The following is a 71,739-nucleotide window of genomic DNA, read 5'->3' as shown; positions in this document are numbered from 1 at the left end:
GAATATTTAATCACATTAATGTTTACGACTTAACGATTAACGAAATTTTATAATATATATTTTATTCGTAACAAATATGTTCATATAAATTAATTGTGGGATAGTTATTTTGAGCTTTGTACTGAATTAATTCGACCTCAATCATCATGTTATGTTGTAAATTATAAATGGTGCGACGCTGCGTCCCATTAATAGCAAATTAACAATTAACAGTTCATTAAACTAAGATATAGATGAATACTCGTGTTTATGAGAGTTTTATATTGCTATTCGACGTGGCTATAAGCTATATATTTAGCTCCTTAATAAGGCAAAATGTCCATAGTACGCTCACTGCTATAGAAAAACCAAACAAGCTTTCTAAAACTGTATTTATTTATACTTAGGATCACCAACAGACATGACAACAGTATTACAAGATAATATACGTAATAATAATAATAATAATGTCCTCCAGACCGATTTCGGCCACGGCGGCCAATCTCAGGAGAGATTAGCGAACTGTGCAGGAGATATTATAGTGCACAAGTGTGTGCGCAAACACAGGTGCACTCTATACAGTGCAGGTATATACATATTTTGGATTGGAGTCATATTTCATTCATACTATAAACGTTCGGCATTATCTTAAAACGTGTCAATAGAATAAAAATAATAGGATATCCTGGCAAAATATAAAGCAGTTAATTGCTATAATAGGTAGCATTTAAGATAAAACTGTGAAACAGAGCAAAACGCCTGCACGCTGCATGAGTAGTTTAGTGAGTAATATTCTTAACTACGCAATGCCCTGTATTATAAACAAATAAATTAATATAATATTTTAAACTATTACATATTTATATTTATCTGTTAAAATATATAAGTCATTTTTACAACAAAATAAATTATATTTTCAATATTTTACGACTCAAAAATGCAAAACCATTTTAAATGTCAATCGTATAAGAGTCCTAATAATAATAAATATAATAAACTATATAAATAAACTAAGACTTAAACCTCTTCTCCTTTTGAGGAGAAGGTTTTTGGAGCTTATTCCACCACGCTGTTCCAATGCGCGTTGGTGAAACACATGTGGCAGAATTGTTGGTCCAACACATGCAGGCTTTCTCACGATGTTTTTCATTATCAAGCACATGATGACTTATAAACACAAATTAAGAACAAGAAAATTCGTAGATGCTTGCACGTTTTCATGTAAATCTGCAATCTTATGTTCCAGCCACTGAGCCGTCTCGGCTCTATAGAAGTCAATTTTGTAGTCATAAGTGTTAATGTTTATTAAATTTTTATAAAATAAAATAACTCAAATTTTATACCATTTCATAAATATATTCCTAATTTTATATAAATATTTTAATAAATATTACAAAGTTGATATATAATAACTCCAAGTAAATTAATATGTTATTTACATAAACGCCAGTCATTGAGATGACGGTTTCTTTTCAATGTCCATAATAAGCCAATACTATCTTTACGTCACATTAATACGGCTTAATTTACCTTGATTGATATATCATAGGGTCGGCAACACAAGTACGGGTACGTTAATTATATTAGTATTAAAGTCTTTGGAGTTTAATTTTTGTATGACTGTACTGTTCGTTGTTCATTAAATGATTCGTTGTATATACTCACACATGTGTTACACGTGGGTCGCAATGTAACAAGATACTCATTATGATTTGTTCAAACTTGGTCCCTCTGTAATGAGTTGCGTTGTAATGTCTACTGATTTTCTTAGCGATACAAACGTGCGTGTGCGCAGGCCTTTCGAAATTTATTGTGACATCCGGTGGGTAACTGAATAGATGGAAAAATAACCTATGTTGATGTTCAAACGTAACTAGTCAATTAGTCTCCTGTTTAATTTTATATGAACGTACGTGGAGTGAGAAATTAATTAATAAGATAAATTATGCTTATTAATTATATAAAAAGGCAGACCTAAGAAATGATTCCAACCAAAAATGTAAGAACTGGAGGTAGTGTCTAATTTGACTTTTTTTTAATATGTAGAATAGGTAGGCGGACGAGCGTATGGGCCACGTAATAATAAGTGGTCACCAACGCCCATAGACATTGACATTGTAAAAAATGTTAACCAGCACCGCTTACATCACCAATGCGCCACCAACCTTGGGAACTAAGATGTTTTGTCCCTTGTGCCTATAATTACACTGACTCACTCACCCTTCAAACCGAAACACAACAATACCAAATACTGCTGTTTTGCGCTAGAATATCTGATGAATGGGTGGTACCTACCCAGACGAGCTTGCACAAAGCCCTAACACCAAAAATAAGTGTAATGTGGTTTGATTTTTGACCGACCAAGTCCTTTGTGCATGCAATTACACTGACTCTCTTCGCCTTCAAACCAGATCCCAGTTCTATACAATACATTACTGTTGTAACCAAACAAAGCTACTACGAAGTAGACCTTCTTTAAACAAAAAAAAAAACTAAACAAAATAAACCCAAAGAGAATAAAACAGAACATGACTTTAATATATAATTGTATTATCGAATATTCAAGTAAACACACGTCAATTATCGTTCAATATCTCGAGAGACAGCAAGTTTAAGGAACGACAAATTCGCTCTGTCCATGAGAGCAAGATAATAAACCTCGAACGATTTGGATAACCGCCCACTACGAACATAACTTCACGTTCCTTGTCTTGACACAATTAGGAATCCGTTGACATTTAAATATTGCGAAATATATAATTATAATAATAATAAAAAATACGTATGTGCAAGCTCTTTGTGGCTACCAGCCATTCGTCAGATTACTACCTCAAAACAGAATACTTAGTTTTGACTCGTATTGATTTGGACGGTGAGTGTGTTAGTGTAACTCCAGGCATGAGGGCATAACATCTTAGTTCTTAAAGTTGGTGACGCATTGGTGATGCAGGGATTAGTTATTTTTTTTATATAACCAATGTGTATGGGTGGTGGTGACCAAATTGTTGTAGAATATCTGATGAATGAGTTGTACGATTTTCTTTTGCGTACACAAAGTAAATTAGCAATTACATATGATTTCACTATATGAATGAATATAGTATATTTCCTCTGCCCTAAAGTTGAGAAAGGTTTCTTACAGCGCCAATGTCTATAGTCGTTGATTACCATTTACCATCAGGCGTATTTGCCGTCCGCCTGCTTATTCTATAAAAAATATATGCAATTGCGAAAACCTTGCATCTCTTCTGCTAAGGTTCAAAGATTATCCGTCTCTCTAATGCAAATGCTATGTCTTGTTCTAATCAATGAAGTAAAAGGATTAATTGGTCATATTTAAATTGTAATTTATTTAAATCAAACCAGTAATACGGCATATATAATTTCACTTGCGAGCAATACGTCACCGTCTATATATAACTACAGATTAAAAACCCATCATTTAACGATAATTCAAGTACTGGACATCTGAGTATCTGGACATGTATAAAGACTTGCAAACAAATTATATACCTTATTTAGTACAGATAAAGTTCATTATTGATATGATTATACTATGTAAGTTATTGCTCAAGTAAAAACACGACAGTTGAAGATCATACGGTGTTTGATACGGAAGCAATCATTTACATTTTATGTTGTAAGTTGAAACATGCGGAATCGCGCCAACGTAAGACCTTTTTACGCTTGACGCTCAGAGTCGTTGAAACACATAGAAGTTTGTTCCATGTAACAAAGTTTCTTAGATTTGCGCGTACCAAGTGTCCAGAGAGGTATGCGGCTCTTAACTCGTTACTCAACATAAATAGTCCAATTATTCAATCTGGAGAAAATGACACTTGGACGGGTCCACTTTCGTAGGAATCTTCTATGTTTTCCTGTTTACAATTAGGCGAGTGCAATGCAACGTGCATTCTAAGATAATGACAAAATTGATAGTTCAAATTAAACTTTCAACGTCACGGATGATAAATGTTTTCTATTTTTAATTATTAGACACCAAAATATTATACTTCAGATTAAATAAACATTGGCAGATTAAAAAATAATATACGATTTCGATATTTAAAAATATTAAGTTAAGACTCGAGAGTTTTATTTCACGCAAATCAATAAAATGATATCGCGATAAGACATTATAATTATAATATAGTATTTTGTGCTGTCACAATATAATTGATGTTTTTATATTTTTCAAATAACTTGACAAAAATACTAGAAACTAGTAAGTTTTATAATGTAAAATAATGATAAAAAAGCGCTTATTACAATTTGATCGAGTAAGATACTTAAACTTATGTTGATGTATGCGTTATTTTAAGCTAATTTAAATTTAACTTAGTAGTAGGGCTTTGCAAGCCCATCTGGGTCGGTGCCACCATCACATATCTACCGCAAAGCTAGTACATAGTATTGTCATGTTCCGGCTTGAAGCGTGAGTGAGCCAGTAAAACTACAATCACAAGAGACATAACATCTTAGTTCCCAAGGTTGTTGGCGCATTGGCGATGTTAGAACGGTTAATATCCATACATCGCCAATGTCTGGTGGTGAATTTAGTTATATAAGCCTGCTTCAAATAGATTGCAACATTGATTGACATTAGCTATAACTTCTAACCAGCAAAGAGCCGTCGCGTGAACTTATATATTATAAAACAAAGATGGCCCGCTGGGACACGTGAATTTTAAACGAAATTACGTACTTGCAAGATTATCGAATAAAATACATTTATTTCAGAATATCTTTAGTAGTTTTGCGATAGTAAAATATAAAATTTGTTACCTATAAATCGTTTTCGATACAATTCGAACAATACCAATTCAAGTATTGCCCGAAGGTATGCAAAACTGTCCACAAATACCTTATAATTTATAAAACGTATTAAGCCGATCGCAATAATCGTAACTCCGTATCGATTTACGTAACTTTGTCTTTACTCTCTAATCTCTTGAACAATTTGTATTTAGTAATAAAACAGAATTAGTTTGCTATTAAATCACTTATACGCGCCGTCGACTGAAGTTGAATTTAAATTAACTTGTTTTCCTTCAGATCGAAACAAAATAAATTAATTAAAATGTAAAAAATGCTCATGAAATATGCAATTCGAAATGCTTTTTTGGAAACTAATACGATTTAATCTTGAAACCCGAATAATGGAAGCCTCGTTTATTAAATGTAATAATAATGAACAAAAAATATTTATTTTTTTATTTCATATCATGTTTATTTAATTAATATTAATAATAATTATTATATCCTGGGACATTATCCACTATCTGATCCCATACTAAGCAGAGCTCGTACGATGGAAACCAGACAACTGATATACTACACATACAACTTTTCTTTTGTAAATACATACTTATATAGTTAAATTTACCCAGACTCAGGACAAACAGACAAGTTCATGCACACAAATGTCTGCCCTGGGTGGGAATCGAACCCACAACCTTCAGCGTGAAAGGCGATTAAAAATCAAAATATACTCAATTATACTATACTCCTATACTGTACAAGTAGGCTCTTACAACCATGTGTGACGTCACATCACAGGATTTTTCATGTCAAAAATCAATATAATTATAATCAGTTATAATTATATTTATAATATTTTTTTGTACCAATTTTAATTCTTTCAAAAGTGTATAAAAACAAATTAACATTTTTATTTTAAATTGAATTAATTAAATTTTCAGTGCTTTTTTTTTTAAATTACAATAGATATAAATTGTATAATTACTTAAATTCTAGACAAAAACTTAAAAGAAATCAAGCAAATTATCGTTTGGATTTGTGATAAGTTGATAAAATTAATAAGAATTGTCAAAACTGCCTTACCACAACTCAAATCAGGTAATAATTGACACAAATAAGGTCGCTTAACAAAAAAATGATTCTAAAACCAATAACTGAATACATTTAGCTCAGATGAAAAGGTATTATTAAATTATTATTAATAAAGTTACAAATTTACAGTTAAAAAAAAAAAATGAAGCTACCGATTTTTTTTTATAGAATAGGAAGGCATATGGGCCACCTGATGGTAAGTGCAACGCCCATAGACATTAGCATTGTAAGAAATGTTAACCATCGCTTACATCACCAATGCGCCACCAACCTTGGGAACTAAGATGTTATGTCCCTTGTGCCTGTAATTACACTGGTTCACTCACCCTTCAAACCGGAATACAACAATACCAAGTACTTCTGTTTTGCGGTAGAATATCTGATGAGTGGGCGGTACCTACCCAGACGAGCTTGCACAAAGCTCTATCACCAGTATGTGATTCAGAATGTGAAGTCTTTCAAGAGGAACAGTCGTGATTTTAAGAGGTTACACTTTTTAAACGATTTTCTTATCACTATTATACTATTTAATTGATGCAGGATGTAAGGCTGAGTAAACTATTATTACAAGGCTTAAACTTTGTAATTTGGAATCATCCATCGCTTTACCTGTTCAGTTGTGTTATCTCAACCAATAAAACAGCACCTGTGTCTCCTGTTGGAACAAAAACAATAAACTCATATCTTTGTCGATTTAAGCAGGAACGAATCTAAGTAAATATACCGCAGAATTAAATTACAGCTTACTATGAGAAAATGGAAAACGAATGCAAATACTAATTTGCATATATATTCATATTTTTTTATAGAAAAATAAGCCTTAACGACAATGAAATAAACACCCAATTAGATTAACGGTAACGTCTACATAAATATATTCTAACAATTATAACATAATATATATCCCTCAATTAACCAATTACAAAAATGCTCGACTCCAAAGACCGTGACGTGAGCTGTCTTGAAGCCCATTGGTAGATATTGCCTTAATTATATGAAATGTTAATTACTTACTATTAATTTAAAAAAATATCGCAATTTATATCTGCCAGTTGAAAAAAGCAGCGTTAGGTGAATAATAATAATTAAGGTTGATGTATAACTTTTATAGTAATTTTACATATTTTTTTCTTTTTAATATAATTGTATGTAATAACTATTCGATATATTATTATTAGTAAGTTATATCGAGAGTAATCACTTTGCTATTCTAGTGGCTGTATATCGTGAGGTCTTGAGCTTAAATCCCAAGGCGTGCCAAAAAATTAATTAGTCTTTTTTCAAGAGATGCTGCCACTCCCATGCCGCGGATAACAAGTAAAGCCGTTACTACGCCTGATCTAGAATTCTAGATCGAGCCAGATTAGCGTCCCATCGGATTATGAGATTCGGCAATAACGACTTTTCAACACATGCTGTATAATATTTCGCGCGCAATCGGTTTTTGATAATGGTCATGTTTGTCATTGTCGTTGAGTGAAAGCTCGGTCAGACATCATAACAATTATTACAATAATTTAAAATATATGAAAACGCTAGGTGCCATGTCGAATGATTTAAATCATTTGATTTGGAATGTAACCATTATTGTTTTATTTCGTAAGTAAAAATATAAAATATTCGTAAGTATTTAAATAAAATGAAATGTTAATTATCCACGTTATAATTTTATTTCTTATGCGGTACACTTGTTAATTCTTACGCTGCAAATGTATAATACGATTTCGTTTAATGTTTTTAACTTTAACATAAATATAAAGTGATTTATCGTAGAGTAGTCTCTGTATGGACCCTAGTAGTGCCCCCTGCTGGCACTCACTGCGAACCCAGCAAATAAAATGCTAATTCAGTTAAATCTTCTCTGATTAAATTCCTTAAAGATGTGTAAACTGTTAAAGTATCAAGTCTTATCTAAATTGAATTTAATGAATGATGCAATTTTTAACCTTAATTTAGTCAAAACTTGCATTCATTAAACGATTTCCATAATGGTTCATCCAAAAGATAGCGCTGGGATCGCACGGTAAAAATTGTCACTAAACTCGAAATCAACCCCTTTCACCAAGTGCTGCCACCCTTACGGCAAAAAAGATTGAAACAAACCCCTATTTCTTGAAGTAAAAGTTCCGCTATTCCCTGGTAGATGGCGCTTCACAGCAATGTCCCGAAGCATCTGCTCGGCGATTGTTTGTCTGTGTGCGGTAGAATGAGATAGCGAATGAAAAATAAAAAAGGAGTAAAATAGACGGCAATATGTGTATACAAAGGCGTGGTTACGTGCATGCAAACCATTTTTTTTATCGCAAAAATGGCCGGAACTTTACACGTTATGCTGTACTTCATAGAGTCGTAACTACATTTTTGATATGAAGTATTGAGTTTTAACATAATGGCATAAGGTTGAAATTAAAACCCTGTTTTGCATAAGTTATGTTTAGCTACTGAATAAGTGCGAAATAATTGGCGTCACAAGCGTCGCGGCGTCTCTAGAGAGAGAAAGTATTACGCATCTAGTACTACGCTAGAGCAGTGCTTACAAGCGACCGTTATATGGAGGGGGATAGCGAATTAGCAATCGTGAGCGATAGAAAGAGACGTCGCGAAAAAAATGCACGAAAAAATGTATTTTCACGAAAGGTGCGCAACGCGATAGAAATTACAGAAACATGGGCGCGGTTTAAAAAATGCCAGGGGCGCCTGCGCCCTCTGTAAAAAGCCGGTGCGAAAGTAAAGGGGGAAAGAGACGCTGTTAGTGAGCATTTTGTGACGAGGTGCAGTGCAACGGCACGCCACGAGCGGCCGCCACTGACGCAGCCAACAAAAACAATAACCGCTAATTATTGCGACTAATAAGCGAATACCTTTTATGTGCAAGCGTAACGAGCTCCGCGATACAAGTGATGGCCGATTCGAAAATTGTTCCAAATTCAAATGTGTGTTGTGTTCGGAAATCGTGTATCAACTGTTCGTTATGCAGAAAGAAGATTTTTAAATTCCGAGGTAAATATCTAAGGCACTCAAAAGAAAATTCCAATTGGAATATTAGCTTAATAAAAATTTAGGTGACAGTTTTTAAGCTCACTTTTGTAAAATATTCGGCAGAAGGGCTTTCTAAGTTTAGGTATAAACATATTAATTTTCCCGCTGAAAATGTAATCTGAGACGAAACTGAATAGTGTCATATTTATTATAGTTTCTTAATGTATTATAAAATTCATTTAAACAAATATTTCAATCGTCATGTAAGTTTTTTAATAATAAACTTAACCCGGAGTACCCAAATGATCTAAGACTAATATTGTTATTAAAAAAAAACTAAAACCAAGTGTGAGATGCAAATTGTTTTCATACAATTGAATTTAAATAATTGTTTAAATATAGCCTATAAAAGAGATATTCCCGCGTACAGTTCTTCAAAATCAGTTCAGAAATACTATTAAAAAGCATGAAATATGTATAAATATTTCAAAGTGTGTAATAATAGTCATTTTTGATACAACCGTGACAGAAATCGCAGCAAAAAATTTTCGTTGACAATTTCAATAATTATTATACTCTAATTCTGTACATTGTTAGCAAAAACTATTTACTCATATATAATGCTGAGATTTAAACCATCGTTAAAATAACAGGGATAAAATGCTAAAATTGTATTTATCTTAATAATATATCAAAACTTCTTTGATAATAATATTATATCTAAGATAAACTTGATAGCAAGTCAGGTGAGTTGATAAAAATAATTATCATATATTATTCGTGTTTAAACTGGCATTAAATGAAATAAGAAAATTATTTATATAAAAATTAACGACACTAACAAATTTATTGAAAAATTAATATTTGTAAGTTCATTGATCTTTATAGTAAAGTATATGAAATTAAAATTTTATATCAAATAATAAGACAGTGATTCAATTCAGGGGACTAGACGCTATTATTTTAAAATTCCATCAAAGTATTTTTTTTTTATTTATTGAATATAATATATTTGTAAAGTTGATTTTAATTTTTCTAAAAGTTCAGATATACGTAACATTCAATATCACGAATATCAACATTTTAAAACTGATCTAATCATAAAAATACTTTACTTCTTTTCATAAGTACATAATGTATTATATAATCTCAAGTGTAATTTACTGAAACAAAATATTATAATATTATTATTTTAATATGTACTAAAAGTGATTTCTTGTTTTTTAATTTATAAGATGAAAAATACAATAAAGTCTCTCTCATAGTCTTTTATAAATCTATAGTCTCATAAAAAGTTAAGCAAATTTCTTATCTGAGTTAAGATCAAAAATTTCTTTATACCTAACATTTATCTAACAATTTCGAGGCAATCAGTCAAAGACGGCCAGTCAACTTTCTAAAAAAAAAATTCACGTCAATGTACGCATAATTAAATTTACGATCGTGAAGCGCTTGAAACTTTGAACCGAAGAAAATAAATCAATGGTCAAGAGGTTCACACCTGGATCCAACGCGCTATCTGCCAGCGTATAAATCATTGTAAATATAAAAAGTCGTGACTAGAAACCAGAATTTAGAACGATAATCGTTATAAAACTCGTCGTATTAACTCCGAACTGGGAGGAATAGAATGTAAGATGTCCCCCGGTGACGAAAGTATTTAAATTTTTAATCGTTGGACGTGGGTGGAGCGACTGAGCTTGTCATATTTTACTCATCACAATATGTATTAAAAAAAAAACACATCAAAAGGTCTTTACACTCGATTCCTCAATAGCATGGAGGCCATTCGCCCGCCATATTCACATATGTGAATTTTAAATGCCAGTTTTTAGCATTTAATTATTCTTTTTTAGTATTAAAATACGCGTTTACATGTTGTCAACGGTTAAGACATTCGTCGATCACACGACTTCATTCGTAAAATTACTTTTGACTGTTTAAAATGGACAATGTAATATATCGCTTAGAAATTCAATCCGTTCAAGTTCGTTACAAGTGTACAAAACGTTTCGACTTCTCAGTTAAGAAATATGAGCTTACACGTCGAGAAAATTAACCTCTGTAACGTCCAGTGGCCCGTGAACACGTATCAATGGTAATTTCAGTGAGTTGTACGCTCATCAACGCAACACGACGTCGGTTGGAGTATCAAATTTAAAATTCAAAAGTAGATGACAGAGCCTTGTTTATTAAAATTTCAAGACACGGCACTTCTCATCTACGCGTACTTACAAAGTCTGACTCTACCGCACTATTGCGGAGCGTTCAACACACATGCGTTACGCGACTCAACTACCGATGTCGTTGCATCCTTTGCACTCATATGAGAAAAATTCGGTTTCTCGCTCTACCTACGTTGCGATGTTGGTCGCGGTCCGTTCGTCACGTCCCTCGAGATCGTATACCTAACGCATAGAAGCTAGATTGGCGTGTCACGTATTCAAAATAGGAGCGTTAGTAATGGATAAGAGTTGTATAGGGGGGTGTATGTGTGCGTGCGAGGCAGCGACCCTCCCCCGCGCCGCCCCCGCCCGCGACGCCAACGGAGCGAGTGGCGCGCGTTTACACAATCCGTTGGCTTGGCGCGGGTGATGCTCGCGCCGCGTAGCGACTGGCGCCTTCTCGTGACGACAATCGGCGCGCGAACACGTATCATCTTTTTTTCAACTGGAAACTATACGACTCCAGCGGTCCAACCCGACTTAAATACCAATAGGAATTAACTGATTTTTTTTTTCTAATTCTTATAAGAGTTCCAACTGAAGATTAGTGTAGCTGCGAATGTGAATATTAAAAAAATTGGCGAAATTTTTTATGCCAATAAATTCGTCGCTGACATCAAATTTTATATTTATATAAAATAATTGGGATTTTATTTTTAAATTACAAAATTAAAAATGTGAAAAATTAAATTAACATGAAGTGACGATTAGTGCTACAGTGTACGGAATTTTTTTAAAATAAAAATGGCGCTAAAATAGTGCTAAGGAAAATACAAATTTGAAGAAAGAAATTGAAAAGCAAACAGCAAGACCAAAAACGTGGTGAGTTGAAACTAAACCTTTTAAGTGATTTACAAAGTGTATGAATATCACAATAGCTACTCCTGTGTTTTTTTTAATATTATAAAATGGGAAATACCAACTAAAATAAAAGCTTTTTATTTAAAAAAAAAAAAAATTTAGAAGACAAAAATTGTAATAAATTATGTACGTACTCAGACAATTCTTATCAACCCACTTAGCAACAGTAATTTTGCTGATAAAAAAAACAGCCACATATTTTTATCTTGTTGCCACGATTATTTAGACTCGAGCCCTTATCGGACGCAAACTCTGAAAATATTACAATTTACTTTAATAGTTCAAAAATGTGTTTTAAGTTTTTATACTTCGTGCCTTTTTTTACAAAAATAATTTCATAAAATCATCTGTAACTTTTGCTAATTTTGATAAAAACTATATTATATTTAAAATATATAACTAATAACGATACTTTTATTCGATGACTTATTTAAAAAATGAGAATATAGTTACACAGACCTAAATAAAAAATAATTTCAACCATGTAACGCTCAACCACGTCTAAAAGGAATAATATTATGCATTTATAGATAAAAAATTAAAATAATTTCGACCTAGGCTTAACCCAAGTTAAGCTAATACAGATTAAAAATTAATTTTCTTAAAATTTACTAAACAGCAATTACAAATTTAAAAAAAATCGCTGAATTTGATTACAGAATGAAACTTAAAAATTGTCCCATATTTAAATTTCGTAAAAATAACACAATATGTAATAAAACAATAGCCAATAAAAATCTATGATTATATATTTAAATCTGTTAAAATTATTTTATTGTGTTTGTGTGTGTCTAGAATATTAAACTCATATACTGAGTAAATAAAGAAGTAAATGATACTTTTTGATAAATTGGTTTCTCGTTGGACACAAGTACACTAACATTTTGATGCAATTATGTAGCTCATTGAAATATTAATAAATGACATGTTCGAAACAAATCGCCGCTCCCGCTATGATTAAGGGCCATCAATAATAAACTGTTGTGTAGATAATTGCGGTTTTCATATAAAAATTGAAGGACTGTGTAAATCAGGTTGTTGATTTTTTCCGAAATTGATATAATGAGTGTGTAATACAAATTATTACTTGTTAAAATTTACGACGTAATTTAACGATTTCTTATTCGATTTTGTTACCGATATTAATTTTGTTTTTTTTTTTTTTTGAAAATAAAAGTTAACCTAAAAATTTATTTTCTCATAAATGTTTTATTAAAAATCGTTCATACATAAATTAATAACGTGAAGCCAGAAATTGCGAGTTTTTAAAAAGATATTTAATATAAAAGCTCAATCATTTATTACAAAACTATAATACATTTTGTAAAATGAATTCACTATTTACTTGAACTGAAAAATATTTAGCTAAAATTATATTTAATCAGCTGCCATTTGATTTTTTAAATATGATTTGTTATTGAAATTTCGATTTAAATTTCAATATCACTTTAACAATAACGTGTAGAATTTAAACAAATATATTTTTTATGATATTTGGAATTTCTGTTTTACAATAACGTTCTGTTTCGTTACAAGTTAACAAAAACTTAGATAGATTGTTTATTATACGTTACATGTACATTAAAACGTTCGTAATTCAAAAAAAATATATACAAACATATAAATCAACTATTCGTTGGCTATTATTAAAAATTTCAAAGCGCCTCAGGCGACAAGATGGATCGTTAGTTTCAAAGAGCGGCCCAGGTTCAATTCCAGGCTACTAACTATTATTAATGATCAGCTTTTGTCGCTGCTCGCGGCTAGAGGAAGTATTCGAATCATTTAAATTAGATCGACTTGATCAGTATATGTTTTTTTTTCTATTCAATTCATGAACTTTTAATTTTTCTATTAATTTTTTTTTAATTAATTTTATGATGTATTAATTATTAAGCCACGATAATAGACGTGGCGTAATAGTAGTTGGGCCAATATTCAACGCCAAGATTCATATATGTCTAAGAAATTCCTTCATATATGTGTTAAATCTTTAACATATATAATAAAGTGCATTCCACGAAAATATTTTCTAAATAAAAAAAAAAAAAACGTGTCTCTAATACAATCTCCAATTATATTATTTTAGTTACTATAAATAGTGATCACAATTCGATATGAAAACGTGAAAATATGATAAAACGTTATCGTATTATTTTGTGCGATACTATCTTTCACTTAGAATAAGTACATAGGTAATATAATAATAGCCTGTCGCTTGCCCAAAACCTACAAGCTATCTTCATAGCAAATTACATCAAAATCTGCTCAGTAATTTAGCTGTGCAACCGTAATAGTCAGTAGAGCATATATCAAGTCTTTTATATATATAAAAGATTTGAATACATAAGTATATGAATAAATACGTACAATTCCTATGTTATATATATAATAATCGATAATATAATTCGCAATATATACGAAATAGCTTTTTTTATTGCCTGTGTATGTTTATTGTAAATGTAAGACTAATAGAAGTATGTTTTTTTTAATTCGAATGAATTCGAATGAATGAACGTATTCTAACTATACATTAACGAATTTATACACGCAGTAATTAAATTCGTTTTAGTACCAATTTTATTTAGTTTTTTTGTAAATCTATATATGCATTAATTTTGTTTCATTGAGCTGTATATATAAAAGTGATAATACATTTAATGTCTTTGTTATATAATTCAATTAAATATTTGATTTGAATTATAGGTGAATTAAAATATTTAAACAGTACCTATTTATATACTACTTATTAAAAATACGTGAAAAACTATAGGATACATATTTTCATCAAGAATATAACAGTGCACAGTCTCCTCAAGAATAGCCCTACTTTCCGTTAATAGCTTATTCCTCAACTACAGCCTACAGGCAGGTTTCCTAACGATGTTTTCCTTTACTAACACGAGACGAATATACAAATTAACACGGGAATATTTATTGGTGTTTGCCATTACTTGAACCCGCGATATCCAGTTACATTACACGTGTTCCATTTTTGTTCACTTTGAATGTATTTACATATTAATTAATTAATTAATTAAAAAATGAGCGTGAAAATCATAGAAGCGAAAAATGAACAACCATAGATTCAATCTTTATATTTATTTGGATAAATAACTAAATACGTAATTTTCTATTTTGTTATTCTATATAAAATATAAATATATAAAGAGTATTCATATTATATATGTATTATAAACGAAAGTCCCGTGTACGTGTATATTTGCACTAATCTCAGGATCTTCTACATGGAGTTTCATTGCTTAATATTATTATGATATTGTCGATTTACTTTGCAATAATTAAGTCACATCAGAGCTTTCATGGCGTATGATTTATTAAATCGATATATAATAATATAACAGTAATGCCTGTGAATGTCCAACAGCTGGGAATGTCCTCCTCTGCTTTTTTGAGAAGGTTTAGGAGGTTATTCCACCACGCTGCTTCAATGTGGAGTGGTAAAATCCACATTTGTCAGAATTGCAGCGAAATTAGACAAATTCAGGTTGCCTCACGGTGTTTTCCTAGCCCGAGAATTATAAATACAAATTAAGCACATGAAAATTCAGTGGTGCTTGGCCGGGTTTGAACCCACGATCATCGGTTAAGATTCACGCGTTCTTAGCACTGGGCCATTTCGTCTCGAGACATATCTATGTATATAAAGAAAAATATTATGTAGTGTGTACCAGTGTTGCCATCGTAATCGCAAATCTGATGGAAAGTGCACAATTGGTGTAACCGGTTGAGATGTAGTACTTACGATTAGCTCAGTAGATGTGCCCTAGATAAATATTATTCTGAACAATAAGACAATTCGAAGCTATAATAAAATGAATCAAGTATAAATTTAAATTATATGACATAACTTTTATATTTAAATATAAGTTTAAATTTAAAAGCAAAATATTATTTTATCTGTATGAAATTATTTTGTAGATAAACAAATCGTGAGTCGTTTATATACATTGTAAATATCTACTGTTATTATAGTTTATAATTTTGGTCGGAAATTAAAACGATATAATATATTTTAAAACTTATATACTTTATAACACAATATTGCATTTAGTTATATCAATATTATTAATTTTATAATTCTATAAAAACTTACGTATATTTTTCGTATTAAAAATCTAAACTCATATTCTCCGATGCAAATGTTTCCACATTCGAAAATTAAGTTACAGAATATCGAATTCATACAAGAGAAGTAATTTTGAAGCTTATTATACGCTTAAATTAAATTTAAAGCTTAGTCCGTTGACTATTTAATTCGTTCGGGTTAAAGAGACAACACTAAAACATACTCTAAATATAATTCCAAGAAATCTAAGGGCTAAATATGACCTGGGCTAATTATACGAAATTTCACGTCTAATTCTCGAGCGAGTGCCATATAATTCGTTTCAGTGCCGACCGTACACATGTCCACACATGCTAACTAGGAAAACATATTTGTTACTATGCGATGTGACTCACGCGGTCACGGCCCGGAATAGAACGGATAACGGCCAACTTAAATACGTAATAATAACATTCAGTATTTAATTTAGTAAATAATTGAAAACAATCTAATTGGTGTTGCTGTTTGATAAAAAGAATTTTAACTATTATTTTTACAAAATTAAAGAAATAAGAAATTCAAAGTAATACTTTTTATTTATTTTTTAGTAAAATCGAAACTAGGTCGAACTTGAGTCCAAGAATAGATATTTCATTACCTGCCGGCTAGGTGTTACTCTACGTCTTTTTCTACAGCCCAGACAAGGTGTATGCAAAATTTCATGATGATTGCTTGAGTAAGGCGTGCGTTACGAACAAACAAACTCATTTTCGTATTTATAAATACTAGCAAGATTTATAGATTGAATATTATAATACATATTTTATAGACTTTAGTAATCTTGAATTTAGTTTTAACTTAAGTTATAATTATATTTCAACAAATGTAAGAATTTGCGGTACATTAATAGACGTTGATACAAATGAACAAAGAAGTCATCACAAATTATAATGAATTTAATTAATAGCAATTCTTCAAAATTACAAGCGATACTTAATTGACCCCGTTAGATACTATTCTTGTCATATATTGCTTTAATCGTCCGTTTGAAATTTGTAAAGGTTAAGAGGTAGACGTTTTGACAGGTGATTAAACAAAGACATTTGAAGTGCATTGTTTTTTTTTTTAAACTTAAAGTAACGTGTTTTCGATCCAAGGGCGTTATGACATGTAACAAATGAATTCTCTATTATAACATTTAAAACCTTTTTTTTGTTTAATAAAAATATTTTTGTGGTGCCATTAATCGTTGTATCGTCTTAGGAATTCTTTGTTATTACTCTAATAAGGTTTTATTGTCTTTCTATATATAGTGCTATTAAAAAAAAAATACAAAACTTGCATCGCGAAGGTGTTAACATGCAATATTTTTTTAATACACATTACATAGTTACAGAGCATATATTTATTTATAAACATTAACAAAACACGATTACTCGTAATTAACTGAAATGAGTTTAAGTGATAACCCCGCGACATAAGATGTATATTTTAAATATATTTATAGCTTCAAATCTTTTGTGTATTCAATGCGCGCTGTCAAAATATATTTGTCATAATGTAACAACCAATTCATTACTGTTTTCTCTGACAAAAGAAATATTGTGTACTTACAAAAGATAACAATACCTTTTATTGACTTCAATCTCGTAGAACTTTCCTAAGTGGTATCTGAATTCAATTTTATTGTGTCTTTTTTGCCCCTTTTTTAATTGTTATAATATCATTCCACAATGTATGTTACATTTATTTCGTTCTTTAGCAATGATGGATAAGAAAATGTTTATAAGATTAATAGTATTACATTAATCTTAACTAGTAACAATTATAAATAGCGACACAAAACTATTATAATAAATAACTACAGCTAAGGAATTGAATTTCAAATTTTTAACACCGTATCGCTGTTCGCGGTCGGAAAGACCGAAAAATATGTTTCTCCGACTTGTATAAATAACCCTTTGGTGTTTTTTTTTTGTTATAAATTCGAATGTGTGTTGTGAAGTCTAAGAAATAAATAGTCGAGTGTTTACAAATTAATTAGCCTGCCCACGCTTCCTCTAGCGTGGCGATATTACGTTCCTTTCTTCGAACCGGAGTTTAGCAACTTGATATTTTAATTTTTAAGATACAAAGTTGCACTGGCAGTTCAAGTCAGACTTAATATCGTATTACTTGCTATTTTATGTGGCTTCGCACAAAATAAAAAGAACAATTAAACAAAAGAAGGGGCGTGTAACGAAATTAAATGTTAAATACCTTTACACACGCCCTTTTCTTGTTGCTTTTTTTGCCACGATCTGATATCATTACTTTGAATTTTTTATCATTATTTAATATAAATTATAGTTAACATTTAAATAAATACACTTATGCATACGGATTTATTTCAGTGCAGTTAAATGAATTTCAAACGGCAATCCATAATAGCTTCCTAATTTACATTTGATTAACTTCCAAAGACATAAAAAATATATCTAACAATTGCACGGACCATAAACCACACGAAAACAGTTATCTTGTATTTTTTTACGTGTTGCGTGCTGAGGTCAAAATCGTTATATAAAAAAACGAGAACAGGCAACGTAAACATCGCTCTGGTGGATCGACTAAGTCTAGTTAGTCACGCTGTCTATCAAAACAGACTCCGTCCCAAACAATAGCGTATACACAAACTTTTAAGCTACAACTCAAGCTTAATGCTATCTCTTTCTCTCTAAAGAATTCTAATTGTTTGTTTCATTCGCTCCTCATATTTGTATGTAGATTTATCTAAACTGTCTAACATAGTAATCTTCTTTCAGTAATATCTTTAAATATCTTTGTTCTGTTCTTATTAAAAAAAAATATCTAAATGCACTTTAAAACTCCGCAAATTTTATGAAATATTATTTAAATATCCGCTTACGAATGCAATACGATTATACAGCGAGAACATCACGGGTTAACCCTTGAAAACTCGATGCAAATTTCTTGCATTAATAAATAATGTATGCCTCGTCGACATTTAGATATCTGTGTGAGATAAGCGGAGTTAGACAAAGATGGATGGCGAAATGAGATTGCTTGACACCTCTGTCTGATAAAAATTTTAATAAGCAATCTGTTTCGTATTATTTATGTAAGTGGCTGAATATATTTGCACTTTGTCTTTTTTTTAAATGCTTTATATATATTTATCAACAGTATAAAAAAATCAAAATTTGTATAAGAAATAATTAATTATTTCGTAGTTCTTCTGTTTTAAATGTGTTTCTTTGTTGTTTCAGATAGTGTGTGCTATTATATTCCAGTACAGATAAAGGTAAGAGTCGAAAATTATTATTTTACATTAAATACGCCCCTACTTAACTATGAAGATAGAACAATTGACAACATCGTCGTTAAATTATATTAAATCAACAAAAATATATATTACGGCAACTAAATGTACAGTTTATGAGATGTCACGGCGTGTATAAAATATTATACTTAATAATAAAAAAAAAAACGAATTATTGCATAACGATAAAATTCCAATTGTAAACACCGACACGAATAATCTAAAAAATTTCAAGGAGAAAGTCATGATAAAAAAATTGATTGATGATCGGGATAAAGTTTGAAGTGAAAGTCGATATGATAATGTTTTATACACTGTGACGTCTCTGCGTATGATCTTCCAAATGACCTGATATCGATTGAAAACCTTTAATATTTATATAATAAAATATTTAAGACATAAATCTTAAGGTACAGACACAATTAATATTGGTTTTCGTTATAAACGGATAATGATATGTGTGCTCGTAAAACATAACAGATTCGAAACATTGTCAGGTTTAAGGTATTTCAATATTTCTATTTTATAAAGACTTTGTGTTTGAAAACTTAACATACATGCTATAAATACAATATCGATTAAAGTACCTTGAAACTAGAGACAGAAGTAAAACTTAATTTTAATTTAGTTTTCACTACTCTTGTACAAGATTATAGTGTATATCTCAATTTAATGTAATGTTTTATCCATTATAGTCATTTCTTTGTCCAACACAGCCGGTCTAACCCAACCCTTCAACATACGGTGTCTTCTATACCGACTTTCACATCCTTCCTGTATTAAATGTATTCATAACGCGACAAAAAACTAATGCGTATCATTTGACGGTTTTTAGACAAAAGGCCGGTATCTATTGTAGGGTTGAAAGGATTTTTTTTAAACTAAATTGGATCAAAGATGCAACCGATACGTTGCTTAGCTTTCGATCTGTAACATTCATTTATTTATTCGAAAGAGTTAACTTAGTTAACACAAATTTAAATGATTGATTTATGCTGACATGGGTCAGAGTGCGTGAAGAAAGCGAGTTAAAATCTGTTTTATTTATGTTTATAATTAATAATCTTAAGCTCAATATGAAGTAAAACATCGTGGGGAAACTTCCATATTTCAGATAAAATGTCACTAGTTCTGGAGCAGCTTGGTGATATTTTCCCAAATGTTGGATATTAACGCGTTCCTAGTTATTTATGTCACGATATTCACAATACAACAAATGCTCTTAGCGTTATTCAATGACAAAACGTTAATGAAGATTCATTATCCATAACATAAGTTATAGATAAGAGGATTTTCAATAAGTACGGAACCGCGAGATTACTCAACCGTACTATCAAGCTACATTCACTTTCAAAGAAACTTACAAACCACTGTCACAAAGTGCACCATTGTTAGACAGTCCCTTATCTCCGAACACAATAAAGCTACCGTATGCATCATACGAGGTGAATCAAAGATACTTCGAATAAAGCATACCATTGTCAATATTATAAATATTATGCTAATGCGATAAAAGAAAAATTTTGACTCCGGATCTAAACGACCAGGTGTCGCCGTGAAAGGGTTAGAGATTCAAATATCTTTCGCCCCTATTTGAATGTGATCATTTATTAAGATTCGTTCTATTGTTTAATTTCTTATTCCCATAGATGTGTACGCACGGTTAATAATTTATGTGAGAACAATGTCAGTGATATACATACTTATTTCTTTGCCGTGTTCACGGTTCTAGGGATTACAATAACATTTTGTTCAATGGTCGTAAGTTATCCTAAGCTACGAATGCGTTTGAATAATATTAATATTACTTGATTAGAACGAATCTCGTTTATTGGACTAACTTAGTTTTGAAGATTAAAACATCGTATACAATTTATCAACTATTAATAATTTAATGATTAAACTCGACACTAAGATTTTAATTACAAATGCTCGATGTATCGACTAAAGTCTGATTTTTAACTATGAAACTAGCAACTCATAGTATATTGAATTTTTATCGCCAATAATTATTTTATACATAATATATAAGTTTGCAAATCGATGCACCTTGGCTAACTTACAATAAATCCATATTTATTAGTTTATTAATTTTGCTCAATTTTTATCTCACTTCAAACGCTGTCAATTCGATAATTTAATAATTAATGTGCACATCATTTATTTCCTAATAATAAAGTTACTTGAAATGTAAAAAAGGCTAATTACGCACATCTGTCATTATTTTTTTTTTAAACAACAGACCACTAACAGAAACGTTCAGGCTTTTGATTTGGTAATTGGTGTTATTTTCTTTACATCGAATTGCCTGTGCCTAATTATGTAATTATTGTTGAAGAAAAAAAAAAAAAACTTCGCTACAGCGGTAACAGCAATTTTTCATTTTTTAACAGTGTGATGGTTTTAAATATATTCGTTTTATCAATACAAAGATTAAAATATATTACTTTAGTAACACATATATGTGAAATATTCTATTTTACCTTTCAGCGCCCTAACAGATATTACAAATGTAAAAGTGAGTTTGTTAGTTACGTTTTAAGTACTAAACAGATCTTTTTTTAAATTTTGCGTTCTCGTTGTCAGGGATATAGAAAAAGACATAGCCTATCTAACAACTAGAAAAATTATATTTCAATTGACAAGTTTTTTATCGATTGTATATGCAACCACTCAAAGATTTTTTTTAATCATCTTTCATCATCATTGTTATTGATAGATTGGTTTTCGTAACTTATAACATCAATCGAGACCCCCTAATAATGTCATAAAGACTCTTGAAACGTGACCGAACCAAATTATGCTTGACCATTAAAAATAACGCTTCGTGTGAAAATCGAAATGATTGCGAATTATTTATTTATATGCACAAATTATGCAAACACGGATTTATTACCACAAATTATTCAGTCAATATCAAACGCAAGGCAAAGATGAAGACTACAGTAAAAAAAGTTTCACACTAATCATTAATATACATATTTGTTATAAGAAATACAGAGAACAGACTGATTTGATTAAGTTCCATAGCATGGCATTTGAAGTAGATTTACTGGCACAAGGTCATATTTAATGAAATATTCAATTCAATAATTCAATCTCTACGTAAATTGGAACCCAATTAAATATATTTTCAAAATGATAATAATATTTCTTAAAACAGAAGCAACTGCATTAGTAAATCGAGTATTTTTATTTCTCGAGCCATCGGCGTGTGGTCTTACAAGTCACTACGTATGTTTGTTTATCATAACAGACTTTTAAACTTGACGTACAATATGAAAATATACAAAAAATAATCTTTACCACACGCGTTTCGAATCATGCATGTTTTGTAGTACATGAAGAAATAATTTTAAACACTAATAATTTTTTAAAATTTTGAAATCGTGTTATTGAAAATATTTTTTTAATTAATATTTGAATTTCGTTCTATAATCTCAATTCTATTGTCGTTCTATAATTAAATACCGTTTTCAATTCATCGTCACGAACACGACTGACGGCGCCATAAGACGCGACTATTTATTTCATTGACAACATGACCCGTGTACATTTATATAACACAACGCTAATATAAAAACAGTTCTATCATTTACTAAAACAATTTTGCTAGTCACATAATCAGTTGCTAGTAGGAAAAGCGACAATAATTCCTCGTCCGCGTACATATATCAAACGTTGGGCAAATTAAAGATTTCTATTTTTATATTAATTCCGTTGGAAATGGAAACGTCTGATACAATTAGAGGCCTATAATTTAAATTTTAGTACACTTTCACGTGTGCAGTAATAACAAGACGCACACAGATGGCCGGCGACCACAGCTGTTCTTGACTATTCTTATGCAAAGCAGACTTTTATTGTGTTGTTGCTATGTACGTGTAGTTGTAATAACCGTACCTATTAGTACATCGAACCGATAGGGTTGTTCGATTTTTAAATTATGTTACGACATTTCAGTACTTTTTTTTACAAACAAATAACAAACATACAATTATTTACGCCTGCGAGTCTTTATTTATTTGTACATCTATAACGACGTGCTAAACGGGTTAATTACCATTTATTAAAAAATTGAACTTTTTTAAAATTTATATTCGAAATTCAAAAATAAAGTTTAAGCTTTCTTTAAACCCGATACCCAGTTGGAACATACAAGTTGCTGACTTTGTGTTTGTCAGTGTTATAACAGGAGAATCAAAGACTTAAATCCTGGTGTTGGCGATGGTGTAAGTAGTGCTTTTTTCTTACAATGCCAATACTGCTATAACCACTGACCCGTTAAGTCATCCACTAACGATTGATGGTAGCTGAGCAAATAAACTCAAGGCATGTATATGTTTTTTTTTTTTAATTTATAATATAATCGCGTGGAATATTAAGTCGGTTTAAAATCTGCTACCAACACGCATTGAAGCAATGTGGTATAAGCTCCAAACCTCCTCTCAGAGAGGTCCAGCAGTGGGACATTTTACTTTTATATAAAACTGTATAATTTATATTTTTTTTTTTTTATAGAATAGGAAGGAGGACGAGCATATGGGCCACCTGATGGTAAGTGGTCACCAAACGCCCTTAGACATTGGCATTGTAAGAAATGTCAACCATCGCTTATAGCCAATGCGCCACCAACCTTGGGAACTAAGATTTTATGTCCCTTGTGCCTGTAATTACACTGGCTCATTCACCCTTCAAACCGGAACACAACAATATCAAGTATTGCTGTTTTGCGGTAGAATATCTGATGAGTGGGTGGTACCTACCCAGACGAGCTTGCACAAAGCCCTACCACCAGTATATCTTCGAACTTGAAATTATCGAATAACTAACAGTCTCCACCAGTATTGAGTTAAAGCCCATACATAAAGAAGATGTTAATTAACAACAAATATTAAAGAACGATTTCTCAAGTTATTTCATTACGTGAATGACCCGACGTCGTTCGACTAAGCAGTTTACTTCGACACCACTTTGATGAAAATGCGAGTTTTATACCATCATAAAATATTTACGATTTACCCATTTGTAGCTATGATTCGAAATACCTTTATTATTCATACATTCATTTGTAATTTAAAAAAAAAACCGTTTCGATTCTTTAAATAAAAAAATATTCTAGAACATTAAATAGCAAACATTTAAAAATCAATTATATTTGAAATGTTAATTAATAAGTAAATTATTTTTATTTCGTTTATTGCAACATTAATAATGATAAAAACAAATTTGCCTTCCTTTAATCTGGCAATATCAAAATTGTGTGTCATTTTTGTTTTTTTACACATACGAGTTTCCGCACATAACGCGGTTTTAATACAAGATAAGCATTAGCTGGTCATACATGTGTTTTGTCACCAACTGTCTTCATGTCCCTTAATTTGTGGACTTCCTCAATAAAATTTTATAGGTGATAATTAAAGACAATGTGCGGGCCACACGCGGCATGGAACATTTACATGTGGGAAAAATGTTATGTTCATAACCAATTATTTATGTATTAACGATTTGCTCGAGATATAACGCTCATTTTTTTGAAATACCATAGACTAAATCTAAACAGAGACAGTGTCTATAATATGCCCCGTATACACATGGTCTTATTAAGTAAAACTCGCGTTCATTAGCAAAGATTGATTTGACTGTAAAATTATACTATAAATAACTCATAAAAAAATATATTTTATGCATTTTAAAGTCAGTTGTCATAATGTCATTTAAACCTAGTTGCGGCCACGGCAGGCTATGTCATAGACTTGTCATAAGTGCAGGAGACAATAGTGGGAAAGTGAATCCTCAAAGAGATCAGGTCCTGCACCAAAGGTGTTTACCAATTGTTAAACTCCTGGCTGTTATTCGGTTATTAAATATACAATATTTATCAGCTATTATAATTAATATGTTATAATTAAATGATTTGCAATATTTATTTGGGAATAATAAGGTTCCAAAGGTTTAAGAATAATATATTATATACAATAAACAAAATCATTACATTCGATTATATTTTTTTTAAATAAATATTAAATCGTACTTTTAATTTAATCCAATATAACAATAAACAATATCGTATCTATTTTTGTCGTTTAAATTTAGAACGACTATTAAAAAACTAAATTAATATAAAAAAAAACATAATGACTAAGAAACATATGTATAAATATTAATAATTCATAATTATTATATACTTATAAATCTAAAATATACTAATGTGGTTGTAAGATAAATTACATATAATTATTATTTATCTATAAAAGAGTTTTTATGTACTCGTAATTAACAGAGTTCTGTGTCCAATTGGAGTAATTATTAAATAATTATAACTCAAGTATTTATTTAATAGACCCACGATCCTTATACGATAGGTTGATGAAAAGAATTTTGTTATTAACATAATATTATTGGTACGTAACTCCGGTTGTCATCAGTGGGCGTTATTATATATGTAGTTGCATTTACAATTATTGTTTGTTTCTCTGAATTTGATATTTAAAAACATATATTTTGAAATATATTATTTATAGATCATATTTTATACGTAACATGAAGGTGGTGTTTCTTGTCAAAAACAGAATATATTCGTATGAAGTTGTTATATGTTATGTAAATTTAAATTATATAATTTTGACGTTAACGGCCCGGCTGTTACGGCGGAATTAAAATTGGCAATAATTTTTCCATTTATTGCAAGGACTGCCCACTTTCAATGATTTCCGACATGCAAGTTGCAACCAGTTTGTTTTTTTTTTTTTTTACAATATGCGGATATAATCCAATAGCAATGCTCATGTGAATGAAGTAGTAAATTCTATTTGCAATTGTGTGGAAATAAATAAATACACGCGGTAGTCACGCCACCAACCCCGTCCGATCCATCACGGCGCGGGCGTGTCGGTCGAGTGACGTCACGCTAATCGCTCCCTCGCTGATAAATGCGTCGCCATTTTGAATTTCCTCTTTTTATTTATTTTTTTCCCATCCGTGCGCAAACGCAACCGCTGCCTGCGCTAATTAAGTTGCCTTGTTTGGTTTGAATGATCGCATGCAGATATTATTTAGAGCTGAGTTATTCCAATTTTAAATGTGGAGCTCGTTTGTTTAATTATATATATATATATAAATTGATAATAGATATTTTATATAAAAACTGTAAACATCGATATATATATAATAATTGAATTAATCCTAGTATGTATTACAAAGAGTTTCTTAAATTCCGTCAATATCCCGATCTCAGTATCAAATTATTAAGCAAGTGGTCTGTCGGCTTTTCGAAAGAGAGTTATTTTTCACGATACACGATAAAACCTGTATACAAATGGGACGCTTGCAAGTTTGCCCGTGTATCAAGTTTCGGCATCACTTTGTAACGTGTTGCATGCCTTATAATTTTTAAACTCGACTAAATTACCAATTAATCGCTTTCATAAAAGTTCGTCTAGGAGTTATGAACGCGGCGGATTCCGTTCGCTTTGAAAGATCTTAATCGGAATTAAATTGTATCATTTCAAACGATAGTTATCATATGGGGTTGATAATTAAAATTCCTTAAATTTTCGAAGCTCGAAGTTAATATACAGTTTTATTATACTTATATATAAGGTAATCAATGTAAAATCTTTTATTAATTAATATTTCTATGGATATTTTAAACAAGATCATTTGATAAACTTTTTAACCTTTACATGTTAAATAAATATCGTAAAGTCTGGATTTATTTACAGAGCCAAGTTATATTATCTCATTAAAATTCCAAGTGCCTTCTAAAACCGTCAACGGAAGGCATTACTCGTGTCTGTCATCAGCACTACGTGTCTGCGTATAGGAAATTAATACTGACTGCAATGCTCTAGCAGTAATGACTTCGATAAAACTCGAGCTATTAGGAAAAACCAATGTTGAAACATGTGAAAACGACGCAACTGATATATTATTAATTATTTATTATCTGTATTAAATAAAGTATGATATTTTTTGGATGAATAATAGAGGTCGTTGCCACAATAATTGGATGCAATTATACTTTATAAAGTTAAAATTTGAATTGCATTTATTAATAGAGTTCGCGATGTTCTCCAGAACAAAAACGCGAACAGGAAGCGATCGGTCGTTGCAAAGTCAAAACTGCGATTATCGTTTGTGAGTAATAATTGTTTACCGATTCATCGATTATAATCGTTTTCATATCGTATCTCGGTTTGTCGGAAACAAGAGTTTGGTTATAAATTCGAAAACGTCCCAACCTGTCGCAACCGCGGGGACATTTGGTTAGCGTTCAAATTTATTCTTTACCCTTTTTTGTTCCACATTTTGAGGTAAAAAATGTAAATAATACGATCCTTTGAAATCGAGGAAGATACGAGTGGGGTAAAGTTTGAGATACACTCGAAACAAACCTTTGTTTATTTACCCCCGTCTCATCTGACCGTTGAAAATCTAAATAAATAAATTGTATCATTTCGAATATATAGAACACCAAACCCTTTAAGTATTTCTTATAATAACGAATAATATATGTCATCGAAAACTTTATCTTGAACACAATTGAATGCGAATCAAAAACAGAATTTCTTTTTCTTTTTTTTTTTTTAGATTCATTCAAGAATTTCTGAACATTATTATAAGTCACTTAAAAAAATATCCAAGCAAATAGCAGTTACGTTATACAAATAATAGAACTAAAACTTTTCAGTTTAAAAATACAAGTAAATCCTGGTTATAGTAGAGGTATAGTAGAGTAGTAAGAATGCTCGGTGTGCACAGGCCCTTACTGTGTATCCTGACGGGACCACTCCGCTTGAGGTTAAGTGCAGGTATCTTTATTTTTTGCCGCTCTCAAAAATAGGTTATAAACTATTTATTTTATTTTTTAAATTGGGGAGAGGCTGAATGTTAATATAATTTGATCGCATGCGGCTCAGAAGGGTTAAGAAAGACCCAAGAACGTGTTATTTGATATTAATTTGGAGTAAAATAAAAAAAAGCGGATTAAAGGGACATATGGCGATCACGGGTTACACATTCTTATAATTAGATACCCTTAGTTTGTTTCTAACATTATCTTGATATAATATTAAGTCTATATGTACATTTTTAATAACATTTCGTTTTTTTTTTTACAATATCCCACCAAGACCAGAGCACTTTCGAATTGTCACTTTACAGTCGTACTTTTAAAAATTAAATTAATTTTTCGTATTATAACGTAATTTGTAATTTCTTGCAATAAAAACATCATCACGTTCCAATTCACGGGAACGATGGCTAATTTCATTAGTTTTTGTCGCTAGTGTATAGCGTTGATATCTTTTAAATTATACACAACATCTATTTGTCATATCTTAATGTTTCATTTCATAGAAATATCATTCTTACGTCGTAATTATTTGAGGTCGTTTTTCATTGGAAGCGAGAGATCGAGCGATGTTCCAAAGAAATTCATGTGAATTGCTTTACCTGTTTTGAATTCATATGTGGATAGTCTCATGCGTGACACGCCGTGTGCAGTTTGTTTCGTTTTATTAATTTCAATATTTATGTGTGTGTTACATGTGCGTTACACACACATTCATATTTGAATTTTTTTCTATTTCGAATTTAGAATATGACAACGATACGGCATTGTAATTTTTATGACGTAGTATTTTATGTTATAACTGGCAGGCATAATTTGTTCAGTTTTATTATATCAAAATGTAAATTTAATTATTGGTTAATTTTGCATAGTACTATCCAATAGCACCTGCCCTCGTAGGACCGGTCTAGGAAAAAAAACATAACGTTGTTTAGTTAAAAAACAACAATTTATAAAAAAAAAAAGTAACCGAAGTATTCTTATATTAAAACGTAACAGGATTATTTAATCTGACAATGATTTTTTTAACATAAAAAATATGGTATTTTTTTAAGGTATGAGTTCTTGTCATGTTTTTATACAATTACTTAAAAACTTTTCGTCATAGTTTATCATTGCTTTTGGGAATGTTAATTATTCCCTGGGGGAGAAAATACAATTATATAACAGTGTTATCGCATCTATAACTTTATCTTAATCCACTTTATTATGCTTATAACGAAACGTTCTAAAAAAATTTAGAAAGTTATCCGTTTTCTAGAACATTCCTAACGTAAACAAAATATTTACGATAACTCGAAGATTGCCGCGGTATTTTAATACAGGCCAGTAATTATAACTCTAATTATTTAAAAACTGCCTCCCCTATTAGTTTATCTTCTACTCACCATACCACCCAATTAGCCGCATTTTTTTCGATAAGAAAACTATTTGGAAAATTCCTAATTCGAACGTCGGCTATATCCTTATATTAAATTAAATTGTTAATTAAATATATGATATGTTAACACAACTGCGTTTCATTATATATAGAGGCGTTTGATTGGTCGGCTGTGTCGTTTCTATTTATTCAAATCCAAGATTTTAATATTCAAGTCTGATATTAACGGAGCTAGTTTTATAGTGCCTTTTGCGTTTGTTATTCTCATCGCGCTATTTTAATCGATTCAAGCCGATAGACAAGATAATAATATTATAAAGGCGAAAGGAAGTCTGTCCGTTACGCTTTCAAGGCTAAACCGTTGTACCGATTTTGATAAAATTTGCTTTGAAGCAAGATTGATCTCCAAGGACGAAAATAGTCTACTTTTTTAATTAATTTAACGGCGGGCGAATACTAGATTAATTATATTTGTTGAAGTTTTGTTGTTATTATTATTATTAATTTACAGCTAAGTTGATGAGAACGTATAGGATGTTTTTTAGACTATTTGTACCCAGGATAAGTTATTCTTAGCACAGGTTCTTGGAATAGCCCAGCTAGGACTCGTCGATTTGTAATATTTACTTTGATAGCCTCGTTATTATACATTAAGTTATATTTTATCCTACATCGACATCATTTTGAAATGCTTTTTGTGGTATAATCATGTTATGAAAATTATTATTTATACATAGATTAAAATACCAGATACATGTGTATTAAGTGGTTTTTTTCTTCTATAGTAACATCCTGTCAATGTCCCACTGCTGGGCTAAGGCCTCGTCTCCCCTTTTGTTTAGATGCTTGGAGCTTATTCCACCGCATTGTTTCAATGCGGGTTGATGGATAAACATGTGTCAGAAATTCATCTGACACATGCAGATGTTTTCCTCTACCATATATTATCACTCATGATAAAGTTGGAGGGCAGGGCTAACAAAGAGCTAGGTCGTGTAGGTCGCAGCGGACATTGCACGTGTTGTAAAAAAAAAATTAAAATCATTGCATACACAAAAACAGTAGACTGACTCACGTATTCCTTTATGCGAATATTTTATAAAGGAAATAAACGGCTGACGATCGCCGACAGTCGGTGGTAGCGGTCATCCGAGCACAGTGATTAGACGCTATTTGTCATGACTTGTATGACATCGTGGTCATTAGCCTTACAAAAACGCTAAATTAGAATTGATACGTCAGATTATATACAACGAGACCTTGGAATTAGCGAATGAGTGCTTTTTATTTAATAACATATAATTGATTGGAGATTTTTTTGTCGTAAGTATTATCTGTAAGATAATTTTGAAGCGTTTGGCGTTTTTGATTTTCGAAAACCACCTCATCATATTATATTTCGGTACATGAACGTATATTATTATAAAGTAATTAAATTAATATAATTTCACTATTTTGTACGAGTTTTTCATTGGTCTAGTCATCTAGTGGACATTTATAAGGCTTTTGAAAACGAGGTCTTGGGTTATATCAACGGGTCAATTAAAAAAAAAGTTATTGCGTTTCCCTTTCAAGAAATGCTCAGTAGACGCTGAGAGTTTTGACAGTTGGGCCTGAGGCTGAACTCTTTTCGATTGTGTCAGATTGTCATACCGGATTATTTAGAATTAAGGAATAGAAAGTGCGTTTGTTTCGTATCGATATAATAACGATTATTAACAATATTCGAACATGATATATACATTCAAATCATTTTAATATTCATCCGGGATGCAACTAAGTTGACAGTACATATCAAAGTCACTATGTAATGCATGAAAAAATATAACTATCTACAGAAAACCATAGATACATTTTAAATTAACGAACAAAAATAAAATGTATGTTCACACACATGTTTTTTTATGTAGATCGTACCATGATGATTCGCTTATATACGTAGTAATCGAACTAAATTCGAAATCTCAGAAACTTCACGCTTAAAATGTCATGGGACTTTTACAATTATTCATAAAAATACAAATAAATTTATATATATGTATATAACAAAATATTAATAAGAAAACAATGCGTCAATCTTTCAGTACTGGTCCACAAGATCAATGTTGACCGAGGCAAGGTCGCGGGTACACGGACCGACACAAACCTATAGACACTTTTTATACGTATGTTTTGATTCTTTTGTTCGTTTTTTACATTCATTCTTCTCAATTGTCTTTTTTTTTTTATTTATAATTCAGAGTGCACATTAGGGAATTTCAATTTTCTAGAATAGCTTAGTTGGTATAAATATTTTTTTCATGCTATACCACTTGAGGTAGCGTATGCATTTTAGCATGCAGCGTATTGTGAGCTTAAGATTTTATTTCTATAGTTGTCTATATAAGAATTATTCTTATGTATTACATAGAACATATTTGGTCATAAAACTTCTTTCGGAAATTAAACAACACATTGCGTCAGTGAAATCAATAGGTTAATGAATTTTACTAAAATAAAATATTTTACACATGAAGGTCATATGAGTTAAAACTAATTGTATATTCTTTTGTTTCAGGATAAATGCGGAACGGTCGATGACATGAGATGTTTGTGAGGTATGTTATTGTATGTATGTTTATTATAAAACATTCGGTAGAATAATTAATATTTAATATATATTAATATAAGTAAGTATAAATCGGACTGAGATAGCACATTAGTAACACGTGATTCCCTTCTGACATTTTTCATGTGCTTAATTTGTGTTTATAATTCATATCGTGCTCGACTGCGAAGGGAAACATCGTGAGGCCTACATTTGTCGGTTACATGTATACAAAACCACATTGGAGCGATGTGTTACATTTTGATACGGGATGTATGTGTGTGTATGATACACGTGATGAATATATTATCAAGTGCATCTCGTTAACTCCATAACCATCCAATGACGTCATTGTTTTCGCATCGTGTACTTTTGCCAGATAAGTAGACAGTGAAGGTTATAGCTTAGTCAGTGAAGAAGTCATCTGGACTCTACGATGTCAAATGTAAAAAAAAAAACGTAACAACTACAATACTTATGATTGTATCTTTAAATTAAATAGCCTTAAACCTGTATCAATGTCCGAGCTATCTAGCACAAAATTATTCAAAATGGACACGTAGTTGCAGAGCTAAGCGCGTTCAAATATACAAACACTTATGTATAAAGATTCTATTTTAGACTACTGAACCTTAAATATTATGAAAATTATAATAAATTATTATGTGAATACGATTTCGACACGATATTGGCCACGGCAGCCAGTCGAGGGAGACTAGCCAACTGCGCGACATATAGTGCACAAGTGTGTGCAAAAACACAGATGCACTCTCATAACGGGACGACAAATCCGACACCAACGAGCTCAGACTCAGAAACAACGGCTTTACGTGCTTTCCGGGGCACGGTAGTGTACACACTTCCAACTTCCAGACTCCAGGGCTGTGAAATGATTATTCAATGTCACAAAATAACTTCAATGATATATAACAATTATATTTTTTTCCACAGAACCGATATTGGTATCAGAATTAAATATAGATTAGATACAATTGAGCTGCAGTTGAACGGGTCCGGTTACCGGTCCGGCTGCCATTGACAGCTTAACATAAAGCATGTTTTACCTTTAATAATATACTTCTAACATAACAGTTATATTATTCTTATAGTATTAAAAACTAACTAGAAGATTAATCGAGTCTTGTGCAATAGAATTAATACTTTTTTATAGTTATATAAACTAGCCGATAAATAATATAAGGGATAAAGTAAATGTGGGTTCAGATTTCATATCAGATCACCAAACTCGACAAAAATATGAGTAAATCTATATAACATATGTGGTGTATATAACGATATATAAAAACATACATTCATATAGCATTAAAATTTCTTATATTTCATTTTAGATGCATTTGCCGAAACATTGTGTGAATACCGAGTTCAATTGTTCTATTGGAATGGGAATCTAACCACATTTTTTTTTATTATCAGTAAATTTTATCGTTAAGATATCGCTCGATATATCGTGTAGTTGGTCTACCTTACAGTCAGTGTAGTTCCCGTTGCATTGTCTTTGCACGTCACAATGACTCACGCTATTGTACAGCACACAATGCCCTTTGTGCATTGTGCAGATGGTGTTACGTATTAGAAAATAGATAATTAGTCTACATGTAGATTGAATGACACATGACTTTCCTTTCGTAATTCTCTATCTAGTATCTCGTATATTTACACAAATCCGATTAAATGTCTCAGTGGGTTAGTGTATTGGAATTTAAACCGATGATTGCGGGTTCAAATTAAGGCAAGATTATAGTTATACGTGTTTATAATTATCTAGTTCGTGTCGATGGTGAAGGAAAACATCCTGGTGGAAATAAGCTCCAAATCTTTTTAAAACGAGAGGAGCCTTCTTAGTCCAGCTGTGGGACAGATACAGGCCCTTACTTTACTTTTATAATAAATCCAAGTATAAATGTGAAAGGCAGCCTGCCTTTTCTTCGTTTGAAGCACAGCTGTGATTCATTTATAATATTAATTAGCAAGAACTTATGCAATCATAAACCGCATTTGTTTTTGCTGTTTGTCATAATTTCTTATAAAATTTTCCTCGTTGTTCGGGAATTTTATAAACTAAACATGAGAAATGACGAGCTGTTCCATGTAATTGTGTTGATAGAATTAATCATCATTTGTTGTCATTACATTAATATTTTTTTCATTTCATAAAGAAAAACGAAAATTAAATCAGCAATAAGCAATCGTTTAATTACAATGTATAAACTTCTAATTATTGTGTAAATTGATTCTAATAAAAAAGTCGAAGTACGATAAATGACTTGTCTATTTTCGTTTCACATAAAAATCTATAAACTTTTTTGTACGAACTATTGATCGACCGAGACGTAAGTTTTTGTTAAACGAAACGTTATATCGTATGGCACGCGTCCAAAGGGGATCACCCTCAACACTGGCTACGTTTTACTCTACAAATGGCAAAAAGTAGGAACCGAAAGGGTCCCGATTATAATAGATATGCGAAACTCAATTGCTCTCCTAACTATAAAATCCATTGAGTCCTACCCCTTATTCGGTCAACGTAATATAGCCCGTGTGTACATGGTACGAATTATATTTTATCTGTGGTACGCTTTTCGAATTTGGAAGACCCTCCGAATTTCGATCGCGCAAACTTGTAGGCGGGAAAAGTGGTCGTTCATTTTGTAATGTCAAAACAAATTAGCGGTATATAGATTTTATTAACGTTCTAAATTTAAATATTTTGTGTTTAAAATTTCAACCTTTTTTATTAATACAAAAAATATTATATTATACATATAAACAAAAGATAATATATTTTGTAAAGGAAATATTTAATTTTTATAAAATTCTTAGAAAATTTTATAAAACGTTAAATGTTTGTAATTATCATTTTAAATGCGTCACTTTACAACTTAGTAATTATCTATATCGTTAGAATTTAAATTGATATTCCTATTTTTGTACTTAGAATTATACTTTGTGAAATTTATCATGTAATGAAATACATTAACACGCTGATGCTTGATATTTGTGTGACGGAATGCTTTAAAGATAACCGAAATAGCACCTTTACTTAATTATTATAATAATATCGTTAACATATAGATTCGTATCTGCAGGCAATTACTAGTTTGAAAACTAACCTATATATTAACCACCTGTGTTCCGTATATCCGTAGTAGATACTTACATTCTACATGATTTTGTAGCCTACTGATCGATCAAAGGCCACATGCCATAGAAGAATCCAAAAATGCAAGCTTTATGATGCATTTAGATTAGGCCAATGACCATCCACTTGAGCCAATCCAATATTGTAAGTCTGAGTGTCCCACGTTTAGTGGAGCTTATTCCACCACGTTGCTCCAAAGCGATTTGGTGGAATGTGGCAGAATTTCAGTGAAATTAGACACATGCAGGTTTTCGTTCACCGTCAAGCACGAGATGAATTATAACCACAAATTAAGCACATGAAAATTCAGTACTGCTTGCCCGGGCTTGAACCCATGATCATCGATTTCACGCGTTCTTACCACTGAGCCATCTCATACTCATGCATCTAATATTGGCTTCGACTAAATAGAGACAATCCAATCGATTCCTCAAGCCATTGATCAAGCCAATCCATCGAAATAGAACGATTTCTAGCACAAAAAAGAAATCTACGTATATAGGCCTACGTGTAAATTTCGTTGCATTTTTCATTCGACTGGCTTAATCTTGGTTTAGTGTATTATCTCGGCTATTAGCCTCGTACACGCAAAATTATCGTATTTATTTATTTCTGTTACCTAATGTTATGTGTGATTTACAATAGATATACGTCACTATAGGCATTAATTATAATCACAAATTAAGCACATAAAAATTCAGTGGTGCTTGCCCGGGTTTGAACCCACGATCATCGGTTAAGATTCACGCGTTCTTACCACTGGGCCATCTCGGCTTTTAAGCGCGCTTTAAGTTCGCTAACATCAAAAGCAAATAGATCGTTTTTTTTTTTTTTGTAAGTAACACATTTCATTATAGTATTGCGATTATTAATAGTACAAGTCAGAGGTATTTCCGCGAGGGAAATCCACGTGACAAATACCAAGGAAAACACTTTTACGTGACATCTGAAAAGTATATAATTATTTCGTAACAATTACTTTGGAATATAAAATAAATTGGTTCAGATGTAAAAGAATCGATGTTGTTCTTAAGCATTAACAAAACAATACATAACATATTTTTTTATTTATATTACGATGATGTGAATTTATCATAAATAAAATGAATATTACTAATATTATAAACGAGAAAGTAAGTTTGTATGTTTGTTACGCTTTCAAGTCTTGACTACTTAACCGATGCTCGTTAAATTTAAATCACATTATCTGAAAAGGACATAGGACATACCTAACAACCACCACACACGGGCTAAGCCGTGGGCGGTAACTAGTATTTCATATTTTTCACGTAATAATTTCAAGAAGAATCCAATTTGCTTGATTGTAAAATGTGCCGTGCCAAGTATTTTCTGGCGAACTGCCGGGGCTTAGATTTATTTTATTTTTTAAATTTGAAATTATATAATACGTTATAAGAAATTTACAGTACAGTAACAGCCTGTTAATGTCCCACTGCTGGGCTAAGGCCTCCTCTCCCTTTTGAGGAGAAGGTTTGGAGCTTATTCCACCACGCTGCTCCAATGCGGGTTGGTATAATACACATGTGGCATAATTTCAATGAAATTAGACACATGCAGGTTTCCTCACGATGTTTTCCTTCACCGTCAAGCACGAGATGAATTATAATCACAAATTAAGCACATGAAAATTCAGTGGTGCTTGCCCGGGTTTGAACCCATTAAACCGAACAAATCGTCAGTTAAGATTCACGCGTTCTAACCACTAGGCCATCTCTGCTTTTTTTATAAGAAATTTAATAAACAAAAAAAAAATTAAAATCACATTTCAAAATAAATTTTATTAAGATTATTTCAATTTAAAAATAGAATAGAAAACGTTACTTAATACACACAACGCATTAAAGTTTGATTAGACCTTTCAAAAGAGTTAGTATTATAATTTTTCAAAATATAAAATGATATACATACTACATAGTTACTACTATTTTACTCGTACTACGATTATCCAACCGCATAATATTTCCCTATAGATCAGTTAAATAAATTGCCTTTAATTTTGAAGTGTTATTCTACCCAAACGAATCGCACCCTCGAAACGAACAAGTTGTCTATGTCTACTGTGCATTTGTAATATATATACTTATATTATTATAGTTCTAAATTCAAATGGCGATTATAACATTCGAAAGATTTGTTGGTCATATGTCGCAGCAACGAAATAGCGTAACTGATATAATAATTTATACAATATTGACATTTAGCGATATGCTTAATTCGTGTCAGACTTTTTAGTACGATCGATGTACGATTCTGTATATTGTAATTGATATTTTTTAATTAAAGAATAATCTAGTTTAATACAAAAATAAAATGTGATGCGATTTTTAATTAACTATTTTAAAACAATCTATTAAAATATATTTGTTTTCAACATTTTATAACGTCTTGTATCATAATTTATCGAATAACGCTTCTTCAAAACCGAAATCCACGAAATTCGTATAACGAAATTGCTTATAAGTAATTCAAATATCCAATGATGAGTAGAGTGGGTGGCGACGCGTCCTGATGGGGTAAAAATTACCCCCGGGGGTAATGCGTGGGGTGCTACCCTATGTGAGCTCATGTGGCCCACACGGGACTTGCAAACGATGCTAGTTTTTATGTTATTATTATTAAGACTATTTTCGCTTGAATATTTCGAGAGGAACTCGTGAGCGATGTGTTTATGTATGTAGGAGGGTATGATAATAGTGTATTTCCGATGTGAGCGAATCCCTCCGTATGTACCTATTGGTAGCACTCGAATCGAGAAATTCGTTGCTAATGAAATGACCTTTACGTTTGAGGTCAATTCGTATTGTGAATTTGAAAAAACTAACCGAATATCAAATTTTAAAATTCAACATAGTATTCGATTGGAAAATCGAAATTTTTTTAATCGTCATTCATTCATTTGCGAATGAAATATGTTTTAAATCACAAAACAAAGTAAAATAAAACTATAACAGAAAGCATACAGAAATGACGTACGTATGAATCATGGCGGCATAATAACAAAATACGTCCTGAGTACTTTTACGATTTTATTGGCTATAAAAATAACATATAGCGAACAAAACGGTCATTAACACACACCTATTAAACACCTCCCTGAAATAAGCCAAACGAGTATTTGCGTTTACGCGTCCTGCAAGCAGCGAATGCATTTCGCCAAACGGTCGTAATTCAAAATAAAATGGCGGAGTGAAACAACTCGAGAACGGCAACTTCACACATAATTACACAGGCATTTAGTACCTTTATGATATATTAGGCTACCTTGTGGCAACCAACAATCAACGCAGGAAGAGGCCGGTCTGAATTAGAGCCATATTAGCGCGATCGTGATTAATATACAGATAAACTCGAATGTTTATTAAACACAAATGTGAAATTTCCTTTCCGTTATACGTTATAAAATAAATTATTATCTTTTTAAGTCTCAAAGCTATAGTATTCACGTTTCGAGCGATTAAGTGCTAATAAAAACTAGTAACGGAACCCTCATCAGCCCGTATAACGTTCACTCCTATATCCTTTTTAATTGTCCCTATAAAATTTGAATATGGAACGAACGGGAAATGTCGCCGCCATAAACGCACGCACGCATGCATCGCCTTTTGGCGAGACAAGTTTTAGCGAGCAAATGGTCCGTGCCGCAAGAAAATGATATATGATTTATGAGCCGTACGTTTTAAGTTAAAGACTGAATTGCGTTTGCATATATAAACTTTTTGCAACGTCTCTGTACACAGCCATTATGTTACGTTCGATTAATTCAGTTGTGACAACGCGGTCGTGTTTCACTTCGCACGTCTAAGTTGGCAACATTGTATGGACGGCTATTCACAGGTGAGCCGCCGCTCTTCCCGTGCAGGGCGACGTTCGCGTGATGGGTGCGTAATATCAAAGTTCCAAGTTCAGTGGTGATGTACGCAGCAGGCGTCAAACGCATATTTATTGGACATTCGCAGCGCTGCGTCAGGCGTAGATACGAACTGAACTGCCGACGTACACGCGATCGGTTAGGCCCCGTCCACATTATCTTGGATTCCGATCTGCCGTCATAACGAGATAGCGAGTAATTAACGTTTTTAAAGAATCGTTATCACCTTAATTTTTTGGACGAGTGAGATAATTTGAAATAAACAGTCTCGCTCGAGTTTTAATTTAATGAAGACGGTGTCTACTCGATTAAAATTTTCGATATTTCAATTAAACTTCGATGTGGAAAGTTAATCTATGCATTACCATCAAAGCACGTCCAGCATACAAATTTTTCTGCTATTTCCATGTTGCTGCTTGAATTATTGCGTTAATGCCGTGCGTACCCGCACTTATTGAACATCGCGTGGCTATTCAATTGAGCCATACATACATATTTAGCTCGCATTAGGCTCGGGAAATTGGATTTATCGTTTCGTAACTTTCACACAAACATTCCTTTCTTAACTAAACGTAAATATGAAATGTTTATTTTTTTTAATGTTCACACCTAATGACTGTGCAACATTCGCCTCGCATATAATGTGCTAGTTAAGAAATTGAATTTAAATATTATTATTTTAATTAAGTAATTAATATGATGAAATATTATTACGGCTGTAGAGCCATAAAAGCTAAGTAATGCATGGGTATTTCGTCATTCCGTTTATGACAAACTCTTAATACAGAATGGCTCTTATTATTCTATGTTTAAAATAATAAAATGTCAAATTAATAATATAAATATATAAAAAAACCCCGATCGTGTTCTATATTATTTCTCAAATGGATCACAAAAAAAGTCCCACAAAAACAATAAACAACATGAAACCGTAGCACCTCGGGTTATTTATACATTCGTATCTACATCTGTAACGGGGGCGGGTAAGCCTGAGATTTGCGAACTAATTTCAACTGCAAATCCCTAAAATGAGCGGGATTTGGCACGATGTCGGGTCGTTCGCCTGTACACACCTTTACGGCCATTTATATATAAATATAATATCTTTACCATCTTAAAGTCACGGCTGCTGACAAGGCTTATATTTATATTATATGATAACGTCATAACGGTATTCCTAATTTGATATGTGATTATCTGACTTTGATATATTAACGACCTCAACGGCACCTAGTTGAAAATATAGTCAATTAAATTTTTTGTATAACAATATTAATAGTTTTTGGTAAGAGTTCGTACATTATAAAGATAAATAAATAATAAAATGTAAATAATTTATTACAAAATCATGACAAATTATGTATAAATAGTTACATAAAAAATACACGTGCCGTATTTTTACGATATTATTTGCAATGCTCTTAGAATGAAACAAATATTCAGATAGTGTTATCTGTGGAAAGTACACAAGCACACTGATTTTGTAACAATTGTTTATCTTTGATACAACTTAATATCGCCTTGAAATATATCACGTGGTCAATTTATATTACGTTATTATTTAATATTGTTAAGAAAATGTAATTATTTATATTAAGTAAAGAAATAAATATCACAATGTCCCGCAGCTGGGATAATTTCATTCTATTAACAAGATGGCTTGGAGCTTATTTCACGTATAGATCCATCAAGCACATGCAGTTTGTACAAATTAGGCATATGAAAATTCAGTGGTGCTTGCCTATGTTTTTACTCATCATGTTTATACTCAATTGATTAAAAATTTCGTATGACAAATATTACACGTGGCTCTACAGGAGTAAACCCTAATTATAAAATGCATCTAGAAAATTCATTAAATAGCATTCAATTTCATGAATATAAAAATTACATTACAAAAAACAATAACATTTGACTAGCAATAAATAAATAAAGATAAAATCTATGTCACATGACATAATTTCTTTGTTTGATATTATTTACGAAGATTATAATAATTAAAGATCCACCCGCCGTGGAAATTATAAACGGGGTGCGGATACGTCAGTTGGAACGCTTCTGACTCATTCGACTGCTTCATTATTATATAATTAAATTTTATTATCAAGAATATATAATGGACGTCAAATAAAAATATCTTAACGCTATCGAAATTAAACTTTAGTATCATTAAATATACTCGACTTGAATATTAAAATATTAAAAATGAAAGCTGAAATAAATTATACTAGTTTTCGCCAGCGTGTTAGGGCGAGGGAGGCAGGTAAAAAAATGCCTACCTCTTTCCTCGGGGTTCAAGCTTGCTTCATACCAAATTTCATCAAAATCGGCTCATCGGTTTACCCGTAAATTCGTAACAGGCAAACAGAGTTACTTTCGCATTTATAATATTAGTAATACTAATAAATACCAGTATATTTCGTTATACAATTATGTCATAAAATATCAGTTTATGTTTAGTTATGGTAAAATAAAGTAATGCGCTTGCTCAAATCGATTGCGTATACATACTTGTATTATTAACAACCGAGTTTCCTATTCATCGTCGTTTTTAAAAATTTGGTAATCATTAAAATATAAAGAATTGTATTTTTTTTAAATATAAAACAACATATTTATTTGAATAATTTGGAGTCTTTATTGTTATTTAAAAACTCGTTTCCATGTTTAAACGAAGGTGACCCTTCTACTTTTATTCATTGGTTCACTACGTTTATAATGAATCAAAATTTGCATAGTCACGAGAATTTACTTCCGAAATATTTCTCAAGAATTTCTATAGCCGATATTAATATTCGCTACCGTGTTAGCCTTTATTATTTCAAATTTCTTATGCAAATCGCGAGCGTGGCTTCCCACGAGGCGTTTAGAAAAATTTGCATGACCAGAAGGGTTGAAAGTTATCTCCTTACAGCTCCGCGTCTAGGATAAAATATGCTAATGTTTCGGATACCTACGGAAATTAATTATGGGGGTCACGACAGCTGTTTTATTCAAATGTTAATTTTGTTTTTTTTTTTTAATGTAATGTCAAGGTATGAGCGTTGGCAGTTTGTGTTGTGTAGTATGTGTCTGAACTCGCTTAGAATAAGATTGATGTATATATTCTTTAAAAAAAATTGTGTTTCTTTTTTAAACAGTTCGTGAAGAGTTTGAAGATGAAGATGAATTTGGAAGATCTACGTCATCGCTTCGAACATATTCTGGTGAATACCACTAGCGAGGTATAGAGTTCCTACGTAATATACAACTGTAGGAACTTCATACCGTGCTCTTGGGTTTGCCAATGATCAACGTGTCTTCTAGAACATTGTAGAAGATGTGAAACTTTAGAATAGAAACTAATAGTATGGTTTATTTTATTTTCATAAAAAGTGTCATTTCACTTTTAAATAGTACTTTTCTAATTTACTTTGTATTGAGGTGTTTCAAGCGCCAGTGATTTCAAATGTGTTCAAAACAAATCATGCTTAATAAAAAATGTCAGGTGTTTTTGTGTAATTTTTATTGTAAGACATGTAACTTATGTATGTGTATGTGTGTGTCACTTTTTAAAAAATAACCTATTTAATTAAACTTACTTAGTGAACCCATCCTATGTAGTATATATGTATAATAATCTTATGTAATTATTAATCTTTAATCATATGTATTTTAATAATGATTTATAGATAATGAGTATGTAACAAAGATGATAATTAATAGAAAAATATTTAATCAAGCCGTTTGAATTATCATTTTAAATAATTTAATTAGATTTAAAGCTATCACCCGTTATGTATATACCATAATGTTATGGTCAATTAACGATAATACTAGCAAACTAAGCCTACTACTAAACTATAAATGATATGTAATTTTGCGAGCGAGATTTCCGTAGTCGGGTTTTAGTAATAAAGTATTTTTTTATCTAAAAGCGTAGTCTGTTATGCATGCAAGCATATGAAACTGCATCCTTAGATCTGTATTTTTATACGTAATAAGATAAGGCCAGCGTCCATTTCATCGTATGTCGTTTAAAATTATAATAAAATATATACTTTTCCATATAAAGACGCTATATGAAAAAAATTCAAATACTTTTGTCGTCATTTAACTAAACTAATTAAATTTAAAGCTAGAAGAAAGAGAAGGACCGACAAGAAACTTCGAGACTACTAACTCCAAGCTTTTTTAGGCATCTATAGAATATTGTCCGAAACAATACATCTAATTTATATGTGCTTAACATCATTTTTAAATATATTAATTTTATAAATGGGAAATAATATGTAGGATTTTATAATATATCTCTCTAAGTAATACCCCCTTATTTTATTTATTAATATATATGTACTATGACATAATTTGGTTTTTTGATTGATACACAGTAATAGCCCGCGAATGTCTCACTAACAAGCAATCGCCTCATCTCCTGTTAAGATGTATTTGCGTTGTCACACTGATGATTCTCATTATCTAGAAATCAAAAATATACTACACAGGGAAAGAAAGAAATTCTTTAAAGCTTGTTAGATTCACAATTTACAAAAGCTTTATTGCTTTTCATTATTGCAATCTAATAGACACAACCTATATTATGAAATAAAAAGTAATCAGTGCTATAGAGACATGAATCTTTAGTTAAAGTAACTACAGTGCTGTTTCCGAAGCAATAGGAACTTTTTATCATTTTACATACCTTATTACATATTCTTTGAGCGCATAACTGTCGCTATGCCTATAACGTCATCATTTATAAGCCTACCATACCTAAACTCAGTTTCAACTGTCAGAATGGAGATGGTGAGTAGCTATAACCACAAACAACTATAAGATTCTATTTAATGTTTTTTTAGATGCTTTCAAATGCAATACCTAAATCGATTATAATGGATTTTTTATGTAATAAGAAGCAGAGGAGTGTCATAAAGGTCATAGTCGTAGTGTCTAGAATTTTACTACTAAGAATGTATTTATAATATAATTCAATATTTCGTATTCAACATTAAAAAGTATATTAACACATTATTTGTAACTGGTAATTAAAATAACGATACTGACACAGAATCCTTTTTTCCTGTTAAGCAAGCGTCTAAGGTAGGCAAATGAGTTGTACGAGAATCATGAAGCCGGCATCTTTTCATATTATCTAAATTGAAAACAGATAATTTCTGATCTAATGTCAACGATTTTATTATACTGCAAAAAAAGGCAGGCAGCTTCCTTGACGCAATTCCTTGGGATTGCTTATGCTGATGAGGTCGCTTTGCCACCATACGTAATGAGGAATGCACTTATAACAAAAAAAAAAAACTTTGATACCCACAATGATCTTTTCTATCTTGCCGGAAATTACGCGGCTTCTAAGCTTATATACATTTTTATAATATCGCTTATAATCAAAATTTATCGAAACCTTATACTAAAATAAAACGTACAATCTTTGCGATTTATGTATTTGTATATATATATATATATGGTATATTATAATGTCTTGATAAATTATAGGACTTTGTCTACTTAGTTTGAAACTCATGGCATATTGAAGCTGTGCCGAAATGAATACGCCAATAAGTTCAGTTAAAAAAGTACATATAAAAAGTAATTTATAAGTCATATAGACAAAGTTTTTCGTTTTATTTTTTTCATACAGCTCAATACTGCACATTGATATTTACAATAGCTTTTGAATCATTTTACGCTCCTAAAATATTCATCCGATTGTTATGACACTTTGGTGAGGTGTTCTGCGTGCGAAGGTCTTGGCACAAAGAAAACAAGATTGTATTGATGTTTTTCCCGCAATATAAACGTTTTATATCTGAGAGCCTTGAAAAGAGAAATTTAGGAATTTTAAATCAAAGCAGATTTAGCAGCAATTTAAGATACCATTTGGTATTTTAATTGCAAACATATTTGCCATATTCATTTATTTTTAGGTTGCCCATACAACAACACAAAAATAATAATATTATTGTTTTTATTTATATTGAATATTACAGTTTTATTGAAATATCGGAATATATCGAGTAAAATTGAGATAGCAATTGGTCAAATTTAAAATTAATATATAAAGGTAATATACAAGATATATAAAATGCATGTTGGTATATCTGTTTTAGGTTATTAGAGTTCGTCGACACCGTTGACCAGTTGATTTCTTTGCTCATAAACTAACGACTTTATTGTCACTAGTATTGCTTTAGCAAAACTTCTTTATATAATTAGCTGTCATGACAATTGGTATAGACACAGGACAGCGTCAGTGGCGATTTGGTATTATATACAATCATATATATATTTACGTCTTTACATACCAATCGTCAAACGTCAAGGGTATGACATAAACGTTAGTCATCGACGGAAACCGCTGATTATATTCGATCCGAACATTACTTATTTACAATTCATAACCATTATTGTTTTTTAACTTAATAAATACATTTATCACATAAGACTATACACATTTTTATATAAATCTAATTATGTGTTTTGTACATAACTACGAGTGTCCAATGATATATTTAATTAATCGTTTATGTGTTATTTCGTTCCTGTTTTTACGACACATACCTACATGCGACTTCGAAACTTAAGAATCGCTTTTTATTGAGACGCGTTTGAAATACGACTCGTAGATATTTCTACCACCATTAAACATCATTATAAAATAGTAATGGTTTTTAAATCAGATTTTTTATTGTTCTAGACCGTTCAGTATTTATTTCTTCAACAGTTGATATATATACCTACTTTATTCAAATAAGCTCTCATAAACACTTTAATCGTACAAGTACTACAATCGTATAAGACATATATACATGAAATCATTATATACAATTCTTTCTTCTTCTTAGTCGATACGTTCTTGGCAGAGCGGTCGTGTTCGTTATGAACTAGTGGCTGATGTTATTCTCTTCAGGATGTTAAGCCATCTCTTCCTGTCATCCTAGTCACCTATGCAATGGTCCGTCCAACATCTGGTTTGGTCAGTCCATCGCACAGACGCCCGACCGTTATTGTATTAATATTATATACAATTAAATTTTTTTAAATCAACGAATCCGTTTTCCACGTCTTTTTATCATTATATGTACCGTGTCTGTAAGATTATTTTATTCATTTGTTAAAATATTTCAATTTGTTTTAATCAATATAAACGGTTTTTTTTTTATTTGGTTAATATAACATTCGAATAAGCGCACCGCAGTTGTAAATATTAGTCCATCATGAATTCATATTGTGATTGATTATTAAAATATAAAATACCTAAAGTGTAACCTAAAAGAAAGTAAATAAAAACAAAGGTATCCTGCTCTGATAAAGTTTTAAAGCTTACTTCATTAAGATGAATACAGTGACCCAGTTGTGCATATTTGTGTATAACCTGTAATCTTCCCCACGATCTGCTGGTCCATCTCAGCTCAGCAAAACTATATAAACTTGTAATAAATGTCCCGTAAACTTGCATTGCCCGCGGTCCCTAGAGTGGCTTAATGTCTTCATTACAAGCATAAGCGATATAATTTCGATCTCTGCACTAGCGGATAATGTGAGGTATAAACAGCGGTTCTTACTTTGTCATATATGGACAATATTTTTTCGCCTATTTAAAAAAAAAATAACCTCGCTTATTCGATTTCATTGCATATATTTTTTATGTTTGTTAGCTCAAAACTCCGTCTATTTATGAACCGATTTTGATTTTTTTTGTTTAGGAGGGTGTCCCGTTTCGTCCCATTTAAATTTGTAGAAAAAAATAACAATCAACGGTGTAAAATGATTTTTTATGGTGTCTATGATGTTTTGTTTTTTAAATAGATAATTATTCGCAAAATCATCTATATACATACATAGATTGGATATGTATATAATATAATTAATATATTAGTTACTATTTATGCGGTTTGCCCGCGAAAATTTTTTATAGAAATACATCTCTATTTGTAATAACTGTTACAGTAAGAAAACCTAAAACAACAATATTTACAATTATTATTAACGGAAGAAAAATGAAAAATCTTTTATAGAAAATAGTTTTAGTGATATTTATGATTAACATAGCAATCAACAAATATGTACGTATTTATTTTTTATGTAAATTAAGTTTTTATAATATAGTTAGATTTAATCGATTTTTATTAAATAAAGACTAAACGGTGTCTTGTGATATTTCCTATAAAATAATCTTCATTAGTATTATATTATATTGAAATCACAGACAGACTCAATTATATTTATATAATAATAAATATATTATTTGTATGAAAAGAAATGACACATTAAGCATTTCTAACACCGCATTAATTAATACTATGACTTTTCAATTTGAAATGGATTCTCGTATTAAGACTTAGGCACGTCCACCCTTTGGAAATTGCGTTATGTATACATGTATATAACATTCATATAACTTAAGCTTTGCCCAGAGGTTAGATAAAGCACGTTCGGTTCGATGTTTGGCGAGTGCAGGTTTGAACATTAAGGCTTTAGCTTTTAGTGTCACGATATAATTATCTTTAGCAAAATCTTATCGAAAATACGGTAAAACACATTCTTTAACCATCATTTTACTTAGTTGTATTTGTGTTATTCAAAATAACTTTGATGAAAATATATATTTTAATTTTATTGTGAGAAAAGGGTTAATTAAAAAAAAATATTTGAATATCTATGTATCAATGTGTATATGTATATGTCTTTAGTGATTGTTCTATTTAATATGTCTTAACTTCGATAAATTGAAGCTATACAGATAAATATTTTTATGTATAAAACTATTAATCCGTTTCATGTTTTTTTTTTCTATAAAACGGTATCAAACGTTAAATGAAATAAATAATATCATTATAAACAAATGGCAGCCGATTTATTTCTGATTATGTACACTAATATTAGTTAAAAATATGTGAGCAAAATTTTGAATTTGGCTCACATATTTTTAACTAATATTAAATCAATTTAATATTTTTCAATTTAAACCAGCGTCTTGGGTACAATGCCACAGGACAATCTTTTAGACGTGTTTTTGCTTTAAATTTGTAATGTGTATTTTGTTCTATTTATTTTAATATTGTATTTTATAAAAATCTCTGTATATAAATATAATTTTAATTATAATTATACCGGGTTATATTAATTTATTATATAATTAAACTTATTTATTGATAGTTAAATAACTCTCAAGGATTTGGAAATAATCGTTACATTGTTTTATATATTTATTATCATATACTTGATTATCCTGATTAAACAACGCTCAAATAAGCACTAGTTAATCATTACATAATTAATATAGCATATGTTATATAACTTATACATCCAATATAATTTAAATAGAGCGTACAATTAGAGTAAAATATATTTTTCCTGATCGTACTGATATTAATTATAATTTTATTTATGGGCCGCGTGCCCATAAAAATTAAAATTTATAATTATCAAACACAACCGAGCGGAGCAGAAATAAGCCGTTAATATCAAGTCTAAGCAAGTCTATTCTGTAAGAACTCACTTAATATCTCAGTCGTGAAATGCTGAAAACTGACTTACATCGTAAGTTACGTAGAATACCATCGATTCTTATGAGGTGTTTTCCAAACGGTAATAATTTTAATGTACTAATGGTTTAATTACAAAGCTGCAAATATAAGAAGCATGAAAAGGGTTTTGAGCATAAGGTAAATTATAATGTAATAATATAATTACATTATCATCATATAATATCACGTATCTAATCATATTCTTTGTCCAGCAGCTCTGCTATCCTTTGAGAACTCTTTTCTTCATAACTCACTCAGTAACAGTAACAGTCAGTTAATGTTCCACTGCTGGGCTAAGGCCTCCTCTCCCTTTTGAGGAGAAGGTTTGGAGCTTATTCTACCACGCTGCTCCAATGCGGGTTGGTAGAATACACATGTGACAGAATTTCAATGAAATTAGACACGTGCAGGTTTCCTCACGATGTTTTCCTTCACCGTCAAGCACGAGATGAATTATAAACACAAATTAAGCACATGAAAATTCAGTGGTGCTTGCCCGGGTAACTCGCTCATGAAATCTTAAATACCGTCTTACGGTGGTACGCCATTTTGATGAGTATATCCTTAAAGTGTTGTAAATAATTATTATAATCAATATCGCATACCACGCGCATATTATTTTTTTAATTGAGCTTCTGGCAAGAAGACTTTGAAGACTAATTTTTTATTAAAAATAAACTTATTAGTAAAGGATATTACTCTGTTTTAGGATATATCTGATAGAAATGAATGGATTGATTACTGCGTCATTTGCAGTGAAAGTTGACTATATACTCGTAATTTTTACTTATATTAATAAATCAAGAATTTGTTGCCAGTTCTTCTTGGTAGAATTCTTAACCGGAGATAACGCTCAACGATCCATTATTTATATATATTATTTATAAATATTTATTTGAATAAAAATAGTTTGATTTCATTCGTGATTTGCGGTGAGTTTCGAATTTGTTCTTAAAGAATTTCCACAAAGAAATCATTGCTACGAATAAATCGTTTCTCGTACTTAAGATACAAGACAGATAATTTTTTTTCTTACAATGTATGTGATGGCTTGGGTTGGACAGTTTAATGGTGCTTAGGACGCGATAAAGCTATATACCTGCCACCGCCAGATAAACGATGGTCACCCATCAAGGCAGCAGTTTAAATCAGATCGACTCATGTCGATTAGAATGCGGAAAGTGTACAAAAAAGGTTATATATAAAAAATCAAGTACAAAGGTAAGTCGATTTTTTACAATTGAATTACAAATTAACAAGTTTTTATTGGGCATATAAAATAGTATATAAAAAGCACCGCTGCATTTGTGTTTATTTTTGTGTTCGGGGATGAAGGAATAATCGTGAAGGAACATGTTTGTATCGGATGATAATTCGTCACATGTATCGATAAATCTGACGAAAGACGAAAGTCAAAGATATTGGGACCACCCGATGGTCGGACGATTTTAGAAAAATGGCGGGTGCTCAATGGATGCAATTAGCACAGGATCGGGAGAATTGGCGCGAGGCCTATCCAGCAGTGGATTAATGTGGAATGAATATGTTGATGATCGATAATCTAAATTAGCGTACTAGTACAAGCTCGTCTGCGTAGATACCACTTTGATAAGACATTCTACCGCAAAACAACACTACTTTATATTGTGTTCCGGGTCGAATTACCCCAACTACAATCACGAGGGATATAACATCTTAGTTTCCAAGGTTGGTGGTGGCGCATTGGCGACGTAAGTGGTGGTTAATATTTCTTACAATGCCAATGTATATGAGCGGTGATGGCTTATTATCGGATTGGCCATTTGCCTGGTCGCAAATTATATAAAAAAAGTAGTGGAAAAAGCTTCTCAAGAGAAGAAGCATTGGCTCAGCAGCAGGAAAAATTACGGACTATTGACTTATAAGGTAAATCTATATCTAAATAATTCTAAAATAAAAATTATCCTGCTCATTTTAATAGAAGCTATATTTCGAACATTTATAAATACAAATTGTATTTAATGTTTTTCAATTGAAAGAACTATTTAAATACCTATGAGTATAGATAATTACTTTGATTTTGAAAAAAAAAGTAGTCGAGCTCACCACCACTGGTATATAATTTACTTATTATTTGTTGAAATATCATTAGTTACTACTGTTTATATCTAATACTAGTTTTCGCGCGTGTTAGAGCAAGAGGATCAGTTAAGTAAAAAAAAAATTACCTATGTCATACCTTGGGGGTCAAGCTTATTTCACACCAAATTTCATAAAAATCAGTTCAGTGGTATAACCGTGAAAGGCTTACAAACAGACAGAGTTACTTTCGCATTTATAATATTAATATAGCTTATGTTTCAATCGTTTATAGTTTTAATATATTATAATCAGCTGGAGCTTGTATTCAATTATATTACTTATATAATTACAAATAAACGCTATAAATAAATTATTAAGCTGTACGTGGGCATTTCTCAATATTTCCAGGAATTGTGCTTCATATGTCTATTGTAGATACTAGTTTTTTTATAAAAAGCGATCATCATCGGCCCCCACGACTTATATGGACAAGTGATATTTTTATATCTTTTATTATACAAATATTTAAAACAAAAAGTATATATAAAGATAATTATAAACTATCAAGTTCTACCGATATAGTTTAGATTATAGTTTTTATTTAATATTGCTTATTGACTGAGAAAAATAAATAATAATATTAAAATTATTTAAAATTCTATAATGTATGTGTTCGCGGCCGCACATGTATGATGTCGATATATAACATAAGGGCGTATACAAAAAACTAAATTGGATTTTTTTAACTAAAATTTGTAAACGTAGCTCCTTCCAAGAAGCGTCACAATGGGTTTTTTTATATTTACTTTTGCTTTCGTTCAATCCGATTACAGTCTAATTATTTTTTTTATTTTATATTTAGATGGCTCTTTTAGGCAGGCACAGATTATTTAGCTGTTACGTAACGAAACAACCGTAGGGCCGTCCCTATGTACTCTTTTTTCAAATAACATGTTAATATTATATATTCAAAATAAAACATAACGTATAGCAGAAGGCCCCGCCAGTTTAAGAGATAAAAAAGTGATTAGTTTCATTCCACACAGTTTCCCAGAAACGTAATACGACATTCAATAAAACAGCAAAAATCACGTTTTTAAGTCACTAGCGTACCCAATACACATTATCAACGATTCGCAATATTCTCATATTTCAGGTCTATTAATATAAAAAATCAATGAAAATCAGATAAGTACATAAAGAGCGCAATTCCTTCATCAATTGATTATTGTTCCTACATAATTAAAGCTAAGTGTAGAGTCAATAATTAGACTGCAACCATCCTCATCACAGCTGTACGAAGCAATTTTATATACAATAAAACATAGCAACTGTTGTGTTTTACAAGCTACTCTTGGCTGCGGCTCGATTTTATAAAATAAAGTAACAGTAAATGTCCCACTGCTGGGCTAAGGCCTCCTCTCCCTTTCGAGGAGAAGGTTTGGAGCTTATTCCACCACGCTGCTCCAATGCGGGTTGGTAGAATACACGTGGCATAATTTTAACGAAATTAGACACATGCGGGTTTCCTCACGATGTTTTCCTTCACGTCAAGCACGAGATGAATTATAAACACAAATTAAGCACATGAAAATTCAGTGGTGCTTGTCCGGGTTTGAACCCACGATCATCGGTTAAGATTCACGCGTTCACTGAGCTATCTCGGCTTTTTATATAATAAGAAAATATATAATTAAAAACAATACTAATAAAATATTTATTGATCATGATGTGATTGGTCTAGAATAATATAATAGGCTGTGTAAACTAATGACTATAAAATAAATAACAGCTATAAGCCATCCCTATGATGGCGATTTATTTCACATAAATATTTACTTTAGAAAAAAAATGGCATTCGAGTTATTTTCCTCAGAGAACAACGGCCTTCCTTATAAATATTATCGAGTGATTATTGAAACAATGCTGTGTCTTCTTCTTTTTAATGTCAAATCAGTAATGACAGAAAGAGCGAAATTTGTATTTAACTAACCAGCGGCTAAGCAACGTTTGTAAGTAATGCAGTATACAAATTGTTCATCAAGTTTTTCTTTTGTCGTCATAACAAGTAATAAGGAAAAACAAAGTGAGCGATTAAACTTGAGAGTTTTAAAATCTTATAACTTATTTGTATTTGTAGTAAAAAGAAAGACAATTGCATTTCCATCAGAACAAAAAGTGGCTGTAACAGAAACTGTGATCGACCGGGCACCAAACTCGGACCACCGGTTTAAGGTGACGGGATAAATTATTATATAGTGCAAAAACACCCTTGTGTTTCCTTTCTAAGAACTCCTTTCACCGACACGCGTCAAAACTCAAGATGAGCCGGTTAGAGTTTTTAATGAAAAGTATTAATATTTTCTCTTGTAATCTATTAACAAGACTGATTTTGAACTTTATTTCAATGGCAATAAAATTGTTTTTTTAATTTGAGAGTTTTATATCATTGTGTGCATTGGAATTAATTACTTTTATATGTTTTTTATTATATTTATCTATATAATAGTTTTTAATGTCGTAATTAACGTTTTAAATACGTATTAAATAAATAGTAACTTGATAATTCGGGCTTACTCTACCGTATCGACATTATATTGTATATAGTAAATGGGATGTTACAGTATATTATATTAATATGCAACAAGATTATTAATACATACAGATGAAGTTATTTTTTTTACTTTGCTATTAATTTTTGTTAATTTTATTTAAAATAAATAACGCATATTTCTCAACAACAGATTATTTAAATGATAAATATCGTGGACTTGGAGTTGTTGATTTTCAGCCAGGATTTATGTTAATTTAATTTAATGACGTAACTTTGTACTTGACTTTTTTTTTTATATCGCCGGGAGGGCAAATGACTCTACTCCACCTGATGGTAAGTGGTAGTAGAGTCCAAACGCGACGACGGCCAGTGCAGACGGGAAAAACGTTCTGCACTAGCCGCCTTCGCCTTGCCGGCCCGCAAGATGCCTCTTCACGCCTCGTTTGAAGGAACCCGGGTTGTAAGAGGAGGGGAACACGTGAGCTGGTAAGGAATTCCATTTTTTGGAAGTGCGACAAAGAAAGGAGTTGCTAAATTTCTTTGTTCGCGATGGAATTGATGTCACAGTTGGGCGGTGACATCGAGAACCAGCTCGCGTGGACTTAAGAAGGAAGGGGGAAGCAGGAATTGACATTATGGAAAGGAGCTGTTGAGTTTCTTTGTTCTTCTCGGTAGAGTTTACTTTCTGTTGGTAGCTGTATATTTAATATAGTCCTCTAAAATGACGATTCGAAGATGAGTCTAAAAACCAACTGAAAAAAAAACAATTTACAATCACAAACTTGTGTATCTTAAAGTATTTATTAAACAACGTACATGATAATAATAAAACTCGATAGAAAAACTTTCTAGGGTATATATGGCTAAAAATAATTATATGAATTAGTTGATAATTTGTTGACATATATTAACCAAATCTACCTCTTATTATCTGCCCATATTCTTTCCTCCTTGAGGGCGCTGAAAAAATCTCCATATAATGGATATGCATGCGCCTTATATTTAGTTCTTCTGTGTTTTTTTCCTATCTGTTTTTTTGCATTTGTATACGTATAATAAATGCGTAAAATAAATAAAATTTACTCTTCAACATAAATTGCCCATATGATTGAAATTAAGTTAATCTAATTTCTTGCTTTATTCAGTAAGATTCAAATGCCACAATATTGACAAGCTTTGGAACTTAATAAGTGTATCCTAGACGGCAAACATATAAACACGGCAAAATATAAATGTAACTATAATTCACTTATAATAAGAGGATGTAATTGGATTAAAACAAAAACATCAAATGGTTATGGTGGAGTTATTTTTCAATTTCAAGTGCATTTTCTGTTATTTCAATTACATGATTATTTTCATTAACTACAAAGTAATGAAGTATTCAATTTGTTGTTCTCACGATGTTTACCGCCGACCACGAAATGAATGCACACGAGAATTCAACGGTGCTTACCAAGCTTGAGCCCGCAATCATCAGTTCCATCAGTGTTTCATCTCATCAAGCCAAATGCTCACAACATGTCTATACATATCCTAAATACTTAAGTCGATTGAGTTGAAGTTGATATATCTATATAATTATCATTTGAGGGTAGTTGTCAAAACATTGCTGTTTTCGTTAAAAATCCTCCATAGCTAAGGCAAACTGTTAGACAAAGTCAAGAAGTCCTCTTTTACTTCTTATCAAGTTAAGAAGAAAGCTTGAAGCTTATTACGTAAGTACTACAGTTCGGCTTTGTGGCTTTTTTTATAGTACGTAGATGGGATTTTTTGTAGTAGGTAGACGAGCATATGGGCCACCTGATGGTACCTGGTCATCAACGCTCATAGACATTGGCATTGTAAGAAATGTTAACCATTGCTTACATCGCCAATGCGCCACTAATCTTGGGAACTAAGCTGTTATGTTCCTTGTGCCTATAGATAGACTGGCTCACTTACCCTTCAAACCGGAACACAATAACACCAAGTACTGCTGTTTGGCGGTAGAATATCTAATGAGTGGGTGGTACCTACCCTACCACCAGTAGGGCTTTGTGCAAGTATGCTTTAATATTGTCACATTTTGTCCAACGCATTACATAACCAATGTCCTCACGATGTTAACGATAATATATAAAAATACAAAAAAATTAAATAAAAAATCATTGATTCTTATCTCGTTCTGAGTGTGGATTTTGCTTAGAATCCACGTGTCTTGTCTCAATTTCGGTTCATTATTTGCAAGATGTAATAATTGTATCGTATAAAGGCTATTTAAAATGACGCTCTATGTATGTTCCGCTGTTTCATTGTCATGAATTTTCTCACGACCCTGCAAGCTGTAATTACATAGAATATAATTTTATGGCCGGTTTTTATGGGGGTATGTAAACGGAATCTTTCGGATTGATTAATTTCAGACAATGGTGGAAATATAGATAGCTATGTTTATTATTTTTGTGATCACTGACTTTTGGGTCCGGGACTTTTTTAATTCGCTCCGTTGTTTGCGAATTTAAAATTCGTTTATTTACATAAATATACGACTAATTTATACATTATATACGCAATAAATGCCCAGTAAGATCGAATTTAACATCGTGTTCCTCGATTTTGGTCAGCTCCTTAAAAAGCCACTATGTCTCTGTTATAAAGAGCTGTGCGTGTTTCCAGCATTTTCTTCATCCTTAGTCTTTTTTATTGAATACTTAACTAATTGCATTTTCAATGAACATAAATATTTTACATACATAATACACAATGAAAAAAAAATAGAAATAAAAAGACAAAAACTACAACTACAAAAACATTTTTTTAAATTATATAGGAAGTCAGTCGAAAAATACTAGTTAGATTAGATTAAATATATTAATTCAATAATGAACGAAGATAGTGGGTTGACCTGTGTTTTTTTTAGTCTGGTCTTTTAAATTATTTCATATGAACTTCGTTTGTCATTTAGAAAAGTATATATTATTTTATTATATTTTATATTGCATAAGTTATTAAAGAAAATATTAATTATTATTGTAGGTTTATTATTATTATTATTTTATTATTATATTGTAGGTAAGTCGAGGTGGCCTAGTGGTTAGAACGCGTGAATCTTAATCGACTATTAAGCATAAGATTGACTTAAGCACCACTGAATTTTCATGTGCTTAATTTGTGATTATAATTCATGAATTGACGGTGAAGGAAAACATCGTGTGGAAACCTGCATGTGTCTAATTTCATTGAAATTATGCCACATGTGTATTCTACCAACCCACATTGGAGCAGCGTGGTGGAATAAGTTCCAAGCCTTCTCCTCAAGAGGAAGAGGAGGCACTAGCCCAGCAGTGGGACATTCACAGGCTGTTACAGGCGGTATCTATTAATTATTAGTATATAAATAAGTATTTATATATAATTTTTGTATTTGTCGTAGCTTGAAGTTTAGCTTAAGATTTTTGAAACACGAAATTGATTCCCAAGTCTAGATGGACCGCTTTTGTACAATAATTTTATCATACAATCATTTGTTATTTACTTACAGTAAACTATTATATTAATTAATTATTAATTATTATAGTAATTAATATTTTAACATACATTTAATTCGTATATACAAATATAATTTCTTAATAATTTTATTCATATATTTGATAAGAATTTCATATGTTTTCGAGTTGGATCATATAAAATAACCCGTTTTTGTTTGTTTATTGAAAATTAAATAATCTATAGCTAGATAAGTTGGTATGGAAGGAATTTTCTTAAACTTTAAGCGTTCTGATTCGATTTCGTTCTTCATTCAAATTCATTCATCAAAACTAGTAACCCATTGAAGCCTACACAAGGCGAGTGCTAACATTTCTGCCAGCTAAAACATTCCAGTTCGGGTTTTGAGCGCTGCCCTCTTGTTCCCTTGCCCGTAACTCGGGCTCCGAACATTCTACAGGTTGTTTTAATTGTCCTTATGTTTTATTCATAAAAAGCATTCCAATAAATGAATTTGATTTGACATCTCACTCACTAATAGATTTATATGCACTGAGAAGCCGTTTGCATACATTTGTATCCGAAATAGCTGCACGTGGGCGTTACGTTTCGTGATTAGCATACAGATGGGGGAGTGGGTTTGATTCTCGCTTTTTAGAAAGTTGTAATGATATTTATTATGACAGTCGTAATGCCGACTGGTCTATGATTTATTTAAATGGCTCCTTGTACGGGTTATAACAAGTTCGTTCCGTCTTTGTCTTTCGAATGGATTTAATCGGTGCGCAAGAGGGACGGCTTAAATAGGTATTGTCTGAAACCTTGGGACTTGTTAAACACTAAGTGGTACAATGCTTTATATCTCGAAAAGTACAGCGTTTGGTGTTGTTGAAAATTATTCTATTCTAGGCTGTATTGTGTTAAAGGCTGCTCGCTACGATAATGCTTAAACCGATTCGACACATCGATCTAAACAATGTTATTTAATTTATTAAAAAAAAGTTCATATATTATTTGTTTTTTTTTTTCTTAAAAACATAATATTCTTTATTGAAGTAGGCTAACATCCTAGAAAATATTGCCATGTCAGAGAATAAAACTAAATGTTAATGTACTATTGATTCAGAAAGTGGATTCTAACTTGGATAACCGGCAAGAAATTATATGTAAAAAGTATTTACATATTTTATGTATAGTATAATTATTGCGTTTAATAATTGAGTATATTTCAGGTACGTTTCATTTACGAAGTTAAATATTAGCAACAAATTAATTATGTTCAACTTAACTTTAGCTTATATTAAAACATTTCAGACATAAACAGGCATATTTTTTAATCATTATTTACGTTCGAATTTACGATGTTTTGCAAAACGAATAAAGGCTTAAATAGGCACTTCATAAGCGATGAAGTTTCTCACAATGAATCACAGATATATATCTAATTAAAATTTGAATATGTATTTCAATAAGCTGTTATATATGATTGTAATCCTGCTAACATTATGTCCGAGGCTATTAAAATGTTTATTATTCAATTATACCGATACAACTTTATCTTAACACACTAATAACTATTATTACCAATAGATTACAGAGTAATTTGAATACAGATAGTCGAGGTACATTCTATTAAAGTATGTGTGTGATATTATATTAAAATGCCTCTTGAGTTTTCTAAAATGCTGGCACTATAAAATTCTATTGTTTTTCTGTAAAAAAATCAGAGAAGTTAGGAGTTAGCACGTAAAGTGATTGATATGTTCGACTGTGTGTGTATGTGTGTGTACTGTCTCAGGATAATGAGAGAGGAAATAGATATTACGTCTGTATGTATGTTTGCGAGATGGCCTAGTGGTAAGAACGCGTGAATCTTAACCGATGATCGTGGGTTCAAACCCGGGCAAGCACCACTGAATTTTCATGTGCTTAATTTGTGTTTATAATTCATCTCGTGCTTAACGGTGAAGGAAAACATCGTGAGGAAACCTGCATGTGTCTAATTTCATTGAAATTCTGCCACATGTGTATTCTACCAACCCGCATTGGAGCAGCGTGGTGGAATAAGCTCCAAACCTTCTCCTCAAAAGGGAGAGGAGGCCTTAGCCCAGCAGTGGGACATTAACAGGCTGTTACTGGGTTACTGGGTATGTTTGCGCTCACATTTGTCCTTAAAATGTGGACGACTTGTTCTTTATAGTGTCTAGTACATGTAGTATTAACTTTTGTATTTTTTTTTGTATTCTTTTGTTGGTATTGATATTGAAATAATCTATGTAAGGTTTCATAGATGTAACAAATATAACCACATTTACGCTTTTTTATTATGTGTTTATTGCATACCTGTCTTTTATTGTATATAAAAATATCATTTATTATATAATAACAGCATGTGAATGTCCTACTGGGCTAAGGCCTCCTCTCCTTTTTGAAGAGTAGGTTGTGGAGCTTAACCCATCACGCTGCTCCAATGCGGGTTGGTGGAATAAACATGTGGCAGAATTTCAGTGAAATTAGGCACATGCAGGTTTCGTCAAGCACGAGATGAATTATAAAAACAAATTAAGTACATGGAAATTCAGTGGTACTTACCCGGGTACCTACGATCACCGGTTAAGATTCACGCGTTCTAACCACTGGGCCATCTCGGCAATTTAATATATATGATAATGTTTTATATAACGAGACTTTATATGATTACATTATATGTATAAACTATGATAGTACGATAAAGTACGCATGATTCAATTTATAGTTCCATGGTATTTTTCTCAAAATCGATTTAGCGTGTTAGCCGGAAAGATGTTCAAGAGGTATTCAATAATCATAGGATATACTTCCACATTCATAATATTGGTATGAATTGATTTATGTGGATTTTTGGAAAAATTTATGTAAGCATATATTATATAATAAACTTATTTATTTAACATGCTTATGCAATTTAACGGTGGAAATAAAGGGTAACTTTAAGATTTTTGTCAGTTCTCTAATCTACATCCCGAACGAAAGGGAACTTTATACTTAATTTCGTTGAGAGACATGAAGATTCAAAAGTACTTATATGAGCTTGCTTTAATTAAGTATATTATGATTTTGTATCCATAGATTTGGATCCACCTGAACTTGAGATGAGAATAATTTAGTTTCTATGATATGACGCGCAATCTAAGTTGGCTGGAAGACAAAAAATAACGATAGTTGTTTAACCATGTAATTGTATCTTCAAATGTAATGCTTGCATCTCAAGTCCAAGTTACCGCCGGCAATGCTCGCTTTCATTGCAGCTGCTGGAAACTATATTTAAAAAAAAAACATTATATTAGAGAGTGGATTTGTCGCAATAAAATATTTATAATTTTTTTTAGAATGGATTCGATATAAGTGTTTAAAAAATGTCTGTGCAGCAATCAGTTACTAATTTCTATCCAACTTTACCTAAGTATTGTACTTTACATAAAATATGAGAATTAAGACAAAGCCAATCATTATTTGACCATTTGCACGCGAATTAAGATGCAAGAACTCGTCACTGTGTAATGTTTTTTTTTTATATTCGCCGGGAGGGCAAATGACTCTACTCCACCTGATGGTAAGTGGTAGTAGGCTCCAAATGCAACGACGGCCAGTACAAACGGGAAGAATGTTTTGCACTAGCCACCTTCGCCTTGCCGGCCCGCAAGATGCCTCTTCATTTAATGTAATTTGTTACTTGCGTCATAGATGTAGTGCTGGCTTTTAGGCCGCAGATTTCGAAGTCCTGATACCCCGGGCCGGGCCACTGATAAGTTATTGGGCTTGTCTACCTAAGCTCGTTCGAGTCGTGTGGGATTTGCCGTCAAATCGGATTATGGGAGTGAGGGAATTAAGTGTGTTTCCGCACACAAGTTCACTATGATACCTAATGCTAGTTCCTTTGAAAATGGCCGTATCTTCATATTACGGAAATGTGTCTTTGTGCTTGTACACAACAATAATTTTTGTCAAGCAAATAATCTAGCAGTCTTTAAGAATTGCATCATGTATAGAAGTTATCTTTTATCCTATCGAAATGAAGGTTTTTTAAAGTTGCCGGAATTTTAACAGCGTTCTAAGAAATCTATTGAGGAAATGCGATAGAGGCTCTAAGGCTTGTATTGAAACAGGTAATATTGAAAAAATCTCTAATTTATAATTGAATCATAGAAATATTAGTTTTAAAAAACACGTTCTAGCCTCTACTCAAAATTAAATATGCCGAGATGGCCCAGTGGTTCGAACGCGTGAATCTTAACCGATGATCGTGGGTTGAAACCCGGGCAAGCACCACTGAATTTTCATGTGCTTAATTTATGTTTATAATTCATCTCGTGCTTGACGGTGAAGGAAAACATCGTGAGGAAACCTGCATGTGTCTAATTTAATTGAAATCCTGTCACATGTATATTCTACCAACCCGCATTGGAGCAGCGTGGTGGAATAAGCTCCAAACCTTCTCCTCAAAAGGGAGAGGAGGCCTTAGCCCAGCAGTGGGACATTAACAGGCTGTTACTGTACTGTATTTAGGTAAATAGTATTTGCTCATCATTTTAAGCTCGCATATAAAGTTAAAGGAAAAGTAATTTTGAATATTTAAGGTTTGGAGCTTATATCACCACGCTGCTCCAATGCGGTTTGGTGGAAACACATGCTCGCCCGGTTCGAAACCGCAATCCTCGCCTAACATTCACGTGTCCTTACCGCTCATATAAGATGGACAAATTATTTATTCTTCAAAAACTTTATATTTTAAAGAAGTAGCTCTAACATAAGAACTGGTTATAGATTTTTTAATTACACTGCCCTCCGAAGTCTATGATTTAGCTCTTGAATTAAAAAAAAAATAACCAATATTCAAAAGTGTGAATTTGTCGCAATAAAATGTCTATAAAATGTTTATTAGAATAGCTTCGTGTTTAAAAAAATACATTTATATCTTCCAGATTCGTTTATGTATAATATTTTCAATTATTGTAGTTTCACCATACCTACTGAATACTAAAAACGGAGAGACCCAAACTGGTCGGGTTCAACGATCTTTACTCATTAGTTTTTGATCACAGCCTCTCGAAAACATAAAGATACAACCCACTTTCTTCATACAATCGATATTTGACTTTCACGTTACATAATACGGTCGTATATCGCATGACATGTGTGACTAGAGATTTTTTTCATTTTACGGTCACACAACTGGTTCTCTACTTTAAGACGGTCGAAATGATAAAATTCCTCAGTTGGATACCCAAAGATTAGGAAATTCTTCTAAACTATAAGTTTGAAATGTTTATAGACATCGCCCGCGGCCGGTTTCTGTAGCTATTATGAACGATAATTTTCGGTTGAATGTTAAAATGGAATGCTTAGAAGCCTTCGACGTTCACATGATTCTTTTGAAATTGGGCTAATAATCATTCTCTCGGTATTAAAAATAAAACGTATCATATTTAAATACAATTAAATAGCTACTAGTAAAACTATGTTTTGGTTATTGTTAGTATTATATAAAGAATTAAGTTTTGAGGTTTGGAACATATTCCGCCTCGCTGACTTTCATCGATACATACAGGTTTCCGCAAGATATTTTCCTTCATCGTCAAGCTCGAGATGAATTATTAAAATAAATTACATTCAGTGGTGGTCACCCTGACTTGAACCCGATTGAGATACACGTGTTCTAACCAACAGTCTATATCGATTCTCGTCTTAATAACGAACATCAAAATTATACGTCTTGATTGACATTATGAAATGCGAATGTTTGCTTGTTCGATCTTTTCACAGCAACCGAGCGACGAAATAGCTTATTGGCCAGATAGTGACATACTCGTATAATGATAATGATTGTCCAGGAGAAAGGCAGGCGAGTGAATTGCGGTTAAAAACTATTTACTTATAATTGTCGATTTCCTACGTATATAAATAGCTACACATAGTTTGCGTTCGTTTCCTCCTGACCGAGACCAGTCGACACTGCCATTCTCAAGGGAGGCTTGTCAACTAAGCATAGTGCACAAGTGTGTGTACAAACGTCTGTATTCCTTTACTTTCATAGTTTGATGGGACAGCAATCCGATATAACCGGGTAGAGTTCATGCACAGAACAAACGGCTTGACGTGCTTTCCGAAGCACGGGTATGTTAAAACTTCCAACTTCGGAACTTCGCGCTGTTACTGAGAATTTCTTGATACAAAAACCCAATAGCGGTATATCGACGAAAAATTAAAAAAAAAATGGTCATCTTGGTTACTGCGTTTGACATTATAAGATTATTTCTCAAATATGCAGTTATACTCTTAATTAAATAAGCAATCGTTACGAAAATTTATCAAATTATAATAACGATTTATATATTTTTTTTTAATGCATAGACCTTAGAAAGACTGACAACAAAGCTTTTGATAAGTTGATTAGCAAAGCAAGAAATATATGGGTTTGCATCAATAATCACTAACTATGAGGATATAACACATAATCCTGAGTCTTTAATTACATAGTATTTGATGAGCAAACTGGCGTGGTTTGCCTGTCGAAGGTTGTGGATTCGATTCCCACCCAGGACAGACATTTGTGTGTATGAACATGTCTGTTCCGAGTCTGGGTGTAGTTATATATAAGTATGTATTTACAAAAGAAAAGTAGTATATAGTATATCAGTTATCTAGTTTCCATAGCACAAGCTCTGCTTAATTTGGGATCAGATGGCCGTGTTTGAATAATGTCCCAGGATATTATTATTATTATTGTGTATGTAATTACCAATTTACAATAATTACTCAATCTTCAAAATCAATTATGTTATATTGATATTTGTAGGTTCAAACGTTAAAGATGATCGAAGAAATCGACTGCAGTCAGTAACTTTAGTGGGGCATATAGGTTATACAATAGGATCCTAAAAAGCGTTTAAAAAGTTACTAAATAATTAGTGAGTATAAGGATCATAATACACCTTAGGAATAAAACGATCGTCTCCTGGCTATTTCTTTTTATAATGAAAATTTGTAAACAATTTCGCTGGTTCTTCTCAGGTCAGTGGTTGGTCTTTTCCGAACTAATGGTAGTTTCTAATTTAACAATCAATAAGTAAATGTAATGTTTCTAGATAGAATAAAGGATTTCGATTTGATTTGATGATACAAAGGTGGTAGCACACAAATGGACCCGTGCAAAGCCTTGAGTATAATATATCTATTTAAGTATTTATGTATCTCTGTAGTCATTTATATGTGTATTAGTTTTGGTTTTTTTTATACCAATATTTACGAATTATTGTACCATATATCTTATTTTATGTTGAGTCTTTTTCCCAAAAGTTGCCCAAGATAGAGGCTTAAGCGATGACGAATCATGGAATGCAAATTCTTTAATGTCAAGCTTATCAAATTTTAATAATTTTTAATACATTTTTAAATTATTATTGGATAATAAATAATATAAAAATTACAATTAAGATGGTTGATCTTATTTTAGCAGCTAGTTAAATATCAACAAAACAAACAGTATTAAACATTCGGTACAAATAATCCAACATTGGATCCAAGTTATTTGGATCCAAATAGAATATAACAAATATTGTTGCTTGGCGTAGCGGTCAGTATGTGGTATCTACCAGTGGTCGGAACATATATCCAAGACAAGAAAGTTACAACTAATTGAATTATAAATTTCGTCCGTTTACAGACCAAATAAATTCATGGATGTTTACATTAATTTAAATATCAGAAACATACATGTATCAAAAAGTATTTCGTCAGAAACATCCGAATATTGACAAAAACGATGTATCGATCGTATCGTTGTATGAGATGTCGAATAAAAACATTAGTATGGACGATACGAATTAAGAATTTACTCGTGAGAGAATGTCGAGTGGAAAGATCTCCGATTTGCATTGAATAGATTTAAAAATAAAATATTCTACAGACGCAAAACAATTGAGTTTGGTCATTTAGAATTCTTTGTGTGTTAATCATCGTGTTAGAAATTATTTTGTTTAATGGAACAAGAGACAGAATATACTTAATGGTTTTTTGAGGGCTTCGATTGAATTATACAAGTGATGCAAAAAATAATCCTACACAGCTTAGGAGAACACTAGGCATCATTTTTCAACATACAAACTATTGTCATACCCAAGTTATATTCTTGAATAACAATAATTTCTCTTTTATAATTTTTCTTTTAATTTACCTTTATTACTAAATATACTAATACGATATTTTTCTTTAAGTTTGTTTTCATCTTCTTTTTGATACCTATCATAGAGTGGTTGAAAACAAAACAATATTTCTACTTAATTTAAGCTAATGCTCTGGGAGTATAAGACAACAGGTCACTATGTGTTCAAAACCATTACATATAACTATAATATAATTAATTGCTTGCTTATATATAATATTGTGGTTCATATATAAATACAATTAAATATACTACTATATTAGTTTAAGAATTTAGCAAACAGAAATTCGAATAGAAACAACATTTAGCAAAGCAATGTTGACTTTATCTAATGTAAATAGAATGAAACAACTAATTGTCGGTCTGAGGTTTTATTGTCTAGTCGGCCATTAGGTGCAACTCGCAAATTGTTCAAATTCACACTTTAGTACTTGAAAACGCCCACGGTCAACGAACACTATTCAAAATACGGTTCCAACGGACTAATGTTTAGCGGACTCCTGCAAAAAAATATACATTTAAAATACTGTTCAGCTTTTAGACAAAAAAATAATAATCTTCAGTGAATGCAAGCATGAATGTATCGTTTATTTAAGCTAAATACTTTCACTGAAATGTTTCACCAGCAAAGATATCACCATATTGATAGCACAAGATGGGTACTATTAAAAACTGTTAAATTTATTATCAAACCAAAAACGTTACACACAAAATTATTTATCATAGACTTGATTAAATTAAACGAAATTTGATACGGATGAAACGTTGATCAACTTATCATCACTTATAATCAATGTCAAGAATTCAATGTAAGTTTAAATAATAAGTTATAATAAGCTAGTTTCATCGATTTCAGTTGATGGCGAATAATGGCTGTCACATTATTGTCCGCAAATAATAATGACTTACGTGCTTCAATTTGACTTAGATTTTTAAATTAGAAATGGTTTTTAGTTAAACGTGAAACTTTTCGTGAATCCGTAATTGAATTTTAGACTATTCGACAAGCATTTGGATATTGAGATGGAACAGAATCCATTTCTTTAGCTGACTTTCTGCAACAAGCTGGTATCATTTCACAGCATGGCTGATGAACACAGCCTGGTATGGGTCCATAAGGAATGTAATTACCACTTGTAGCCTGCGCTAGACATTTAGGTATCATGAAACATGGAGGTTTATGTCGACAAGTCATATTCGCTTTTGGCTTAACTTGTATACCGACAGTTTCTTTTGCAGTTAGTGTTATATATTTTCTTGAGCACATTGGTAGCTTTGCGCATTTAGGATGGTGAATACATGACCCAGTTGAAATGTTTTTACTGTTATTAGATATTAAACATGCCGGTAAATATTGACACATAGGTACATGTATGCACGAGTTCTGTAACTTGGGATCATATTGTACTTTATAACAACCATGGACAATCTCGCATGGCGGATCGTGATTGCAGATACTTTGGATTAACTTTTCTGTCTTAAATTCTGGCAAATACTCTTGTAGGTCAATGTATGGTGGATGATATTGACTGGCTTGTTCATAACTTTTGTTTTTGGATCGTTTAATTTTTCGACACATTTGGACGAAGCTGGACTTCTTGCTTTGCGTTACCGGCCATAAGTTACCTTGGACATTCATTTTGGGAGGCGGTAAATTTAAACAACCGTTGATTAAAATGCAAGGTGGATTGTGAATGCATAATATTTCGCCATTATATTTTTCAGAGATAGCTTTAGTTATCTCGTCATGTTCTTCTTGACAGGGCTTTGTGTCATTTTTCAATCGATTAGATTTTTTTTTGTTTGAGTAACATTTGCAATTAACTTTTGGTTCTTTACTTTTCTTTTTTGAAGCAGTACTTGATTGACTCGAATATTGATCAGTTTGTTGACAAAAACTATTCTTATTTGGAACTCGTTGATCTGTGTTATAGTAATCTATATTTTCTGGATACGACCTTAATTTTTGACAGCTTTCAGGACTACATTCCTGGCTTGTTGGTTGGTTTACAGGAGGCTTTGTGCAATCACAACTTCTCGATACGCCCGGTTTTTGAATCTTGTTTTTCATTTTTCGAGCAAAGAAATCCCAAAATGTTGAAGAGCTTGAAGGCATTTTTAAAAGGCTTTCAGATTCACATACTGAACACTTTCCGTGGCAAGATGATGTCGAAAAGATTTGGTAAGGATTTATTTGAAATTTTGAAGGATATTGTTGTTGATGATCTTTTACAGGTTCATAGTTTAAATAATCGATTACTTTTTCTTTTTCATGTCTTTTTTTCAATTTCTTCAGAAACAAATGTTTGTAGGGTTTTATTTTTTCAAGCTCAGAATTTGATGATATGGTTAAATCATTACCAATATCAGTGCAATTATATTTTGACATTTTGTGTTTAGGTAATGGAGACTTATTCTTATTTGCTATAAATGGCAATCCATGAATATTTTCCCCTAAATAGTTTTTCTTATTTTTCGAAAAAAAATTGTGCTTGTATAGATTAGTATTTTCAAGCTCAGATTTCGATGATATGTTTAAATCGTTAATTATATCAGTGCCATTATTTTTGAATATTTTATTAAACTCGCACGATGGCGCCTTGTTGTTATTCTTTGTAAATGGAAATCCCCGTATATTTTCCTCTACATTATAAACAGGTTGAATAGAACAACCTCTACGATGTCTCCGGACACGTTTTACCCGTCTACGTTCACAATTTGAACAACATGCTCTTTCAAAATCTTTTGCAATATCCTTTACAGGTTGATCCTCTTCAATGATCGACAAATGTTTCGTACAATTGTTACGACGTCTGAATATGGTCGACAAACATGGCACAGCTTTATTTCTTACAAAAAAATTTGAGTTAACGTTTTTTGAATAATATGATGTACTTTGGTCTCCGTGATTTTTATTACTTTTATTCAGAGTTATTTTTTTATACAAATGATCCGGTTTCGTTCCTTCATTTGTCACTTTATTATTATTTGTGGATTTATTTTTTTGTTGTGTTCTTCTCTCAGCTGTTTTTACTTTATTTCTATTCGTAGTATTGTGTCGTACAGTGGTATTGCTAGCATGTTTATTAAATAAATGTGTTTCATGTTTAGTGTTACAAGTTCCTTCATTTAAGAGCGTGTGATTGCCATCATTCGAAGCTACGATGGGAATTTTACGTGGACTCTCGAAATCTGAGCTGTCTGAATGCCTTTCGACAAGACTGGAATTGCATTTCATCAAAAAGTCGTCTATACAGATCTCGCGCATTTTCGAAGTTATTTAAAATTCCACTCAACGAAGATTGGCATCTCGACTTACGTTTTTCATTTTACTTTGTTTGTTTTTAAAGAAATTTTTGATCACATCTTCATTTTGTTAGCGACACTTACGTTTTCTGCCATGACAGATCGTTTGTTTTTCTACGAATTTTGACGTTTTAACCTTAATCTTAAAAAGGTATTACGTAGCTAATATATCGCGCATTTAATTATAAATATTTTTAAGTAGAAAACATTATTGTATTATTTTAACTTGGAAACAATAGTTTTATGTTTTATAGTCATAATTATCATTATTTTTTTTAATTAAGTCCATTATAATTACAAGTACGACCTAATTACTCGATTCTATAGAACTCATAGTGTATTGTTTAAACAAGAATAGTATGCAGAACCGTTACGACTTCACGGGGTGATGTTAAAACAATGAGCTAGGGTATGCGTGTATTATTATTATATAAACTAAACGCTGAATTAATATGCAGAGGTGATACGTCATGCTGGAAACGTTGAGTATTGAATTGGTACTATAGTGAGATCGAATCGCTTTGATCGTAAATGTCATTGTCAATATTAAAGACTGTTTTGTAATATACGAACATCATTTTTAAATAACAAATTCCAAGCTTCTATATAACTAAATAGTATTTAATGAGTGTCTAGAAGATTCCTATGATTGGTATATACAGTCCGATATTTGCATATGATCAAAAATGGTTGTATATAAAGAACGGATATACGTACAAATTAATTATTTATCTTTAAAATAATTGTAATCAATTTTAACTTATAATGTTCCCAAGTGAATATAGATAACATATCTAATATAATGTCGGTGTATATAAATAATTTATGCCTTACATCCTACACAAACACATTCTCAAGATCGATCATCCGCTCTACAAAACTAAGCTACACGTCACACTAAAATAATAGGAAAGAAAAAAATACAACCAAGGTGAATGCCGAAGCACGTTCACGTTTTAGAAATAATGAATCGCCCGAAAGGGTTCATATTAATGTAATAGGGGTGCAGCCCTCTGTAATCATAGGTGATCTGACGTTCTCTCTTTTTTATACTATAAATTAAATGTGGAATGGCTATTAAGTTTCGGACAAAGCCCAAGTTTTTGTCGGACACCGTGTTCTCGTTTTTCAAATTTCGAACCCCAATAACTCAGCGTTTAAATGTAATTGTCGCCGGTTCAATTCTGGTTCCCAATATCCTTCTTACGCTTAGATGATAAAATAGGTAGATCATTACTTGAATTGTAATATTATATATAATATTATTTCTGTATGGATGTATTTATTTATTTATTAATCGTCCATGTAGTCGCGTTTTTTGTAATTTTAAGATTTTTTGAACAATTGTATCAGATATTTTACAAAAAAAAGCTGCAACTTTTCTGATGTTTTCTATATAATGTCATATATAACACGTCTACACACCTATATGTACATAAGAAACGATTTCATATACATATACTCCGTCTTATCAAAATGGTTAATCGTATTTTCGGTATCTTACTCGTATGTATTGACGGGTTCGTGAGTTAGTGAGTGAGAGAATTTAAAACGTTAACTAAAACGTAAAACGTCAGAAATGTTTCACTTAAACGTTACATATCAATCATCGTGCCAATTTTTATTTATTTATTTATTTATTTATTTGGGAAACTTACAGCATAATATAATACATTAACATTTGATAACAAAATAAGTCTCACATAAGCCAACAAAGTTTCCACTTTTACATTCAAACATGGAGTGAACCTAACAATAACAAGTTATTTAACAATTAATTAAAATATATGAAAAGTATTTAAAATGTAATTTAAAAAGCAGAACAAATAAAAGTATAGGAATATTAATGACTTAATGAATAATAATTAATAAAATAAAATCATATGCTAGTTCCAGACAAGCGCTTTAGACAAAACTTCGCACACACTTTAGAAACCGGTAACAATACTATCTACATTACTATACGAGTACATAAAATGTTTTTTTCTATGTATGAACAATCTAAGTGCAGTTCCATCCGCGACAAACGGTACTGCTCTTCACATAAGAATAATGTCATTATTATCTTTAACCTATCTAGATAAATTTTATTATTTGAGCATAATCTCATTTATCTGTGACTCTAGACGAAAAATTACCGTTACAAAAATGTCTATTGTTTCATAGCCTACAACTTTTGTAAGAAATATTTTCCTCTAAGCTAAATATTGTTATTATACAATAAGCGCAAAACAAATTTTTCTTTAACCTTGGAAATGTAATTTGCGGGCTTTTATGGATATTATTTTAAAACGTTGTAATACATGTCCGCACTAAAATTCAAATCAATCGGAGGTATGAGCTTTATGGAATGGAATGAATATGAATGAATGGAATTTTATTTAAATCGGACCAGTACATGCGATCAGCGCGTTCACACCAATAAACAAAATCTTCAGCTTTGTATTTATTTGTTTAGGATCACATACTGTAATAATTACAAATTAAAAGTTTACAAACTAATAGTTCCAAGGGTAAAAGTTGCCATACTTGTAGGTAACTACTACATGCTATAATGACACTAAGCGTATAAAAGAATAATGAAAGAAAAGAAAATAAAAATATATTAAACACAATTTGGAAGTATAAAATGAAATATAAGTGGTATTAATATTACAATACTTCTAGAAACCATATAATAACAAAATTAAGACAAATAAAACAGAGATCAATTGTTATGAGCAAACAACGAACACTTTAAATAGTTCAACATCTTAGAGTCTTAAATTTTACAAGCTTATTTGATATATAAAGATATTTATATAATATATGAAAATATATAACGGTATAGATAAAATACCATCCACCATACAATTAATGGAAAATCATACACATCATATATTTGATCTTAAGATATCTTAAGTAGACGTGATGTTCGAATTTTATCTTAAGATAAGTAGTACCGTCGATATACGATAGCGTACAATTAAGAAAAAACTTTCAAAAAAAAATAGCATATATTACCATATCTTAAGATTCTGTAATGATTTTATCTTAAGATAGCGTTACACAATATATACTGGTGGTAGAGCTTTGTGCAAGCTCGTCTGGGTAGGTACCACCCACTCATCAGATATTCTACCGCAAAACAGCAATACTTGATATTGTTGTGTTCCGGTTTGAATATATAAAATCTTAGTTCCCAAGGTTGGTGGCGCATTGGCTATAAGCGATGGTTGACATTTCTTACAGTGCCAATGTCTAAGGGCGTTTGGTGACCACTTACCATCAGGTGGCCCATATGCTCGTCCACCTTCCTATTCTATAAAATATATATATATATATATTATCATCATCTACATCATGTGCTGTATAAAACTTGTAAGCGCTAGGCTAGCACCGGTTCGGAATGTATATTCAACTGAGAAGACCCGGCAAGAAAACTGATTGTTACTTTGATTAATTAAATGACAAACATACATTCATCA

General features: G+C 31.5%; 1 long non-coding RNA gene across 1 annotated transcript; it reads left to right on the top strand.

Annotated features, from left to right (window-relative positions):
- The first annotated feature begins 11,398 nt into the window (after positions 1–11,398).
- LOC126774362 (uncharacterized) lies at positions 11,399–42,740 on the top strand. The gene is made up of 4 exons (XR_007669803.1): positions 11,399–11,858; positions 19,236–19,270; positions 32,081–32,120; positions 42,300–42,740. It is a non-coding gene; the product is annotated as an uncharacterized LOC126774362 (long non-coding RNA).
- Positions 42,741–71,739: the final 28,999 nt, after the last annotated feature.

The sequence above is a fragment of the Nymphalis io genome, chromosome 16 (genome assembly GCF_905147045.1).
Source record: "Nymphalis io chromosome 16, ilAglIoxx1.1, whole genome shotgun sequence".
NCBI classification, from domain to species: domain Eukaryota; kingdom Metazoa; phylum Arthropoda; class Insecta; order Lepidoptera; family Nymphalidae; genus Nymphalis; species Nymphalis io.
Note: the sequence above shows the minus strand (reverse complement) of the source record. Positions and strands in the feature narration are given on the sequence as shown.